Below are 72,089 nucleotides of genomic sequence, written 5' to 3' on the forward strand. Positions count from 1 at the left end.
TTTAAAACTGAAAGAGCAATGTCTGCATGGTCTTTGTCACCAGCTTAGCAAAATCATTTTAAAACTACCTTTTTGCTCAAACTGGTACAACTCTGCTTGCAATGACCATGCTTCACAGGGTCTGTACATAAATTTATGAAGCACGACTTTCAGATCTATGCTGTTTTAACATTCAGGTAACTCCTTTACCTTTAATGTGTTTCCTCCCAATTCCCACCTGCAACTCTGAGGGATAAGGAAGCCCATTGCACTCACTGAATATTTCATTAATTGCATTTTAAGTCCACGGTATAACCACGCACTGCTACTGGGAGGACGAAAGGAAACACTGTATTAAGATAATATTGATTCATTTAACCAGCATAAAATGAATAAAAGGTCAAATTGGGGCAAAGCTGGTGCAAGCAAATACATCCCTGGCAGTTAACTGTTGTGATTCGATTCAGCTACTGACAACTGCAGGAAGGGCATGGGAAGAGACTCTCCAATGCTCACTAAAGTGTGCCATTAGTCTGTTCTTTGGAGTCATCAGACTGCCTCGAGTTGGGTTTTGTCCCCTAGGCAATCATCACAATTAATTGGGCATGCAATTTATCATAGACCAATTAAGTGGCTTCTACTGCATTTATCACTGCTTGTAAAGTGAAGGAGCTCATTCTGGCTTTTTATTTGTATCACTGGTAAGGCAGTTTAAAGCACATGGATTCATCACTTCTAAATGGGTATTAGATTCCCAGCAACTGAGCACCTTTGCACCCAGGATGGAAGGGCAGTCCATTCCAGTGGTCTGGGGCAGATGTGTTTGCATTTGCAGGAGTATTAGTCTGGTTTCTGCAGGAAAAGACCTTGATACACTTATGGGTGTGTGGGTGTGTGCATGCATGTGATTATCTCTACTCTCCACTGACTTTCGGTCAACTGCTATCAATATTTGAGAGGGAGAAAGAACTCAAAAGAAAGAAATCCTGCTAAGGCTCTGTCACAGCCCATGCTGGACAGACCAGGGAGGGGTCGTGGTGAGTTCAGAATTCCCTCAGGCTAAATTAAGGTGAAATGACACCAAACGATCAGTTAAACATTTTACTTACGGCAGAAGCAAACTGAACTTGGAAGTGGTAACAGTAGGTTGTGTAGTTTCTCACAACAGGAATTGGCATGAAACTACATCAGTAAACCGTGTAACAACACATGCTCACCATGGCTATCAATTCAGGGAATAAGAAGATCCCTCCCATTCAGTCACGAGGTTCAGAGCAGCCCCCCTTGCTTTCTAGACTCCTTCTCAGAGAGGAGCCGTGGGGCGGCTGGATCTGCTCTTAGTCCCGGACTTGGTCAACAGTTTTATGTCTAAAGGGATGAGGTGTAGGGATTATGAAAAAAGAGTGAGAGACACAGAGAGAGGAAGAGGAAAAGAGAAAGATTTCACTGGTCCTGGGTCCAGCATTGGTCTAAAAGACCAGTTCCAGTGGGCGCAGGTGCATGGGGCTTCAGTTTGTGTCCTTTTATCATCTCCTTGCCCCTCTTTCAGGCGGGCACTCAAACTCATTAGGCTAATTAGGTGTAACCTTCGGGAAATGGGTCAGTGAGCTTGGGGGTCGTTTGGGGAGTAACTTCTCCTTCCCTGCAGGCATGACCATTGTTTGGTCTTTGTCCATGCATGGTGAGCCGCCCTGCTCAGCATATCAGAACATGGAACTGCGCATCCTCCAGCATGCCCTCCTTGTCCTGTTGCTGATGTCCTGTGATGATCTGTGCTGACCAGTTTCTCACCTGTGATTTGTTGTTATGCAGAACTTGCCCCACCACAATGTTTGAGACATTAACTCTTTCAGTCTCTCACAGGCTCCCACAGAGAAGGTGACTTTACAGTGAGTTTAGCCTTGCTCAAACATGGGGGAATCTTCTTGGGAACTCTACCTTGAGACACAAATCAATAGGACATCAGACATCCTTGGTTCCTGTGCTCACGGTTATGTGTACTCACCACTGTTCCTCTGTGCTGTTATAACTTTCTGCTGCCACCAGAATATTTGCTTTGCTTATGCTGATCTGGGAGTCATCTTGCAGTCATTAAAGAAGTGGCAATTTCAAAGGAGATCTCCTTTGAACCAGGCTCCATATTTACAGCTATGTCACTTTTAAAGACAGGGCAGATCAATGGTACCTGTATAGTCATGGTGGGGTACAGTTGCTTCTGAAAGATCTTTTTCCACCAGAAAGTTTTTGAGCAGAAACGTTGTTGGCTTATTCCTACTGACATTGCTGGTGAAGCCAAGAGCATTCACATTTGGCTGCCTTTGCTGGTGCAACACATCCTACAATGTTGAGCCAGTGTATACATCCCAGTCTGCCCATCATTGTCTATAGGAAATAAGATCTGAGCCAACTCCTTGGCCCACCACTCCAAGGTCAATATTTATGTAGCCAGTCAGACACTTAAAAAGCTCCAGGGAAGTGTGTACAATATTTTTTATTATTCCAGAGTTTAGCTGTGTGGAATTGTCTACAGAGGAATGAATTACATAATGTGATGAAGTATGGAAGAATTTGAATCTAAATGATAAAAGAAAAACGTTCAGTATTGTTTCTGTAACTAGCATAAGAAAGCAATCTATTCTCCAGAAGATAAGCCTGCTTAGCTACTTTATTCATTATTAGGGCATCTTAGCAAATACTTCTGAGTCCTCATAATGACTACTGCCATATGCCCCAAAGGGTTGCATGGTCTCTTCTCTTAGTCTGTGCACCGCCAGGTTGAATCTACACACAGAAAATCAAAATTGCAAAAGCATTCCTCAACAAGGAGACATTTCCCATTTGGTCCTCAGCTCCTCATTGTATTTCCCAACGGCTTAACCACAACATTTATTTTTATAAACCAAACTGCCAGGAACATGCCTGCACCACCCTTTTGCATTTTTAACACGGACTAAATAGAAGGAAACTGTCTTGTGTTATGCCAGCTTCAAATATCTGCATTTGCCCCCCTATTCAAATACATTTTCAGTCATCATTAAGGGTGGAGGATGTATTAAATGGTATAGCTATATTGCACATTACTATGTCGAGTGGTGGTAAGTTACCCAAGCTACCTTTAAGCCAAGTACATGTGGGCACTGGAAGTTGTCTAACCATAGCCACATTGAGCTCTTCAAAGCTTTTTTTTCCCCTCACTTTTTGACATGCCACAAGTTTCTCCCTTTTGCAACAGAACAGGAGCTGAATGGATACTAGCAGCAGCAGGAGGAAAGCAGAAAAGTCCTTGACCTTTATTTCCCCCCAAGATGTGTCCCTAAAGAACTACAAGACTTAAAATTATCACACAGGCTAGTGTAGCCTGAAAAACTTTCTCGCAGCCTAGGGGCCAATATGCAGTATCTGCTCTGTGTCCACCCTTTGCCAAAATCCAACAGCCCATTCCTACTCAAGAAAGCATTCAAACTTACATTCAATGAGGGGCAAGTGGCCAGTTCCCACTGGAGGGATTTCTGCATCAGAGTTTCTGAAAGTTGTTCCTAGTCTCAGCAGTGGGGCTTAGCTTTATTTAGGTAGTAAACTACATCATCATCTTAATAAAGCTGAGACCATTAGAATGTCTGCAAACTATGGAAATCACTGCCTCAGAGTAGAATTGAAACAAAGTAGTTGACAAGAGTTTAACATAACAGTTGACATTGAATAGCTCAAGACAACATCCCCAACTATATAATATATTAAGGGGTTATTTTAAAGCAGATGCTGGTTTTTATACATCAGAACTGTATGCCTTTACATAAGCTCACAAGTTAAGATTTCCACCACTATCCATTACTGCGTTTCTTCCTGTAATGAAGAATTTCTGAGAAATCCCTGAGCAGACAGGTCTTTCAGAGGAATGAATGTAGCGTATCATGTTGCTGTTGTTTCCCATCAATGTAGTAGGCAGAGGCTAGGTGAGAGGAGAGTGGAGGGAGAAGAAGCTGGGAAAGCACTGCAGAGCAGCGTGGACCTGCCTGGGAGCATACATACTGCATGGGTAGTGTTACTGGACAGCAACCTTTAAGGAATTCTCCCCTCCTACCTTAAAGGTATTCAAGCAGTAGCAAGATACACTTGAAAATGGAATTCTCTTTTTGATTATGTAGAAAGTTAGATAGGTGTTTGTGATTGTACCCACAAACTTAAAGGCTGAAATCTCCTAAAAAGCAGACATATTAGGCCAGATGGTTGTCACCATCTCTAACAGATTTATTTATCTATCTGATTTTTCGATCTACAATGGTCATGTTTTGTGTGAAGAAAAGCTAAGCAGAATAGCTGATGCACCTTCAGGATTCTGTCAAAGAGTATCTGCAAAAACAGCAACCACTGTATGTCTGCTAAAAGAAAACTTGGTTGTACAGCCACTAGTCATGCAATGAAAATACTGTTTTTTGCAGCTCCTTCCCTGTGTCTCCTGAATATTTCTATCTGTCAAGTCTTAACCAAAATGCTTTTCCAATCAATCCTTTAGGGTCTTCACAAGAAATTTGGAAACACAGTCCCTGACTTGTAAAACATTCTGGACTCGGACTAAGTGCCAGTCAAAAAACATTGTGGTAAGCCACAGAGACTGAGGTCCATTCTGCTGCTTCTTTTCTTGACTGAACATAAACCAGATGGAGCTGTGTTCTCTTACCAGTGTATGCGTGCTTCATACTGGTGATTGGGTTTTGATAGAGCTTTTACACATAAACATATGTTTCTACATGATACAGTGATATAAAAAGGACTTGAAATGTTCCTTGGTAGAATTTTCCAGTGTCATTTAAAGGACGAGATCCTCAAACATCACCTAACCCTGAGGTATTTGAAGACTACAGATTTAGTTTTGTCAGTAAAGTTCTCCAGTAACATACACACATGTTTCTGTGTGTGCCAAGAATTGTGCCAGAAATTGTCCCCATGTTGGAAACTTGGGACCCAGCTAGAGTTGGTATGAAAATGTTTGCATCTAAGGTAGTCACCTCATAGCCAATGGAGAGAAATACATGCAATTTTGGGACAATCCATCCTATTTCAAAGCAGACATGAAGTAGACCTCTAGGTTATATGGATAATGACTTGAAAGTGTGTAATTCCCTGCATTAACTGAGCTTAGAGCTATTATCTTGGTTGCATACATTTACATTAAAGTCTGGTGAGATGAAGCCCTCCACAGGTGCTCCACCTCTTCACATGTCCAGTCTGGTAAGTGTATTCAGCACATTTTAATAAGAGTGAATAAACCCTGAAAACAGGGAGCATAACTATGATAAAATGTTCTGTCATTTTGTCTTTTTTATTGAAAACATATTTATAAAAAAGCATAAGAAATATCAAGTAGCTTACCTAGAATGGCTTAGTGATCAGAAAATCATCCAGTTAGAAGGAAAACATGAGACTGAAACACTTTCTATGGAGGCAAGAGCTAAAGATGTAGCAGCTATACCATAAACACTAGGCTATTGAAGGCTCTGCCGTCTCTAGCTGGGTTTTAAATGCAAGTTGACACAGCCACTGGAGTTTTTCGGATGAGCAACATGAGTGCTGACTGGACCAAGCCTTTCAGGGAAGGTAGTCAGAGGAAAATCCAGTTTGTGAATCCCAGCAGAGACTGAAATAGGAGTCGTATCCCTGAGCATGCCAAGACTGATGCTTTTGAGCAAGCCGACAAATAGACATTTAAGTGAGCATTATTAACATCAGAAACAAAGTAACCTGCATACTTTTGGTACAGTGTATCGGTGTAGCTGAGCAAGGGTTCTGAGATTTTAAAATTTGGACTTGTCCAATTCCTATGCCTAAAAGGAAATGGCCCTCTGGTCAGAAATGGGTTTTCACATGTCCTCTACACAAATAGGACAAATGTTTTCTTAGTGATTTCAATGGACTGCAGTGATTTATTTGCTAGAGACAGAATGGTCTGCATTCATTTTTTTTAAGTAAGTTTCTCCTTTCTCCATTCCTTTCTTAACATTAGTGAAAAAATAGAAATTTTGTCAGAACAAACTTCTGATTTCCCAGTTACCTACCGGAGGGCAGAAAAAGCATTGCCTTGAGCATTGCATTAGCCACACAACAGTGTTGTTTTAGCTGCCATGTCTCTCTGTTTTGTTTGCTTCCTGGTAGCCCTAACCACTAAGCCTTGCTGCTGCTTTAACCTGCTCATATCTCACCTTTAATTTCATTAGTAATTCTGTTACTGAAGGCTTGCACCTTGTGAGCTGCCTAAGTTTGGTATTTTACATTAATAAAAGCAGCAGAACTAACTAAATCACTTGTACAGTGCTAATTTTTGGCAGAAAACTCACATATTCATATTTTGGCCACATCAATGTTTCATTAAATTTAGCTGATAAAAAATTAATGAAGAAAAATACCTTAGGATTTGTGACCCACCTGCTTTTGAAACCTTTATCATTTGACTTGAAAGAAGGCATATTTATCAAGTCTTCAAAAATCAAAACTAACTTAAATAAAGGCAATATTACTTTTTTATTCCTAATGGCTCAAATATCTTTTTGATAGCAATACAAAATAATAAGTAATATATTATGTAACTTATAAGCCATTATTTTTTATATATGCATTATATAAAAATATACTTCTGTGTATGTGTGCATGCATGTGTGTGTGTATAAATTAAGAAATGAGCATTCTAATTTTTGGAGCTCTGGTTTGTGACATTTTTAATTTAATAAATATAAAATCCCTTTTCCAGTCTAGCTTTTCCTTTAGAGGATTGCCCGTGTGAGTAAGAAAAAGAGTAAAACATGTTGTGGGTTAATAAAAGCTCATGGCATTACTCAAAGCCTAAGAAGGACTTGTATCATGGCCACAGGGATGAAGAGACACCTAGGGACCTGCCTCAGCACTATCCCAGCCCTGGCAGCAGGACATGATGCCATCTCAGAGCTGAGCCCTGGCAAGGGTCTGTTTTATTTGTTCAGTTGAGCACAGAAACAACCATCTTACTTTAGTCTGCTCTCCCCAAAGTGCTGGTAACATACCAGCTCAATTTAAGCATCTCTGCTTGAGGAACGTAGCCGAGGCTGTGTTCAGAAGCACTTTGCAGCACTGGAATTGTGAACCGAATGCAGCCACATCACACAACCTTTATCTGCCTAACTCAGGCCCTGCCTAAAGTTGCTAATGTCCAGAAAAAACTCCTTTAAAGGCAAAGGCTCCCTGGCCATGGCTTGTCCCACCTGTCTGGGGAGAATTAGCTGCCAGCCCCAGGGAGCACCGCGCAGAGGTGACCACTGGTCTGATCCAGACCAGCGATTCCCTCTACTGATCTGACTGTCTTAGTGGTGAGTACGACTTCCAGTTAGTCCAGCAATAGTTTTCTTGTGCCTGCCATCATATCATTGCAGAAGTGTATTTTCTCTTTTTCCCCCAGGGAAATAGCTCTGCTAGCCTTTGGGCTAGTTCCTTCATTCCCCTTGGGTGGCAGCTGTGCCAGCTGAAGTCCTCACCACCCTCCTGCCCTGTTCACACCACCCTACCACCCAAAAGGTCACTATGACCCTGGGCTACTGATCATCTGCCCCAGCTTCTTATGGTGAAAATGAGGCAGCCTGGATAACAAGTCTGTGCCGACTTGGTTCTTGTAAGAAAGGCTGATCGAAAGGGATGATAAAAACCAGCCTTAACTATGTCTGGTAATCCTTACCAGTAGATGGATTTACTTCATACTAACTCCTGTGCGGTCCAGTTTCTTAATTTCTCCTTGAAGTTTGTAGTATATTTATGATTGAATTGGGTATCACTTTCTCTGGGCTACACAGGAGATAATGTATTCTCCAAAGGTTGAGTAGCAGTCATACCATCCAGCCCTCCAATACACAAGCTATTGTTTTTAGAAGTCACCTTCTCCCTGGATTATATTAATGCATAAAAATGTGTTGCCTGTATTCCTTTTTTTGTACATGTATGTGATCTAACTCTCAGAGGTTTACTCCTTCTATAGGGTAAAGGTAGTTTGATTATTTAGTAGATTTATGGACTATTTTATAACTACATTTGTGACTGACATTAAGGTTGACTGAGACATCCAAGGTATGACTTAATAATGTTCATTTGAATAGTGGGTTATATGGTTCAAATATATACTTAGCTGAAACATTATTACAGACATAAAATGCTACTTAATATCAGTGTAAGAGCTATGCTGTCTTATTTTTGTTTTAGCTATCAGTACGTTGCTTTCTGCAATATATTACTGCATACTTGTCTGTGATTTTTATCTATGAAACTTTATTTTCTGATGACAAATGTTATCTTTATTCCTGTTGAAGATGAATAAAGCAGTGAATTCTGAAGTCATTTTTTATTAATCTAACTTACATGGGTTTCACCAGTCTACTCATCGTTAATCATGTATTATTGCTATCATCTGCATTAGCTGTTACATGTGTAGCTTTAATATAAATTCTCATTTTAAAATGGATCGCTGCTATTGCACCTAAACTAATACCACTGTGCAGCTGAGGAGAGCATGCTACAGTAAGCTGTGGATGTACCTGAATGAAGAATAAGCACAGGGCTATTTCAGCTAGCCTACTTGTCACTGATAGTCAAGCAAAAGTTAATGGAAATACATGCTAGAAGAACTGCCATTGGTTTCCATGTGGCTGAAGAAGCCAAGAAGCCATAAGACCCAGTCCTCACTCTATCATCACCTCCATGCACAATCTTAAACAATCACTCAGCTTTTTCATCAGCCAGTTTGCTGAAAGGACCACCAGCAACTCATTAGGAGACACCTCAGGCCTGCTTATGTAGATTCACAACCAAACTTTGTCCTCATCATTACAACATTGTTTTATTTAAGGCCCTGATGCTTAGAGGAATTCAAAATCCATGTTAAATACCTGCTCACAATATAGAGGGCATGTCACTCAGTGCAAAATTCATTGGGACATGCAGATACTATATGGTGGGTTAACCTTGGCTTGCTGCCAGATGCCCACCATGCCACTTTCTTGCTCCCCCTCCTCAGCAAGGCCAGGAAAGAAAAATAAGGTTAAAAAGTTTGTGGGTCGAGATAAGGACATCAATTACTGTCATAGGCAAAACAGACTTGACTTGGGGAAGATTAATTTATTGACATTGAAAGTAGAGTAGGATAGTGAGAAGAAAAACCAAACTAGAAACACCTTCCCCCCACGCTCCTTCTTCCCAGGCTCAGCTTCAACCCTGACTCTTTTATCTCCCCCCCTGAGCAGCACAAGGGGATGGGGAATGGGGTTGTGGTCACTCCATAACACTTCATCTCTGGTGCTCCTCCTCACACTGTTCCCTTGCTCCAGCGTGGGTCCCTTCCCCAGGCTGCAGTCCTTCAGGCACAGACTGCTCAGGCATGGGTCCCCCGTGGGGTCACAAGTCCTGCCAGAAAACCTGCTCCAGCGTGGGCTCCTCTCTCCACAGGTCCTGCCAGGAACCTGCTCCAGTATGGGCTTCCCATGGGGTCACAGCCTCCTTCAGGCATCCCCCTGCTCTGGCGTGGGCTCCTGCATGGGCTGCAGGTGGATATCTGCTCTACGGTGGACCTCCCTGGGCGGCAGGGGGACAGCCTGCCTCACCATGGTCTTCCCCACGGGCTGCAGGGGAATCTCTGCTCCAGCGCCTGGAGCACCTCCTCCCCCTCCTTCTGCACTGACCTGGGGGTCTGCAGGGCTGTTCCTCTCACATGTTCTCCCTCATCTCTCTCACAGCTGCTGCGCATTTTTTACCCTTTCTTAAATATGGTATCACGGAGGCACCACCAGCATTCTTTTATTGCAAGCCATCAGGAATAGCATTAAGATTAGGGAAGAGAGCTGCAGATGAGAAGCAGGGGCAGGAGCACTCCCCTGCAGAGCTGAACTACCCATCTTTGAAGTCAATGGCATAAAGGAGGCCCCTGAGCGTGGGGCAGCCATTGCCCTGCATGGGTAATGAGGCGCAGAGCCTGGCTTATCTGCCCGGCCTCAGCAGCAGAAGGAAACAACAGGCAAAACTAATGTGGGATGTTCACACGATGCGATGTGGAAGGGTCGTGATGGTTGCCCTGCTACAGAGCGGGCAGTGCTGTGCGTGCCAAGCAGCAAAGCTCAAATAGCTATGGCACATCACTGGCCCTAAGTTAGGAAACACAAAGCCTTTAAAGTCAGACAGAGATTTTGAGCCTTTTACTTATTGAACTTCTGGGCCAAAAGTTACAGTTATGTTCTTAAAGTTTCTTGTAGATTTACCCCTTAAACCGTTCAAGGTTTAATTTCTAATTATTGCAATACTGCTGGTATTTTTACACATGTAGCTGTAGGATAAATGGTGGTACCCAGCATATATTGCATAGCATGTATTACATTGAATAGCCTGAGGCTGCTCAGTGATTTTTTAAATGAGAAATTAACAGCTTTTGCATTATGGCAGGCAAAAACTTTCCTTAAAACAGTAAAACAAATCAAATACTGTAATGTAAAACTTTTATCCGATTATTCAAAATAACAATTACTAATGAGGTAGAAAAGAAGAACAAGCTTGTTTTTCACACACTAAATCACAGTTCCTAAAAGGGAAAGAATAGAAATTAGACAGAACTTCCTCAAAAACACAACTGGGTGCAAGAGGTATAATGAAGTTTCCATCCTGTAGGAAACTGATATTTCAGAATTGTGCTTCTGTGTGAAACATGAAAAGCTAAATAACCTGACTTCATCAGAAAGGAATTTTCCACTGCCTCTTTCTTGTCAATTTCACTGAATAACTATTTTTTTAAACAAAAAAAATCCTAAAAATGCTTAATCCGATCCAGCATAGAGCAATGCCAGTACTAATTGCATGAAAATAAAGAATATGTATCTTGTTGCAGAAAGAGAAAACTGAAAGGGATGCATGTGCATTACATTACTGAGTGCACAAAAATATTTAGATTCCATTTTGAAAGAAGAGAATTAAAAGCAATATCAGCATCCACTATCACTATTCTTTTAACTCTATTGTTACAAGGCGATATAACCCCTTAGAGAAATATTTAACTTCTAAGTCTCTTCTCCAATCATTTAAAATAATCCGTGATAACAAAGATTAGTTACAGAAGTATATTGATGATTTGTTGTTGGTTTTGTTCTTGCCTCTTTTTGAAGTTAGGACCTCTAAACTGAAATTATAGATGTATTTCAAAGATATATATGTAAATTTCTAAAAATATTTTAAAACTGCTACATCCCTTTCCACAATCCACTTCCACACAGATGCTGCAGTAGCAAGCACCTGCCAAAAATTCCTATATTTATAAAATTATTTATTTGCCGGTTCAGTGATTATGACCACACCTTGCCAGCTGGCCTTATGCGCTATTAACATCTCTGAACAGGATAGGAAAGTGGTGTTACGCTTCCAAGCTCTGCCCATAAAGGCAATCTGGGTCAGTCACAGTATTACAATGGGTTGCTTACTGACCGTGTGCTGCAGAGGTGCTCAGCCTCTTCCCTTATACCACCGTGGTCACACTGACATTAGTGCTGCTGTACTAGTGTGACATGGTGGCCCCTGGGAACCAGAAGGAGCTGCCAAACTAGGGGGAAATCCCCCATTCATCACACGCTCATTTAAGTAGACCTGGAGCCAGAAACAACGTGGCCACCAAAAAGCCCCTACAGAGAAGCCCTTCTTCTGGTGAGCCCTGCGTGTGATGGGTGGCTGGAAGCAGCACACCTCCTCGCAGCGGTCTGGATGCACCATCAAGGAAGCCTACGTGAAGCCCTTTGGCAGCACGACTTGAGACTGCACAATGTCAGAAGAGACAAGTGTCAAACAGGATCTCTCCTCTGACATGCCGTGAAGACAAAGACAACAGGAGAAGTATACTACAACCTCCCCATCCACTCCTTTTACACCGTGGTAGCTTCAAAAGACAGATCTTACACAGTGAAGAAAGACAGAGTTGAGAGTACCTCTGACAGGAGCTTTGTAAAAAGGTGTATCAGCTTCGGCTCACATTTCCATCCAAGCCACCCAAACTGCTCCATTCCCTGTTGTCCCTCGTCTCCTGAAGGCTGAATCTTCAGTGCTTTGCTGCTGCGGGGGGGGATGCCCACCCGTCACAGAGATCTCCAAGTCTGTCTGCAGGCATCACCACAGAGTCTTGTCTCACTTTGACGGTTGCTTTCGTAACCGCTAAAGACATCTCTGGCTTGTTTTTGAACTGCAGTGCAATACTGGAGTGATGGACACAAAGAAATGGCACTGGCTTGGCAAACTCTGCTCAACAGCTGGTTCGCAGGACTTCTGAACAGACTGCAATATTGTTTTGGAGTGCTTCCCTTTAGCTGCTAAACTGAGGCATTAAAAGGAGAAGAACTGTATAAACACTATGAAAAATGATAGCAGGAAGAGCTTCTATTACTCAGTAATTTTGACACTTAAAGTTTTGTTTTCAGGCAGTTAGCTTAAGACACCTTTCTCTTCTTTTCTATCTTCAGGAAAATAAAGGAGCTCCTTCCTATATGTGGGTGGCCCAAGACTGGAACATCATTTTGTTACAGGAGACAAAGATGTCAACAGCTGCAAACTTTTCTGCCTTTGCCTATTATTGTTAGTTTTGATCTAAAAATTTTTTATGAATGGAACAAACAGTCCCAAATCTTCTTTGGTATAATTCATGCACACAGCTTGCGATTTGTCTCCTAATATTTTTCGTATGTGTTCTTGACTTTTTTCTGCCATATGAGTGAAGGAGAAATTGCACATATGACATAAGCAGACCCTTCTCTTTGCTCTTTATGCTTCTAATGTTGTTAGTTAGATTTGCATGCTTTGACTTGTTGGGAAGATTCATTGCTGGCAGAGCCATGAGGTCTGGACAGTTGGCAGGTCAGAATGTTTATTAATGTGATTGCTTTGTGCAGAAAAACTTTGGCTCCATGGTAGAGAAGATCCCCTCTGAAACGAATGTGGAGACTAGGAAATTAATTATTAAGGAGGATGTTACAAAAACATACATCAATACTGTTCAATATGTGGTTGGAAGGTAATTGAAAAAAATTATGTAGACTCTGACTTAAAAGGAGAGGGAGTCTCATGAACACACACTATAATTCCTGACAGCACCGTCTGGCTGCTGAACCTTTCACGCTCCAGCGTAGCACTGGAAAAAGGCCAAGCCCTGTCTGTAAGGCATGGTTTAAGCATGATGGAGACTGCCAGGGAACTTCGGTTGGTTTTCACTTCTTTCCTATGTTACTTGTACTTCAGCTGTAGGAGGGAGTGTTTCACTGAAGCATTTCAATCCTTCTTCCTATTCAGAAAGTATTTAGTATGCTTCTAAATTTACATTCCACTAAACTCAGCACATAAGCATCTTAGAGAGGTGTATGAGAAAGATGATCACTTTGTTCATTTCCGTCTATTAATGACAGAGCTGCCTACAGCTGCTTAAATTTCACCACCATTTACAATCCTTTTAACCATATTATAGTTGTGGGGTGGGTTGTTTTGGGGTTTTGTTGTTTGTTGGTTTTTAAAAAAAACCAACCCTATCTGATATTTAACACACATTTCTTGATTGAAATAAATATTGAAGAAGATTTATGTAATCCAGTCCAGATACAAATTCAAGCCAATACTTTGTCTTCCAGATAAATGTAGAACTGAATCTATATTAATCTCAAATAAAATGGAAAAGTGATACTAAATTTGGTTGCGTTGCTATTTGGCAGGTTTTGACCAATTAACTTTCTTTCTTTCTTTCTTTCTTTCTTTCTTTCTTTCTTTCTTTTTCTTAACCTCAAAACACCAATAAAGATGTCCTAAATCTAATCTAAACTCAAATGGATTTTTGAGATCCACCCAGGGAATTCTGGCAGTCTTTTACACCTCCAAGGAACTGAAAACTGAAGATTTTATCTTACGAAAAAATTAAGTAGTTCCAGAAGACTGAGACGTACCTTTTCCCAAGAGCCTTATAGTTGTTTCAGTGCACTTTAATACATCCCAACTCTACAGGCTGTTGCATGTGAACTAGCGGAATTGTGATCTGAACTTTCTGTGTGCTGGACACCTCTTTTTGTGGATGAGGCAGAGGGACATGAGGAGGCTACTTTTGCTCTAGCATACCGATTTCACATTAGTGGTATAGTAGTATAGAATACTAGTTTTTCAAATTTTCTCAAACATAACGCATCTTTACAATCTTCCCAGAAAATCATCTTTCCCAAGTGTTGAGTGCCATCTGCTATTTCAGCTCAGGACTCCAGGAAAGAAGCGAATTTTCTGCACAGTCATTCTGTTTTGCATTTCAGTGGGCTTGGATTTACTGTGATTACTTGAAAAAATTCTAAATAGCCCTTTGAGAATCTAGGAAATACTTATAGAAAGCATTTTTATAAGTGTGCAAGACATTATGTGCATAAAAAGGGCAGCTAATAGCCAGCAGTTTGGCATATTGTTCTGATTTTCTTAGCTTTACCACTGTTTTCACAGGGCGGCAGCTTTGAAAAAAAATTACCACAGAAGACAGTAGTAATACTTATTACTGGAAATAACGTCTGGAGGTGTATCTCTTGCTCGCTTATCTTTGGCATATTTAGGATTCAGAGTTTCTTTAACTTGGCAAGCCTGGGCAAGGAACACTTATCCATGTGCATGCGGTACATTCACTCCCATATAATTACCTTTTGTTAATGCTATGAAATTGTTTTCTTTCATTTTTATATAGTCTCCAGACCTGCAGAGATTCAAGCACATGAATAACAGACTCCTAACTTAAATCAGATTACAACTAGGAATAAGGTACTTAGGCATGTGCAGCATCTGGTTGCAGAATTAAGATAATTCATCTCTGGGGTCTTGCGCAATTATTGTGTGAGATATATGCATACGGACTATAGGATTTGTGCAATATGGGCTTCTTTACCTAAGATGAGCAAAAAAGTTTTTAGAAATCAAAGGGTAATCCAGACAGCTAATCCAGCAGCTCCTGCAGTAAGTACATCAGCTCCAAACAATCGCCCTATTCACACACTCTGGCATTTAGATGAGGAAACACTGTGAGTGTATAGAGTTCATTAACCAGTTCAAGCCAAAAGGAAGTATGGGCCTATGTGTTTCATCAAAATTAAGGATATTTTTTGAATCGCCCTAAAAAAAAAATCATATCTGATGTCTGAGGGAGGACAGCATCTTGCAAGACCGCTATTTACCTAGCTTTACCCAACTTGAAAAGAAGTTCATGATTTCTTTAGTGTCTACAAGTTTCATTAACAAGGACATTGACTCAAAACAGTACATGATGTTAACAACCTTAGTGTAATATGTCTCATTTTAACCTAAATTCCTCACAAATTATCTCATGTATTTTTCTACGTCACAGGACGTGTGTATTTCCAGCAGTAAAAGTATTTTTCAGTATTTTGCTGAAATAGATTAAAAATCTATTTGCTTAAGAGATTAAAAACTGTTCAAATTATATTAACATTTAAACATCATAAAGATTGGATATTTAGACTCCCTGGAGCAGGAAAAATATATTATTATTGACACTAACCTGCCTATGAGCAGCCCATCCTACTGAACATGTTACTTATTCAGATGCAGATTTATTTCCAAATTCCTAATTCTTACTGATTTTTTAATGATTAGAAGAGTTAATGAACTGAACTTAATACTCTAAAATAATGTAAAAAGAGGAAAGAAAAGAGTTTTCTGAATGTTTCTGAAAGTTATTTTTAGTATATAGTCATGAATGTGTTAAGACATGTACAAAAATGCACTAAAGGAGCAGGAATATTTTCCTGCAGGTACTTAGAACCTAATAAATAATGAATGTGGTGGTTAACTACATGGGCAGAGGTATGGAGCATTACCAAGAAAAAAACTGCATAAAACCTGGCCTTTGAACGGGTGTGCACCATTGTTTTTAATATATAAAAACACTTGAACATACTCAGCTGCGTGTGAAGAGAAAACAAAAGTAGTAAGCGAGCTGGAATTAACATTATATTTTCAAACGAAACAGATTTAAATATTGCCAAGAGCAGTGAGAGCGTCTGGAGTCGGGTGGAAGGGCAGCAGAGCGAGGTGAGCAGAGCACCGTGACACCCTTCAGTGCTGCTTGAGCAGCCACAGAGGTTTGTGCAGGTCTAGAGAGCTGAAGTAAGACCACCACCAAGGCTTCTCCCTGCCCGGCGGCGACCCACCTCGAGCCTCAGGCTGCCCGTGTTGGGCGTGAGGGTCAAAAAGTTCCAGCGGGTCGTACGGGTCGTACATGTCTTCCATCGACCGGCGGAGGAGCTTGTTGGGCCAAGCCTCAACAGGTCGCAAGACAAAGTCGACTCGCCCAGCCCGTTTCATCTTGGCAGGAAGGGTGACCCTCTTCATCACCCGGCTGTATCCCGCGGCTTGGGCGCTGATTATGTATGTCCCTGGAGGCAGGAGTCTCCAGTAGTCTCCATCAGCAGCTTAGGAAAGGTAAAGGCACAACAAAACTGAGCTTAGTTTTTAGCCTTGCCTTCTTGACGGTTACATACTCGCATACACGTGCACGCACAAGCATTTAGGGAGCAGGTTTTGAAGGGTTCTCAGATTTTGGTTTGGGTTTTGAAAAAAGTTCAGATGCAAACTCTTGAATGACAAAAAGAGGCTCCACCTGTGAAAATCTGGCTTTTGGGAAGTAATGGAGTAAAATTCACATACAAAATGTCAGTAGCTGCTGTGCCTGTATCACAGGGAAGGGAAGCTTTCCTTCATGCTGCTTTCCCAGGGGTACAAGGAATAACTCCAAAGAAATCAAATGAATTTAAAACTATGTGAAACTTAAGAAAGTGAAAGCAGAATCCAGGCAGCAATATATATATATAGCATGTCTAAGGAGCTAAGAAATCCCAGCTTTTATTATATTACGTTCAATTACTTTGCAGACATTATAGCACATAGGACTATGGAGTTGGAGCTGCAGCTGGTATAAATTGCCATTAGTGTAAAATGGGTGTAAATTTCCTCCAGCTGAAGGTTAGAGCCTGCAGGCAAAAGCAGGGAGTTTTAAAACCGAATATGTATTCTTCATTTTATATTTCCTTTATTTCGAATGGTAAGTTTCTTAGCTCAGTTAATGTTGCTTTAATGCTGTTTTCTCATGGAATTTCTCAGTCTTTTTTAACACAGAAATTAAAAGGCTTTTTAATCATATGACATTCTTAACCCCACCTAACTCAAGAACAAATATTCCTTTTTCCTTCAATGTAAACACATTTTTTATTTAATTCTTAATTCTTTAAAGGTCTACTGCCAATGGAAAGCCATTGTCTGGGAAGAAGTTTGAAAATGACCCTAATTCATGCCAGAGTCTCCCACCAGCCTCAAGAATCTGCATCATCTCCACTATTGTATCCCCTCTAATGTTAGGGTTTTTTAAAGCTGGAAAGCATCCACTACATTATAAACCATTCTGACTTGCCGAATTGATTCAACAACTATCATTAGAGCAAAATGTTACCATTCAAGTCTTCTATTTTGCACTCCTATGGCCTACCCTCTTCTAACTGAAATCAATAATAAAATGAGAGCATTGATTTCAGTGGGAGCCTAAAAGCTCAGAACTTTATGACTGTGAAAATTAACAGTTGCATATGCCTCGATACATGTTTACCAGCTGGCGACAGGTATAAAGTGAACATAATTCAACGTTCTAGTTTGTTGCATTTGATACAACTGTAGTCCAAAAATTGCATATTTTTATGCTTTTCCACACGAACAAAAAAGGTTGCAGATCCTTCAATCACTGCAGTAATTCCAGTTGTTAAAGTCAGTGTGGATCCTACTCTAATTTTTACACCTTATGCTCACAATATTTCAACTAACTTATTCTATCAGGGCTCTGCACCTTCACGTGCTGAGTTACAGCCCTTGAGCAGGGCTATCGCCATATTCCCTCAAACATGAAACTAAGGCGGATTTCTGAATCTCATTGAAGACACATTGGATTTGATGGGCAGCAGACAGTTCCAGGCAGAAGTTTCAACGGCAAGGACTAAGTCATTCCAGAGGCATGACAGACTCAACAGCCAGTTTGACATGTCTTCTCTCTTGTTATACTAGAAACAAACCCACAGCTGAGCCTTCAATTCTCCATTAAGGTGCCATTGCTATCAAATACGACAAGATTTTTGCAGGTTAAGCTCTCAGTGCTTTCAACCTGCCCCAGGAAAAAGCTCAAACTAAAAATATTACCTGTGGTGACATCATGCTGGATGCCCCTGACTGAAATACGAGCATTTTTTATTGGGTTGCCAAACTTATCAGACACAATTCCTTTTATCCCTCGATGAACCTGACAAAGCAAAGCAAAGTTAGATGGGAGTCATTTATTACAGTACCACCTACTCATCTTCCAGAAGGAAACCCCTGTAGAAAGGAAGAAACTTTCAAGATGTTCAACCTATTATAGAGGCTCTTGGGCAGTAATGCCCCTTCAGCTCACATCCTCTATTTTGGGAGCTCCAAGGGGGCTGAGGGAAAGGGATAACTGAACAAGAGCTTTTTTGGGCGAGGTATGTGGCTCTGCATTGAGTGACCCTTCTCTGCACAGATCACTGGCACCTCATGATCTGACCACAATATTTAAAGACTGTTTCTGAATGTCTGCCCTAGACCCAGAATGAAAAAGAAATGAAAAGTTAAGGCTTTAAAAAACATCTGATGCTCTATACACAATAAGAAGGCATTACTTTAGCTACTTGGGACTCATCATCGCTCTGCTGCCTACACTTCAATACATGTCAGAATGTCATGATAGCAGTGTGTGCAATACCTTTCTTCCCTTCTCTACAAGCACAGAACTGAGCTGCTAGAGCTGATGAGAAACGTGCTTGGTGACAAACTAAAGAGCGACGTGAATTCTGTCATACAGGGAGGTGCACAAAGAGCTCACTATATTTGAAGTTCAATAAACCAAACCAAAACAGGAAAAAAATCCAAGTATTTAAATAGTAAACCTCTTAAGGTTCTTTTTTTGCAACCTCCTGAAATGAAAACATTTTCTATTGGAAACTCTATATGACCTTTTTAAATGAAAAGTAATTCCATTTCAACTTTTCCCCTGAATTGCTATAATCAACTTGAGCTGTTCTTTACTTCACTTCCCCCCCAACTCCTTTCTCTTCCTCTTATTTTTCCCTCCCCATTATCCTTTGTCACAAAAGAAGAACAGAAAAAAGAATAAAGCATCAAAATAATGGACAAAATATATTTGCTTTTTTGTTGGAATATAGAGATGTTTAAAAATAAACATTAAAATATCCAACTTTACAGTAACTCTTAATATGAAGCTGGAAAAAAAGTCTAGCCTAGTGACAACAGTTTTTTATTTAAGGTGAGGCTGTGTTGTCACTGTTCTTGTTAAGCAGCCGTTCTGTACTGAGTGGAGATATTCACTGGAGAGTTTAGGAGCAATTCAGTATAAGGGCTTGAAAACTGTCCCTTAAGAACTATTATGATGAAGCACTGCAATTTGCTTTTCAGCATGGACTTGAGTATTTATCATATGGATAGTGGGTAAATCTGGTCAGAAGACTCATCTCAGACCCAAATTTAATTTACAGTGTAGGCGTACTCAAAGTAGTATGACCTCATCCAACTTCAATAATAATTTTGCAATTACAACATGACAGGATAAAAATGACAAAAATGAAATTTCTTTAACAATATTGATTTGTTTTGCTTTAGTAAATATACTATTTTTCATTTTGCCTCAAGTCTGTGTCACATAAGTTCGGGAGAGCGTTTTGGTATCACTTTTGACAGGGAGAAGAGATTGGTGTTTATGAAAATGAATTCTACTTCTGCGTGTTACCCAAGTAGATTTGTACACACACCAAACAGCCTGGTATATATCAGAATAAGAAAAGTTTGAATTGGTTATGGCAGACTTAATCCTTATCGGTAGTAATTCAGTCATCCTTATCTACAAAGTTGTTTTGCTTACTGTCCTGCATTTACTCAAAAAGCTTTTCCGGCATAGACTTCTACAGTATCTCACACTATAAAAATCTTTACATCTTGAAGACTTCAGTTGCAATATATATGGATTTAACCCAGCTCCATTTGGATTCACTAAAACTCATTTTCATCAGACAGCTGTAAAATGAAATGAGTTTGGTGGTCTGTACTGTAGACTTTATTGAATGATAATACTTACCACAAGTAGCAAGAGGTTGCTTAGAAAGGCCATAAAAACACTCCTAACAAATTTAAATTACTGCGTACTCTATCAAAATAAGGCATGACAGAAAGCTAATCTACTAATGGCTGAGAGAAAGATGAGCAACCTCTGTTTCTGTATTCACTTACTTATTGTCAATGAGGTATTTGTTTTTGTTCAGCTTAAACTTATTATTAAAAATGACTTTTAAATGGCATGTTTTAATGCTCACAGACATACAATTGTTCCTTTAGAAGATCAGGCTTCAGATATTTTTTACTTACTTTCATAAAGAAATCAATCTGAAAAGTGTGGAAAAGGCATTTCTAGCAAGATACTTAGAACCTCCCCATTTTAGTTGAATATAAATCTCCTGATGCCGTACAGTAGGGTTTGGGCCAAAAGCATGGAATATGGAAAGGAAAAAGTTCCAGGAAGCTCTCTGGAAAGCAGATCTTGGTTTATTCTTCAAGAGAAAGGTTGATTCATATTTTTCTGAATATGTGGGTTTTCTCTAGCATTAAATTTTGGACACTTGATTTATAATGTTGCATAAAGTATTTACAATCCTCTTTCTCACTGTTTTCAAGGCCTTTACAGTCCTCAATCTTCATCCTTCCTGCAATGTAGGCAAAGTATTATCTGTGTGTCCTGCTAGACAAACCAAGGCACCGGGGCTCCTGATGGAGTGTGATGATTGATTTGGTGCTATCTCAATAACTAACCAGGGAAACTGTAAAGAAACGAAGATTGACAAAGAATGAAAAAGAAAAACTGTAAACCCAAAGGTCTGTAAAAGCAGAGCCATACCATTTCCATGTAATTCAGAAGGGCATCTCTGTTTTCATGCCAGATTGTAAACAGTTCCTCCTCCAAAGGAAACTTTTCACATCCTACCTCCACGGTAACTTCAAAGCAATTTGTGTGAAGGTAATTAAAATCTGCCATACCTATAAGTTTAAAAAGAAAAAGGAGAGATCACGAACAAGCCATGTAACCCTTAACTGGAGCTTTGCTGTTGCAGTCAGCTGAATGCGGCCCCTGTGGGTGTGGATTAATATATTGTGAAGAGTGTGCATGGCCAATATATAAAAAGTATTCAACAAATTCAGAATTCTACAACTCGCTTCAACTACAAATTAACTAATGACAATGACGCTTCTTTCAGTAGAAAAAGCATAATTTAAAATTATTATTCACCTGACCAAGAAGTAGCAATAGAGAGATAAGGATTGGTTAATCATGGTAATTGGATAATCAGCTGTATCAGAGGTGATTGCCAAGGATCACGAGCAAAAAGATGACCTTTTGCCATTTGTATGTCCAAAACTGTTTCTGTACAAAAGACGTTGGATATAATTTTCAGAAGAATGTAAGCCGAAGATATTTAAACCTAATTCTCACTCATGCCCCAAAGCTTTCTAAATGCCTGTTTTCAACAGAATTATTTGGGCATCCAGCTGAGTCCTACTTGAAAACACAACTGAAGCACTGCTGAAAATTTATGAATACTGATATTTCATGATGCCAGTAATTCAGGAATCCTGAAGAAAACTAAATACTATTATTGGGGAAATCAAATTAGCAACCTAAGCACAAATGAATGGGATGTTTGTCACAGTTGTTTTCCCTGAAAAAGAGTTTATGTAAACAAACTGAAAAAGCAGCACTTGCATAGTCTGCAAGATGGATTCAAATTCAAGCAGCTAAGGAATGAAAGCATAGCATTAAGCATGTATTTCTACATTTCAGATTTGAAAACTAGAATGATATTATATGCAATAATAAATTGGACCCTTGTATAACTTGCTAACTTTCCTCAGGTCATATCAGGGTTGAATACATCCCACTGTATCTGAATTTAAATGTTACCAACGTACATTTTGCTACTTAAATCCCATACAAGTTACGTTTTGCAGGGGTCTGGCCTGAAAGCAAACTGAAATGAATAAAATTAATTCTTTCAAACCCTTGTGTCTCATAAAGGTCATATAGAGGTTTTACCTCACTTGATATGATGGTAAAGTGGTTTTACCTCCAGTGAAGCTGTACCACTCAGCACCATTTATAATACCTCCGCGTTTCACAAAATTTCCACCACAACGAAGTTCGGATCGGTCCGAGATGACTGGATGTGCATCTGCATAGGCTTTAGCCAGCATTTTAAACATCTGTAACAAAAGGGTTTGAAATACATTTGTTTTTACAAACTGTAAACGCTGTCATTGTTGCTAGTAACTATTGCTGTTGCAAGCCCAGATGATGAGCCACCCTCTGTCCTTGAGGGTGATGGAGTGTGTGAACCTCTCTGAAAGGATATTCTGCCAGGAAGTTCTCACTTGCCTCCTTCTCCAGGGTCCTTCTCTGTAATCCAATACATTTAGCCAGAGACAACATTAAATACCAGTGGATTTTGTGATACTTGGCTTCAACCTGTCATCTGGGGCAGGAGTAGAGGACATGTTTGGTTGTACTTCAAGTCCCAGGTTTTAAAGCTGAAATTAGGTCTCTCCATTATGTTTTAGCTCTTTCTATTTTTACCCTTTCAAAAATACCTACACCAGCCTCAGCCCAACCTGATCTTCGCATTGGCTGCTGCTGTTTAAAATAGACAGTGTCAATTTGCTTTGCACTTATCACTCACACAGGACAACCTGCCAGTTTGATCTCAATGACAGTTGCTTCTTTGTGGGGCAGAAACCATTCCTAAAAAGCGAAGGATAGGATGTGGTGATGGAGGATGTCACCACTGATTTCCTAAGAGTGTTGATACTGATGAAGAGCAGAGGAGTCACCACCCAGAAAGGAAAAGTGACAGGTACATGTAGTGAAGACAGAAGAAACAGCAGTGATCTGTAGAAACCATTTCTCTGAATCAGGTTCCTGTCATTTTTCTCCAATGTTTATTCAAACTTTGTACAGAAATCCCCCCTCTCCTTTTTGTTTATTTCAATCTCATCTACAAAAGCTATAAATCCAGATTTCAACATTGAAATGACAGCAATTATCAGATGCTACCAGATCCTAATACTCAGCATCATGAGTTTCATTGCATATTGCTTAAGATAATATGTGCAAGAACTTGGGTGGCTAAAATCCTATTTTTAGAAGTGATCCTAAAACTTCATCTTTGATATTGTCATAAAGGATAAAGACCAAAATGATTAAGCACAAAACTTTGATCTAATATTTACGGACGTTTCTAATAATCACAAAGCTGAGCCAATTATGGGATCAGGTAGGTAACCAAGTGTATGTGTAAAGACAATTTACCAAAATACTTCTGATGACCAGACACTGAAAATCCTGACTTAATATAAAATGCTTTTGCATGTCTTTTGAGTTTGTATGTGTCTAATTCTCCTTCGGACAATTAAGTCTCCTTCAAAGTTCTGCTGGAAAGAAATGGATGTTAATTAATTATGTTAAGAAGAACTTTTACTGCCAATAGTTTGGGGCCAGGCCTAATATCTTTAAGTTCTACAGGAATTTGGGTCCCAGTTCTGAAACTTCTGTGGAAGATATTTGCTAAAAGTTTAGAAAGTGCCTATGTGACTTAGGAGTATGTTCCTCACCTTTCCCAAAGACATCTGCAGACATTTTATTTCCAGTGACCAAGTCTTTCTTCTCTTGTTTCACACAAAAAGGCATAAGGTTTTTGCCTGGCCACTAGTGCAAGTGAAAGAAGATGGATGGTAGTGAGAAGAGAAAGTGAGAAATCCAAATTCAAGTGAACTTGATTTAAAAAAAAAAGTAAAGCCTTTTATTAAAAAAAGCTGAAATGTGTTCAGATACCGATACACTTATTATCACTTCGCAGCTAATGTATGACTAGTCAGGGACCTCAAAAAAACTTTGACATTTAGGAGTAATAAAGTGGAACAAAAAGGGAAAAAAACCCAGAAGAATCCTCGATGCTTCATTTGGTAAAATGAGGTCGGTTCTGTTACCCTGGCCAGCTCTTTTACCCCACTGACTGCCACAGGTTGGCTTTTTTAGGGGGAGACAAGGGAGTATTTCCATTCACCAAAGGGAATGCATTTGACTTGGTGTGCACCTTTCTGCTCCAGTGAGCACAGGCATCAATGCAGCTTCTTGTGTAACACAAAACAACAAGAGCCTGCTAAAAACATCCATCTCCGCAAAAGCCGAAAAATGGGAAAGTTCTGGATTAGGTGGGCTGAACCAGATGCAAGACTGTGAGTGTAAGGACATGGTCCAGCTTTGAGACTCCTTGATCTCAGCAGGTACCAGCTCGGGCTGTGATGCAGGCTAAGGAGTCTTGAAATCCACAGTGTCTTGGGGCAGGTGCCAAGAGGATCCTTGTGCTGCCACACATACACCGTGGGGGACACAGGGAGGTGGCAGCACCCAGATGCATTTTCAAACAGGGCAACCTGGTCTGAATATACATCGCAGAATTTGACTTTTAAATTTCTGGCCATTATCTGCATTGCAGTGTTTCATCCTGGGCTGCAGCCAAGGCTGCAAACTTGCCTCATTTCCCCTTGCACTGCAAATTCGACAGGTTAGCAGTCAGAACAACGGTTATGGCTAATGTGTGGCAGGTAAAACAAGCTGCTATATTTCAGGATGCAGGTTCCCCAGCAGCAGCAGCTGCAGATGACATTACTTAAATGCCTGTCACTTCACAGGTACAGGTTTTTTAACGTTCTGGGCAAAATTTAAAGTGATACTGATAGTGTTGTTAAGGCTCCTGTACTGATTCATTTGAAAAAGTGGTTTTAATTGAGGACATCCCTAGCCCTCCCCTGTAGGTTTTAAACTTCCAAGTTTGCAGCTAACTTCCCAGGCTTTGTAGCCACTGACTGCAGCAGTCACCAGTGTGAGGTCATCTGTCTTACACTATCGCAAACCAGGGATGCCATTCACGCTTGCCCACCTGTGTACTGCATCAAGATGGAGCACTTTGTCCGTGTGACTGCATCGTTTCACTCGAAACACACATGCTGTCCCTGACTGGGGATGATGGAGGGACTGCTGCTCCACAGGTGAGCTGCTTGATAAGGCACACACAGCCATATTCCTCCACCATCTATGCGTAAATCAAAATACCCCTAGCCCAGGTGATGGGATATAAGTGCACAGGTTTCTGATTTGCCCTAGTCCTCACCAAGAGTTTCTTTCATTACCACCCACCAGATATTTCTTTTTACTGTGCAGTGCCTAGTTTATTTTACTGCTAAATCATTGTCATATGTGCATAGTCAGTAGGTATCCTACAGCTCAGAAGAAATGGATTGATAGAGAAAAAGTTTAGTAGTCATAAATATTTAAATATTTAATATGTGCTGGTGAGAACTGTCACTTTAGAAGTAGTCAGCCCAAAGATATGCTCAAAGATAACGGATGCTTCAAGTCAAAGATCAACTTCTGACTATTTTCAGCTGCTGTTCGTTATATAAAGAATCACTTTTTCTTAAGAGGCCAGGGACACTTTTAGCATGTGCTAGAAGGCTGAAAAACTAGCTGTTCTCCTAGTGGGCATGTCGGCAATGAATACTAGATTGAGGAAACCAAAGGGAAATAGGAAAGATGGCAAAAAAATTTCACAGAAGATTTACAGTGAGTCCCAAATGGGGCACTTTCCAGGGACGAAAGGGGAAAACCATTCCCGTTCATCTGACCTGGAATAAATGTTACAAGGCTGCCACCATATGGCAGCCGGCTTTTTTTTTTTTTCCTACAGATTTCAACAGAAAATAACACTGCTGGTCAGGCTTGTTCCTTTTCTTCTGGAAATCAGTGGTAAAAATATCACAGTCTACACCCTTTAAATAGTAAAAGCCTGGCTTTTCCTAACCTGTGCCTTGTGAAATCATGTGTGGCCCCACAAAACATGGATAAATCTTTACAGATCAAGCTGATAGTGTGTAAATGATCCTATATTTTAAAGCACATTAAATAAGTGTATAAATCATATTATATATGTGTATATATACATGCATTATATATACAAACGTGTGATTTATTACATATTTAATACATACTTGCATGCATACATATACACACATGTATACAATCTAAATAAATCAAAGTTTGTTACTTGTTAAAAGAAAAAGTTTCCATAGTTCCACATGTGAAGACCATATCGATATGCTCACCTTGCAAAAACAATATTACCTTCTCATCAGGTGTAGGGGAGAACATTTTTTCTTCCATAGGATGCCTTGAATAGTCGTAAGGATAAGTCACAACCAGCTCACCCCCGTGGAGGCTGGCAGAGAGCACGAATGGTATAGATCTCAACCACTTCATGACTGCTTTCGTCTCAGGGGCCACCTGAAATCCAGGAGAAAAAAAAAAAAAGCTGTGAGTAGTCATGCAGCTCTGAAGGGATTTGATCCTAGGCAGGATGAAGCCCAGAGGAGAAGGTAGTGTGTCAGAAAGGAGAATGCTGAGGCTTTTTGGCCCTTCCATCCCAAAGGTTAATGGAGGAAGAGCCTCAGTTTGCTCCAGGGAACAGATGAGACACACTGTTCACTGTGGAAAAAATGAAAAAAAAAAAAAAAAAAGAAGGAGAAACTTTGACAAAAGAATAACTTTTTATTACAATGACATTTTCAGCAGCTGAAAGTGATGATAGCAGCATTTTAGGCTTGAAAAATTGTGGCGTTGTACCCCTACTTGCAAACCAAACTCCTTATTGGATTTCATCTCCCAATCAGCAGGATTTACTTTGGATGGGTAAACTGGAATATGGGGATCAATTTGTAATTCTCAGCACTTGTTGGAAGTACATTGTCTCATTTGCTATCCTTTGGTCCAGGTTCATCTGCAAAGAAATGAAAACTAATGTCTATAAAACACAGCAATGACTGCAGTTTACCTGCAGTGAACTGCCGCAGTTAAGTCACAAAATTTGTCTTTCTGACAGTCCATGCTCAGTAACGGTGGCCAGGGGAGTGGGCACTGGAGCGCCAAAGATGCTCGGGCACCCAGCTCGCCCTGCACGCCGGAGGCTCCTCCATCCCCGCGTTCTGGGGACCCGCTCCGGTGTGAGTTAATTCTTAGGGGTAACAGTGTCATCTGGTGGCCGGTCCCTGCAAGCCCAGACACACGCCAGTGCCCTCGGAGGAGGTGAGGATCTTTTCCTTGCAGCTTGTGAAGTTACCAGGGGGAAAGTGGGTGAGGGCAGAGGCTGCTAGTCCGGACTCTGCTTTGCACAAGTGCAGATACGCAGGTTTTTAAAAAAATTAGCAAGCTCCGTTATGGTGGACTTAGTTCAGCATCTACATAGGACTGCTAACATTGCATACCACCCTTTGCTTTGATTCCATCAGCCATTAGAAAATCATCCAGCCAGGGTCCCAGAGTGGCTAATGACCAGTAACAGTGAATCAAGTCAGCAATGTGCAGGAAAAAAACACAAAACAAACAAAACCCAAACCAAACCAACCAAAAAACTTAAAGACCTATACATTAGAGTTGCAATAATAGTAATTCCTGTTTTCTTTGGATCAGTCCCGATTCTGCTATTGGTAAATCACAGCTTTGGGGGTGGAGTGGGTAACACAAACAGGTGTGGAGCAGAGAAAAACACTGTGAAGCAAAGGTGCACCGTGGATGTATTACAGCTCCCAGCAAGGAGGTAGAAAGCAAACAGTCTGAGGAAAAAGCCATGTCTAAATACAGTTTTACCTGGAATGATTTAAGAAGACATCACCCCGCCCATTTCTGACCTAGGCAGGAGGCTACCTCCTTTCAGATGCCATAGTTATTAACTGAGCCCTCCTAGTTTTCAGGTTTCCTTAAAATGCCATTCTGTAGTTGTTGAGCTGAACTAGTCCTTCCAGCCACTGCAGAGGTGCTATTTGAAAAGCCTGTACCTTGTACTTGGGAAGAAATAGGAACCTGAGGGTTCCCACTGATGTAAGGTGAATCATTAAATCAGTAATTTCTGGTTAGCGTATGGACACAAGTCAGATTGTGCCACTTGTCCTCAGAAGAAACAGGCCAGGTCCATTTTATCTGTCAACCTAGCAGTAGCCTCTGAATCTCTGTGTCACAACCCTTTCAACCTCGGTATTATAAACAGGCAACTTAAATGTAAGATGAGATGTAACAGGTAAAGTCTGACCAACTCAGAAATGCACAGAATGCACTTTGCACACCAGAAACCTAACCAAGTTTTTTTCATAACTGGGAAGATTACACACAGAGTTTCCAGGAAGGGCATGACCTGAAAAACATTTTTTAAAAGGCAGGTAAAGGGCATCCTGAAAGGAAAGGACAAACGCTCTGCACTTTTTGCAGTCTCACACACCCGCTTACACAACACAGAGGTGGGAGAAGAAAACAGCCCACCAGGCTTTGTGACAAGGAACCTGGCAGCGTTCGAAGGATGTTTCCTGCAGCGGTCAAAGTATTTGCTTTTCTGGTCTTTGTACAGTGCCCTGGATTGGTCTGATAATGACCTTCATCCCAAGGGAATTTGGGCCTGAACCAGCCACTCCCACCTGAACCCCAAAAGTGCTTTGTTCATCCTTTGAGCCCATCTCTTCTGAAGAGAAGAGCCCAGGTGGCTTGTAAGGGGCTGCGAGCAGCACTGCCTGCCCCAGGGATCCCTGTTTGGGGGTTCATGGGGTGGCTGAGGATCTGGCACCAAGCCCCGCAGCACCAGCACTGCCCAGGAGGATGCTGCCCCAAACTCTCAGCAGCTCCCTGCCCTGCCTGCAGCTGCCCCAGCTCCCGCTGCCCAGCCAGAGAGGGCATGCCTGATGCCAGAATCAGCCCTGCTTCCAAACAGCAGTCTTGGGCCTCGATAAAAAGATTTTTAACTTGCTTCTGCAACTCAGTGGGCAAGGGTGAAATGCACAGTTTTATTTAGAGAGCTCCTAAATTCAGTCCCTCCCCCTGATTAGCCAACTCGCTCACTAGTTACCTGCGTAAGCCACGAGACACTGCTGTGTCACAGAGCCAATGTCTTATTGAAGTGAAGCTGTGGAAAATCAGGAGTTTCAATGTCACTATTTTTATCCTAATAGCATTTCAGTGACATCATGTACGGTGATTAAGGCTTTGAAATGTGTACATCCTGGTTCAGCTCCACTGGATGAGCTATCTGTGTCACTCTGGCCTTTGACTATTCATAGACTTCTCCTTTAATGTGGGTTTTGTGGGTTTTGATTTTTTTTTTCACCAGGGCTCTTGCTTTTTAGTCAGAGGAGATCAATTTTAAAGCATCCATCTCACAAGAACAATTTGAGGCACAATTAGAAAACAGCTGAATTATTTCTGCATAAGTACAGGGAATGGCCACTACCCTTTTTAAACCTGAATCTCATTTCTGTCGATTATACTGCAATTAGTCACTGTCTCCATGGCTTTCAAAGATTTCTTTTTTCCCTTTTAGAAGCAACCAGACTCATTTTCCCAAAGACTATGCCAGCCTTCACTGGCACATACTTCTAAACTCTGTTTGAATCAAGCCAATTTAACTGACTTCATTTCAGATGAAGCCTGCAGCCTCTCAGTCTGAGCCCTCAGACCACTTATTACAATAATTCATAATAGTGGGGAACAAAACACACCGTACAGCAAGGGTTACGGAGAGGCAAGAGCTCTCCTGAGTCTATGGGATTGGCTGGGAGCTCACTTTCCATTTTCTGATCTTTATACAATGCCCTGCAATACTCAGATAATTGCTTTAATAAGGCAGGTAATAAACACTATTAAGTAAATGAAAGCTGAGAGGCTGGTGTTGAAACATCCAATCTAATGCTTTTGCATGCACAAAGCCAACTACTGTAAGAGCCACGGGTTCATCTGCCTGACAAAATTGAAGCTCATTATGGGACAGCTGATTTGGCTGTCCTGTGATACCACCGGCAGAGGAGAGGGACACGAGGCTGTGAGACCGCTTCATGCCAGGTTTCTGAACCACGTGAAACTGCAGCCGGCAAGGAGGTTTTTGTGGTGCCGTCCAGGTCACAGGCAAACTGGTTCCCTCATTTGTTCTGCAAATCGTATGGATTTGGAAATGCTTCGGGTGTTGTTTAGGTCAGGACCCACTTTGAGGTCAGGAGAGCATCTAGAGGTTCCCTGAGGAATGAATCACTGGACCACCACCTTATTTCAATTTCTTCTTCAAGAGCAAGAAAAGGTTTGCAGGAGAAGGGATGTATTTATAACCCCGGGTCTGCACCCACTGAGGCAGAGCTCAGACCGAGGGTGGACGTGTGCCAAGGCTTCCTGGTCCCTCGTCTGTGGTGACAGACACCCCGGGGTGTCCAGCACGCTGCAGCTGGGGCAGAGCTGGCCGCAGCGGTGGGGGTAACTGTGGGAGAATTGTTAGGCTGTCTCCATCCAGCCCTCTATAAACTGTTATGATGTTACACAGCATCTAAGAAAGCTAAATACATGGTTGTAAAAATGACTTCTGCAAGTGGCTGTCTACCACCGATGATCCCAAAGACCATCAGAAGGGCCAGGGCAGAAGAAGGACTCAGGGAGGGAGCGGGGAGGTTAGAGCCACAAAATCCAGAGAGTTACGGGGACTCTGGGCTGCACAGTGTGAGGCAATCTCACAGCTCGCACCTGGCACAAAGAGGGGTCAAAGCCATGTTTGTCCTTCCTCAGTGGTGCTTGGGCCTTCAACCCTGCACCTCTGGACGCAGAGACCAAGTGAGTGCATGGCTGGAGGGAGATCTCCATCCTTTCCTTCATGCCTCAAAGTCTGCTGTGTGGCCACTACGTCCAGGCCGAAAGGGCAAAAGCAGCCTTCCTGGATACCTCCACGGAAAACCAAAGGCATTTTGAGTTACTTTTTTAGGCATGCCAGGCACTCCTGTAGCCTGTCTAGACATAGCTCAGGGGACAATACAGCCCATGAAAGAGCTCCCAGGAGACTGGCACCCTCACTACTGATTCTGCAAAGAGCCATGCAAAGAAAGGACTCTTGTCTGGTAAGTGAGATGTTGCAGACACAATTTGACTCATCAGCTATATCTGTGGACAGGCTGGTGGCAGTGCTTGGTGGCTGAGCTATACAACCTTGGCAGGAACAGAAGTAAGTGGCTGTGAGTTTGCGTTCCTAAGACAGGGAACACCTCCCTGTAAGCATCTCCCCCAGGAAAGCACATACATCGATGTGGGTCAAAAAGCCTGGCAGCTAACAGACCTGCAATTGCGTGGATTGGCCAATCTTGACAAGGTTAAGAGCAAGCCAAGACTTGCTCTCAAATCAGGAACCCAGTGAAAAGCTGTTACCAAGAGAGATGGGCTCTGCAAGAGGGTCTGAAATAGCACAGTGACTCCCAGTAAGCTAGAAACATATATATATATGTTTGTAATGACTTGTCTTATTATATATTTCTGATGTAGCACGTTCTTCTGAGTAAACAGTACTTAATGTTACAAAAGCTGTCAGGTTGCTGACTAATGGAATAATCTTGTTTTGCTCAATGGGAACAGGACGACAGATACTGAACTAAAATGAGCCATCTTCAAAGAATTGCTGTGAAACACAGGCATCCCCAGCTGAAGTCCCATCTTTAGAGGATGGGGAAGGGGGTTTCCTAAAAAAAAGAACAGGGATGGCTCCAAGATTCAGTCCTACGTGGGAAAGCAAACCCACTGGGAGACCAGGTAAGACTCTGTAGTGCACCCAGCTCAGAGCTCATACCTGCAGTGCTCAGGTCCCCTCTGCAAACAATATGGTGTCAAGCCAGGTACCTGCAAGGCTGAGCCTAATCCTGCTCCCAAGATTCTCCATATTCATTCATACACCATTCATTTGTTGAAGAAAAGTTTCAGTTTGATATCTATACATGGTTCTCAGATGTTGTATTGGTTTTGTTGGCAAGGTTTTGGTAGCGGGGGGGGGGGGAGGTTACAGGGGTGGCTTCTGTAAGAAGTTGCTGGAAGCTTCCCCTGTGTTCGAGAGAGAGCCAATACCAGCCGGCTCTAAGACGGACCCGCCGCCGGCCAAGGCCGAGCCAATCAGTGATAGTGGTAACGCCTCTGTGATAACATTTTTAAGAAGGAAAAAAAGTTGGGACAGGCTGGATTCGGCAGCCGGAGAGAGGAGTGAGAACATGTAAGAGAAACAACTCTGCGGACACCAAGGTCAGTGCAGAAGGAGGGGGAGGAGATGCTCCAGGCGCCGGAGCAGAGATTCCCCTGCAGCCCGTGGGGAAGACCATGGTGAGGCAGGCTGTCCCCCTGCAGTCCATGGAGGTCCACGGTGGAGCAGATATCCACCTGTAGCCCGGGGAGGACCCCACGCCGGAGCAGGTGGGTGCCCCAAGAAGGCTGTGACCCCGTGGGAACCCTGCGCTGGAGCAGGTTCCTGGCAGGACCTGCGGATCTGTGGAGAGAGGAGCCCACGGAGCAGGTTTTCTGGCAGGACTTGTGACCCCGTGGGGGACCCACGCTGGAGCAGTGTGCTCCTGAAGGACTGCACGCCGTGGAAAGGACCCATGCTGTAGCAGTTCGTGAAGAACTGCAGCCCGTGGGAAGGGCCCACGTTGGAGAAGTTCGTGGAGGACTGTCTCCCGTGGGTGGGACCCCACGTTGGAGCAGGGAAGAGTGTGATGAGTCCTCCCCCTGAGGAGGATGAAGCGGCAGAAAACAACGTGTGATGAACTGACCGTAAACCCCATCCCCGTCCCCCTGTGCCGCTGGGGGGGGGTTGGTAGAGAAGCCGGGAGTGAAGCTGTGCCCGGGAAGAAGGGAGGGGTGGAGGGAAGGTGTTCTGAGATTCGGTTTTTTTCCTCATTACCCTACTCTGGTTGATTTGTAATAAAGCGAGTTAATTTTCCCCAAGTTGAGTCTGTTTTGCCCGTGACAGTAAGTGGTGAGTGATCTCTCCTGTCCTTATCTCGACCCACAAGCTCTTTGTTATATTTTCTCTCCCCTGTCCAGCTGAGGAGGGGGAGTGATAGAATGGCTTTGGTGGGCACCTGGCAACCAGCCAGGGTCAACCCATCACAGATGTACAGCTATACACAAGTGGAGTGAATCAAAACTATTATCACTCTAGACTTTTCTCCTAAAATCCCCTTTTGTTCCAGCTGTTTTCATTGGACCTTAGACTCTTCTCCACACGCTCTCAACCCTTCTTTCCCATCTGAGGCTCTGTACTCTACTTGCATTTACCAGCTCACTGTTATCTGTCATTATTCAGTTAAAAGTTGGAAACTATTAAGCTTGTGACCTTAAACTCATGTTGCAATCTAGTGACATGAGCTGGGATCTGTATGATAACATGCATCGAACAGAATAAACTTCCTGAGCTTAGTTATGTCAGAAATCAATGGTCTAATACAGTGTGCATTACTGAGCTTCTCACAGCTTTGCATCCTCATGTGTACATTATCCTGAGGAAGTGAGGTGCTTTTATCCAGATTTCACTACTGTGAAATGGGGTTTCAAAACCCTGGGGCAGCATCAGAGATGCCTTTGGGATCTAGACCTGGCCTCATATGAGATCACCTGCAGCAGAGGAGAAAACTGACGTATGGTCTCTCAAATCTGCTAATACATCAGCTGCTGAAACAACCCTGTTCCCCACCCGCCTGAGGCTTTGTGCTAGCTATAAAAATTGAATTAGAATAAAATGAGTTTAAAAGCAGCAGAAAAGCAGAGCTCCCAATATCAGAACTACTGATTTGGCTTCCTGTGTTTCTTCTTTCAAGGGGAACTAAGTTCCTTTGCAAGTTACTAGTATTGGGGGCTGCTGGGCTGCCAGTGACACAGGTAGGACTGAGCTTTGCATTCCTGGACATCACGTAACACGAAGCTTAGTGATGATGAGTGCCAGGCCCTGCAGTGCTGCCTCCATCCTGCTCCCTGGGACTGGAGGCAGCAGCAAATCTCCCTTCCAGCACCACTGCAGCTTGACAGGCTGTTTCCATTGCTCCAGCTGGTTACAGTCATTTATAAACATCCTTTTTGTGGAAGTTGATGCCATACAACTTCACATGAAGCTTTTGTATGTTCTCCAAGACAGAAAATGCTATTGCATCAAACCTGTGCAGAGCTTAGTGTAATGAGAGCCAAATCCATTAAATCTTTAACATGCTACCACAGTTTAAATCACTAAAAATGAATCATTACACCCTTGTGACCCTCTCCTAACAGTCATTATTCTTAGTCTAAAATAGAAAATTCCAAATTATCCGCAAATTTTCCCAATGATTTTTCACACCTGCCTCTTTGGCCAGACCTACACCATGAATTTTCATGCCAATTCTGAGCCTGTCCAGTTTAGACCTACTTATAAAATCTGATTACCAGAGAATAACTTCAGACCAGGCAATCTCAGTTTCTTAATTCCTGAGTTGTTCTGTAGTATATGTGATTTATAAAATCTGTAATTCATACCTTACCCCACCAGTAGGATTGTGGAATGGGGATGTGGTCAAGGCGGGCCCCACGAATCCCAGCTCTGCTGTAAGCCTCAGACGTCAAATCAGGGAAATTTCTGTTCAGGTCCAAGTTCTGAGCTGTCTGTCGTCCAATGACCCATCCATTGTAACCAGCTCCCTAATTTGTAACATAGAAGCCAAACTCAGAATTACTTCCTGTCTCAAAATAACACTTTGTGCAAATTGTTTAAAATGCCATTTTAATCAAGGTGAAGTTTTAAAAGAAGTGAGCTGAAAATGTCTGTCCTGTTAAAAAAACACACATTAATCATTTTTTATCCCCATGAACACTAACGCACTAACTAGCATGCAGGAAGCATTTCACTCACCAGTGATGTGACTCATGAGAGGAACACAGCAGCTTCTTACTCAGCACAGAGCAGCATGCAGAGTGGGTTAGAGGGGGAGAAAAAGAAAATACAGCTGACGCTGCGAGACAGGATCAGGGAGAATGCAATAACCCCAGATTCATAAAACAGACAGAGCTCAGCATATGAGCAAACACAGAAGAAGAAAGGCCCTATTTTCATGCTAATGGTGCTAGTGATAAAAGTGAGATGAAAAGAAGAAGGTCAGGTAACATAAAATAGAAGATTTGCTTTCACAGGTCTCCTTCAGACACCAGCTGATCTCTGAAAATTGCCATCCATTATGAAAGCGTGACAGTACAGAAAATATTCACATTTTATTATAATTTCTCTTTTAAAAGAGGAAGACCATCTATTCCACAGTATTAAACTACATTTACTTATAAAATAATTTAACAGTCATTACAGTGAGTCAGTGGGCATTTTGTTCTAGAACTGATAGCAGAGAGGGCTAAATGTGTGAAAAAGTAACAGTCATTCCCACGTCATTGCATGCAGGCAGCAAAAATGACAAACATGGCTCTGACTTCCTCTTAGCTCTGTTCACGTCATCTTTGGAAAGCAACCTACCACCAAACCAGCCTGGGATTCTGGCTGCTGATTATTAACATTCCCTCCCACATGTGACACTTCCCTCCCAGTTTGTCCCTTCCCATGGGGAATTTTAGAAACATAAAGCCCTGAACATTTCCTTATAAAAAGTCTTTTACCTCTTCTGCAGCCAGTTCATACCCATCAGGGTTGAGTGAAGGTAGGAGATGAATTCTGGTATTATTAATCAAGGTCTGGATGCGAGGGTTCCCGAGAAGATACTCCGAACACAGATACTGTGCGAGGTATATTAGCAGTTCTTTCCCCACAACTTCATTTCCATGCATATTGCCAATGTACTTAAATTCTGGCTTGACTGCGGAATATGAAGTAATGAGAGGCTTTAATATGATTATACCTGGATGGCTTCCAAAAGCAGAGTAACCCAAATAGCTTACTGATGAGTCAGAAAGTTTTATTTACACTAATTTAATGCATATGTTCCTGTAAATAGCACACCAGTTCCAGGTGAATTTCCCTCCATTACAAGTCAGTTCAGCGACAATTTGAATAGTGTGAAATCAAGTAAGTCCATACTTAAGTAAGAGGCAATTGTTGCTCTGAGCTTTTGCTGGACTCATCATTAATTGTGAACAAAGAATGCTGCAAACAAAAATGTCAAGCCATGGCTGGCAAGGAACAAAATACACCCCTGGCACTCTCACTTACCTTGGGCAGCTTCAATGCCTTATATTGTCACAGATCCTAGAAACGACCTGCAGATGTGTAATGTATTACCCCTCTATTTGGAACAGAAATTAGGTCGTGCATAAAAAGTGGCTTTTAGGCTAAATAGCCTTGGAATAAGACTATTAGAAACATATAACTTCACAATTACCCGCAGTTATTCTCTGTTTCCATCCTTCTTTAGAGACTAATGGAAAGTAGAAAATAGATGCACGTTGGAGACACCCTTTCCCATCTATCTTTTCATCTTTGTCTTTGATCCTGGCCAGCCTCGAGCACCAGACACTGGAGGAGAGGGCTGGCACAGAGCTATTATGCCAGCTTGCTCAGGCTGGCAAAATCTCCAACTCTAGAGCTATTTCCACTCTCTTTTATGCTATCCTGAGCAGCATGAAGCAACAGATTTAGAAGGAAATGCTAGATAACATGTTAAACTACCATCTTTTATCATGTTGTATCACAGTTTTAATTGAAAAGCCTAATTCATAGGCTTTGTGTTTTCCTGGCAAATGGAGCTTGAAAAGACACCTGCAATTTCTTTTCTTTAGACAAGAGAGGAAGGGTGATAGGCCAGGAAATAGTAATGTAGACCTTTGCTCTGTTAAAGATGTCTACTGGGGTCTTGACCAAGTTTAAAGGCACTTCAAAACACCTCTATACCATGCAAGGCAGCGTGGCTGGGAGTAAACAAAGCTAACACCAGTCTTCACCGTCTTCCCTGACTCCCCTGCAGCATAGCACACAGAGGACACAGTAGCTCGACCTGAGATGATAATCTCAATAAAATATTAAGTCAGGTGTAGTTCAGCTCTGCTACACCACTGAGGCAGCTTTGATGCTGGAGCTGGTCTGATCAGAAGCAACCTGAGACTCTTGGTATGCAGCAATGGCCATACCAGTCCACCGGATTCAGCCAGGTACTATATTTGAGTGGGGAGCTGGTAACTGGAAAATAATACCTAATACTCCCCAAGAAAATGATCTACATTTTGAAGAATTTAGAACATTTAAAAATCTGGCCCTTGCTGTCTCAGTGATGAATCTACAAAATAGAGATCAGCACTGTTCCCCTTTGCAGAAAAGTTGCAAAGACTCATATCCTAAAGATGTTCAGGCGCTCTGATAACATAAATTCCTGGTATCACTCACTTGTTACACTGACAGGTATTGCACTGACCTGAATCTCTGGTCAGGAGGATTGTTTTCTGTGTTGCATTGCCCTTTTTTGATGTCCATGTCCTTCTGTATCTGAGGCCTTCTCACAAGTTGCATGTATTTTAGGACGTGAAGGACTATGTTTAGACTATGGACAGGCATTACTTGTAGGAAGTGTGTAGGGTTTGATGGTACAGCGATAAATAAAAGGAGACTGAGGAAGTGGTAGATGATGGAGAAGGCAGGTCAGTAACAGAAAACTATCCCAACTTCTTTGTACGCTGGGCACAAATAAATAATAGCCATATCACTGCAACCAAGTACTCCGTCATACGTCTAGGAACAAGGAATGTCAACCATGGTCATAAACGGAGGTCAATAAAGTTAGGAAATTGCAACCAGACTGTAACTGCTATAGTGAATCATCAGCTATCACTGTAATTCAGGAAAACATAGGAGGAGAAACGTATTTGAATCAATGTTTTTTACAGTTTAAGTGATATCCTATGAAAAGAACCTGTTTTCACTCAGATAATCTGGACTCCCCTCAAGCAACCTGATCAACACTGATATAACTCACGCAGTTCATGGTGTCCAGGCTTGGTTGAAAACTCAATCACAAGAAGATCCTTCCCTTCAAAACTGCGACCTATGCTGTAAGTTGTTGCAATATGGGAGCACTTAGAAGCAGTCTTCTTCAATGTGCTCACCATTTGGGAATATGAATGGTGTTTGAACTGAATAAAAGTTCCTGGCAAGTCTGAAGGCAAATCTTCTTCAACATCTACTTCTCCTGTGAAGAAAAATTGTAACACAGTGTTTAAAATCATGGTGCTCAGAGGATTGTATGAATGCCTGCACTTTTCTGCAAAATACCTTTTTCAGTAGTAGAATTATAGAAAATACAGCCGTAATCAAAACCTTAAATCTATGTAGTACATGCTACACTGTTTATTGTGGCATATTTTGTTTGCAATATAATGCATAAGCACACTGACAAATATTTTGTGCAACGACAAGTTATAATTTGTCCTTTGGCATGCTTAGCACATTTTAGTAACAAAATGTACAGATTTTTCCCTTTGAATGTGGTGGATCAAACTCATTTTTTATGAGATTCATCTGTCTTCAGCTATCTGGATCTTCATCCAAACAAAAATTTGTGACAATCATTAATGAGATTATTTTAATGAGCTGTTAAGCTTGTCAAGTAGTCATGAATTTATGAGTGCATTAAAGTTTCAGTTTTTAAATAAAATATTTCAAATATACAGACAGCTATCATACAGGGCAGGGCTTATCTAAATGCATATTGGCAGTCTCAACACCTAGTTCTGAGCTGCTTGTCTTGATGCTCTTTGTATATGAGGGAGAGAAACAGATGCTTCTTGAGCACAGTTTAATTAAGTGTTTAAAATAGGTGGAACAAAATGAATCACACCTTACAGGTGTCTATAAAGACGACAAGCTGAGATGACAAGCAGTGAGGTTTTGTGCCATAGACATGTCAAGCTGAGTGAGATGAGACCCTTCCCACCTAGACGAGTAAGATTTGTCAGCAGAGTTTCCTTCCTTACCTCGCAGCTTTGCCAGCGGGTCAAAACATCCCTCTTCTTCCCCAGCAAAAAAGCGGTCACAGTCTAAGAAGTAGGGCCAAGCCATGTCTATTGCATCAAAGGCAGGGAGGCAATTTTTTTTCAGGTTTTCACAGACATGCCTGCAGGGCTTTATAACTTTGTCCTTTTCGCACTGCGGGGCCAGCACTGAGCAGCCCAGGAGCCTCAGGTCCGGATTGCATTCTCCCTGGAGCAAGTTATGCAGCACACTGATGAGGATGTACTCGGAGCTGTACTCAATCACTTCTCGAGACTTCTGATCCAGAAAATTAGGATACATCATTTGAGTATAGGCAACATCAGTACAAGAACTTAAGGCAATGTCCACGCATTTTGCTATGAAAAGATGAACATACGAAAAATAACTTGCTTCACTGACACTGAATAGTTCAGAGACAACATCACAAATAACACATTAAATGAACTTATTTTCTTGTTCATGGATAGACTGGAGACAGTTTGCAATACTCTTGAATGAATTTGATGTCTAAAACCACTTATAGAAAGACGATGGAAAGTATGCTTGGTCTGGAGATTGATTGCAAACAGTTTGATGCAAGTAGATGTCATTCAGAATTCAAATGCTATCTGACAAATTGATGGGGCATCAGGGGCTATCTGATTGATAAGCACTGTTCCTAAAATAAGATTTATTTTGTTAATTCAATACCTGAACAGCAATGAAAGGACAAATCCCTGGCCAGAAAACACTGGAGTACCAGCCCACATGGGAATTCATTTAACAAACAGCTTGGAAACCACCAAAATTAATAAAGCCTGATTTCCAAAGGAAAAGCTGTCGCATACTCAATTAAATCTTCTCTGATTTAAATTAAGAATACAGTTTGAGTGTATTAAACACCAGAGAATCCATAAGAGAGAAAAATCCCCTGTTGAGGTGTGAATTTGCTGGTGTCTAACATGGGAAAAACTCAGATTCCTGAATAAAGTGTATTTGTGATATCACTCTCTCCCCTGTCCTTGCGTTTTGGTATGGATTCATGGAGGAGGTGTGAGATCATACAGATTTTTTTTTCTTTAGTGGGGGAGGTATCAGTAAGATATCTCTCTTCTTTGCTTGGCCCCACAAAATTTGTAAGACTTTAATATCTCTGAAACTGCAACCCCTCTGTGAAGTTTGATTGAAATTGCCCAAAGAGATCAAAAGTTATTCTGGGACTTAACTCACAGGCAAGCAGGCCCATAAATGTGCTTACATGTATATTCTTATAAACCTAATACATTTTAAGAAATCAGGTTAGGAGGTCTTAGGAAGGATAAATGTTGGTAATACCTTCAACCCACTCAGAGGTGAAAAGGCAGTAATAGAGAGATGTCTCTTCATAAAATTACTGGATATTACAGTAATGGGCCTATGTTTGAGCCGCCTTCTCTTGCTAATGTCTCTGGCTGATAACAAATACCATTGTCACAGCAGCAAAATCCTCCCTTGTGTGAAAGAGATCATCTCTCTAGGAACAAGACCTACTATAGCACCAACATTAGAAAATCTTTCAGGAAATAATGAAGAAATACTTAAAGTTTCGAGATTCTCCAAGGACAGCGACCAAAGTCACACCATACCTTTCTGTACAGTTTGGCATTGACCTGCAAATAAAGAGGGAAAAAAAAGCATTATGGGGCAGGTATCCATGGTACCTCCCTCATGTTAGGATTTGTCCAATCTGGTAGCCCCACAGAGGCTGCTGCAGCTCTATTTCCTGGTGTCCAGCCATACCAGGGACAAGCATGTATTCCCACCAGACACACGTTACATATATACACATAGAGAAAACACAGTACAGGCAAACACAGCACTGAAAGCGTCATCCTGTTCCCCTTTCTGGCTAATCACGATAGAAGACCATTGATGGAAAAGAAGTACAGGTGGATCCCTCCAGTAGCTCAGCTTAGACACACTGGAACCCCAGTAGCTAGGCTCAGTTTACCCAGTAGCTGGCCCCTGGATCCACTGATCTCCCAGTTGCCTCATGTGCTGACGCACATGCTGGTCTCCCTGGTAGCTGGCCCAGACCCAGGGTCTCACTGGTAGCCAAGTGCCGGACACTATGGTCTTCCCAATAGCTGGCTTGGACCTCCTGGTTCCTCCAGTAGCCAACTCCAAGACCTTCTGGTCTCTTCAGTATCCAGCCCATGATCACAGCCACTCAAATACCTAGCTCCCAAATCTTTTGTCCTGTCCACTGCTAGTCCAACTTGGTGTTTGCTAGCCATTGCACACACTGACATACACACACAAGGCACATGCACTCAGGTCCCTTCAGCTGCTGCAGCCCAGGCAAACAAGCCCCTCTGACCCGTGGTCCCACACCAGTCACTGGCATGTGGAGCCCCGTACACCCCCATCCACAAACAAAAAAAGAGAGACCCTTACCCAGGCAAAGAGATGGAAATGGAGTTTAATAAGAAGACAGGACAGACTACAGTGGTCAGGTAGAGGGCATGGCCAGACAAGCACACTGACCAGCCAGTCTTTGATCCACTTTAAAAAGGAGGACTTGACGATATATCTGAAGTGTGGTTGTGTAAGAAATCAGGCCTGTGTTTGAAAAAGACGTTGAGCTGCCTAGCCCTGACAACTTGACGATATTTCTAGACATGCTTAAAAACTGTAAGTTAGGTGCCTAGGAAATTTCACTAATGAAAATGTAGGTCTTAGTAATCTGGTTTAGTCTAAAAGCGCATGTGAGTCCTTCTGTACATACCATGATGCCTTATGGATCTTCCCCTAACAAATCTGTTGGTCCCACATAATGCTGTGCAAACCTTTCTTGTAAAGCAATTAAGCCTTTGGTGGATATGAGGGGATGTATTTCTTCCCTATCCTACTTCATTCTAACTCTAGCACCAGCATTTTATAATCCTTTTAATAACATCTTAAAACTAATTATTTCCCTCCCCAACTACTCTCATGGGAAAGCTTTTCCAAAAGCTCGCTCCTCTAATGGCTAGAAATTGCCTTTTAATTTCCTGCCTAAAAGTATTCGTGGCCAGTTTATATCCATGTGTTGTGCCAGCATTGTCCTTTAGCTTAAATAGCTCTCTGCGCTCCCTGGTGCATGCCTTCATCGTGTGTTTGCAGAGAGCAATTAGATCCCCTTAGCTTTCTATTTACTAGGTCAAATAAATGAAGGTCTCTTGATTTTGAAGGAATGTGGTTTGATGACCTGGGAGAGGCCTCTTTTGCTCCTGTAACCAATGATTCTCTATTGCCCTTCTCCAATATTGGCAACTAAAGAAAAATATTGCTGCCAGGGTATCAGAGCTGTTTTCACCAGCGCCTCATAGGAGCTAAGCCATGATGTGCAAGCTTTTTAAACACCAACAGGTCTGCTTTCCTTGTGATGTATTGGGGATCTAGCTATGTTGCTATTTCTTCTAACTCTCACTGGGGGACAGGCATCTAGCTTCTTGCTCAGTGAATTGAGCATTTGTCCTTGTAGGACCAAAATCATTATGTTTTCTTTTTTTCCTACTAAGGAATATTTAAACTTCTACTCCCAGCATATTTGTTTAAATGTAATCATCTGCATATGTGTTGCTAATGAGTTGATCATTCTTTAGCCAAAACAAAATCATTATAATGAGAACAAAATTAACCCTGGAATTTTATCTTGGAGGGAGACGTTTAATTGGAAATGAGTCTGGTTCTATATTACGAATTGTCATTGATCCACATTACCTCATAAAATAAATGAGGGATCAGAACTAGCAGAAACAGCCCATCTCCAACACCAGCAAGTTCTGGTAAGCAGCAAGCTGGAAAAAATTATATCCATACAAACTTATTTCCTGGCTTGGTACATTATGCTAATAGCAATAAACAATACCTGGTTCATCAACAGTGCCTTCCGTTATAGGACTTGAGTGTTTCCCTTAGTTAGGCACAACCCCCTCAGTGAGTTAGTTATTAAGGTCAAGGCATTTCTAAAAAAGCTTCATCGCAGCCAGACACTGCATGTAGTTTTACATGTGGGGATAATCAAGGAATAGCATTTTGTACAATGCTAGCTGGGAGAGAGAAAGGAGTGCTCTCTTGTTAGTAAGAGCTCCAGCAATAAACCCTGTTGATAAAACTGGATGTCACTACCTCCCTGAGTCTGGATAGTCTTATATCCTAATGCCATCACACCCACGACAACTTGTGAGGCCTTGGACACAAGTCTGGAGCCAGCCAAATGTTCCATACAGAGGGGAAAACTTGGTGTGGAGGGGACTGGCTTGAGTTCAGCCACATTCCAACGAGCAGAGTGACACTATCTCTGGTTATCACCAGGGTCATTAGCAATGAATCCCCTTCATTACCTTGAAGGGTGGCAAAGAAACATTTGACGCTTTTTTTTCTCCTCAGCAGAAAATGACTGTATTGTAACTATTATTTTAAACTAGAGGGTCATGTGTGCTGAGCGCAGTTCTTCATGGGTTCATTTGGGGAGTATGAATGGTCTTCCTACAACTGCTCATGTTTCCTCAAAAGAGGCATTTCCCCTCTGCTGGCTCTGTGACCAAGCTACAAATGTCCTTTTTATTTGTCTCTCCGACATGCACTGATCAAATAATGAAACTGAGGCACACACAGTCTCCCAGACCACTATTACTGTGCAGGAGTGCTATAGCCATCAGTCAGTTTGATACGTGGCACAAACCTGTTCTCAATGATGTCTCAGTATTTCGCTTATTCAGCTGGAGCAAAAAGGTACTCTGGCAACACACTGGAACAAGCAGAGGAAACCAAAGGGAAAATGCAGCAGGCAGGGTCTGGGCATGGTGCTGTTGCTTCCCCCTGCTCTGGCTCTCTGAGCAGCAGCAGTCTTGCTGCATTTAGCAGATGCCTCTTTCTGCCCAGCTGGCCAGAAGAAGAGGTGTTGGAAAGCAATGGATAGCTGATGGAAGAGACATGCAAAATTTTTGCGAAGTCATATGCTGGGTTCACAAGAGGACTGAATCGTTTTGTGAGCAGGAGTAGATGTTAGCACAGGAGAGGTAAAGGCAGCTCTGGTTTCAGACTGTCTGCTACCTGGCTTCTACACTTTGTTATTTTTACCATACTTATAGGCAGACGCAATCTATAAAGTAACATGGCTATTACTCATTAACAAAGACGTTGACTGAAGAGGACAGATTTATTTTTCAGATGAGGAACCCAAATCCATATGAACCTTTCCTATGGCAACAGAAGTTGTTCATCTCAGTGTGTGATAAGCAGGGGTGATTCTTCAACGCAGGATAAAGCTTTTCCACTACTTTTGGCCCAGGATGTCTCTCACAAACTCAGAGCTACCAAGACTCACTCATTGACGAGCAGCAAAACTGACTCCTTCCTCCTGGGTCCTAAACCTAGGATGTAAGGCTCACATTTTTGCAGCATACTGTGCTGTTTTCTCTCTGTCTCACTCTGGCAGAGACATCTATGCAGCTTCTGATGTCTCAGAGGCCAGCTCTGCCCAAACTGTAACACCTCTCCCCACCACAGCCCCATGCAAGCTGCCTTATGATCCATACATCGGCCACAGCTCTGTCTTGTAAACACCCAGGAGTGAAACAGCTTGAGCTTTCAGGTTATCAGGAGTTAATACACATAAAAGCAAGAGAGGTCTGGTTTATACCAAACCTTGCTTTATAGCAAGTTTTAAATGTGTATGTGTGCTGATGTGGTGTTTGGACTTTTCCTGTGTTTCCTAACGCCAATGCTTGCATATGTTTTGGAGGGTGCGGCTCTGCAAGGGCCAAAGATAATTCTCCAGTATGTGTACTTATATAAATAAGTGTGGATGCACGTAGCTGGGCCAGAGCTTGCTGTCTGGAGAGCAGGCGGCAGGAAACTCTCCGCGGCCAGCTCCCGAGCTGCAGCTGCACGCTCTGCTCCTGGAGCCCTGCACCCACAGGTCTGGGTCTCTGCACACAGAAATGACCAGCAAATCCCCATCCCCACCCGTTAATAGCTAGTTTTGTCAAAGCTCAGGCAATGCCAGAGGAGTTCCACCGCTCCCTTTCTCTTTTTCATAAGAGGAGTGACAAGCAGTGATATACGGAGAGTTTCTCAGGTCTCCAGATAAACTTGGCAGGCTTCAGTCGCTGCTGCTTCTGTGCTTGAAAGAGCCTAAACCTCTTCCATTTTTTGAGCAGAGGCTTCCCTGGGCTCAGAGGAAGACAGTGCCGCCTCCTCTCATAGTCTCATCCGTGGACAGGTTGGTACAGAGAGACCTTTTTCTTCCTGACCCAGAACAGCCTTTTCAATTTTTTATGTTTATTTTTGTACTCCAGCTATTCCACCAGAGCTACAAAAGTCCTTTCAGTAGCACAGCTTCTATTTAAGATTATGGATAAAATAACTTATTGAAGAGAAAAGCCATTTCAAGCTTTCCGAGCCCTCTTTATAATATACGCTTCTGGTTTTAATTTGCAAAGGCAAGCTTGAAAATCTACAATGCAGCACATACATATTTTACTGCCAAGCTTACATTTTTTCCCCTTGATGATTCAGCACTGAAAGAAGCAAGCTGCTGTGATTAACCCTAACCCAGACAATAGAGCTCAACAGCTACTTCCAGTGCCATGGCTTGGCTGCTTGCCTTTTCAAGAGCAAAGCCAACAGGAGACTTGTGTGCTTGAGGATATGGAATAAGCACAAGGGCCACTCTTAAATTCAAAATATCTAAATCATTCAGTGAGGCTTACACAACTGCATTGTTATGACTGACAGATCGAACAAGATTAGATAATTTATCTTGCACAGACCAGCACACCCCCTACTAGCTTTCTGGGTTTCTTACAATACTATTTTAAACTGGAAGACATATGTATTCATTTTAGTCTGTTTATAGTCAAAACCTCTGCTTTTCCAAACAAAGCATTTCAGTTTCTGATCATATCAGTATTACTCTCCTTGCGGTTCTACACGGTTCATCGAGTCAGTCGTTGCAACGATCAACTGCCTTGTAACACTAAAGAGACAAAACTTGGTATCAGCGGTGATATGCAAACACTGCTGGGCTGTACCATTTTGCAAAACATTCCAACAGCACCTGCAAATGGCAAAGCACCGCCTGCCTCTGGAGGCAGCTCCCGGCTACAGCACCAGGGGACAAGAGCAGGACAAGATCCATTCTAGAATACTGTAATGGGTCAGAATCACCAGGAGGAGGGTGCAGGAGGAGTGGAGAAGTAAGGGGACGAGTGGTAGAGGAATGAGGCAGCTGAGTAGCTTGACTAGGGCGAAAATGGTCAAGCAGAAAGCCCAGGAGGGAAGGCAGCTGCATATCTAAGGCATACATGCAGGGGCAGAAGCGGAGAAGATCCCCAGCCACGGAGAAGGAATTCCAGGAAAACCAGAGGAGAGAGGAGTGACTGCAAAAAGCAGCCCACGTGGTTAACTCCTTTTTCTGGATACATCAAAGCTTTTGTGAGTAGAGGACTGAATTCCTGTTACTAATCTTCCACTCCAGCAATTGCGGTAACTGCCCAGGGGAGTGATGTGTTTGCAAATGGGCAAAAGCAGTATGCAGGAGCCTGACCTGCAAGCAGTGAGACAAGTCCTATTTTAGCCCTGCTTCCTCACATGAAGAAGCCTGAAAGCACCTGAAAGAGATTAATGCCTAATCTGCCTTCACTTTGCAGAGCAAGATCCCAGCAGGAAGACGGAAGCCAGAGTTTGTTATTAATCACCCTTCCTTCTAACCCACCCGCTGCCTGGCGTTCGGTTAAACACCCATTTTTATTGAATTCCTGAAGGTGTTCCCACAGCAATGACACGGCAGTCAGCTCTTCCAGAACTGTTTCTCTCACGGGACTGGTCTGGGGCCTGTGAGAAGATGCCGAAGTTTTCCCGTGAGTGATGGGAGTTCACGCAACCTGCGGACCACAGGTCGAAATCTGTGCAGAGGTGCACCAAGACCTGCTACTTGGCAACGGCTCAAAGCCAGCCTCAGAGGTGGCTAGTAATTCCCCCTTGTTTCTAATTGTCCAGATGCAGCTCAAACAAGGCTGCAGTTGTAGGAGCCTAAAAGAACTGACAAAGAGTATTTCTGTCTGCCTGTCTTTCCCCACCGCCTGTCTTGGTGCCTCTAATGTCAGGATTCCCAGGGTCACCCCAGCTGTGCCTCTGGCCAGTGAGTGCTGCTCCAGGGACTCCTCCCAGCTGAAAATCCTGAACAGAAGCATAATTCCCAACCCCAAAAACACTAAATGCCCTTTTTTTTGGACTCAGCTGAGATCTTCTCCAAGTTGTGAGGGCAAAATTATTGATTGGGAAAACAAAATGCAACAAAGACGATGACAACAAGATGGCCCAGCAATGGCCAAATTGGCTGAAGACTTCCTGGGCTGCACGTGTGGCTGGACTGCTACTGAACATGCATTTGCTGTGCAACAAGATGATCTAGAGACATATAGAGACCATCTCTCAGTATCTGGTCAGTGAAGGAAGGAGAAATCAGCTCAGATCTGGGGGATGCTGATGTTAAAACAACAGCTGGGGAGAAAAGATGGAATAGGTTACAAAATCTCTACAACTGTCATCTAAAGGATCAAATTTTTGTCAGGGTGACTGGAGAAGGGTGAAAACACTTATTAGGCTGGTAATCTGGAGGTGTGATGCCTCCAGAGCTTTACTTTGTAACCACATACTCTCTATAGATTAGTTCCCACTGTCTAAGGATGCAGTACTCTCCAAGTGCTTTGGCCAACAGCTTACCACCAAGTCAGAAGCTTACCTTTGAGTAAGTTCAACTCTGTTGAATGCCATGGGACAGAAGATCATGTCTGAAAAATTGGGGTTTGAATCTTTGGTGCTGCAACCCTTCCAAAACATTTGCCAAAACGTCATTCCATCCTCTTTAAACACAGTCTATGCAGCCCCCTAGCATAACTCTGTCTTTTCATTAGTTTAGATGTATGAGAACTACTGTAATTAACATCACATCTGGTTCTTCCACAGGTAGTTAAATTTTAGCCAATTGTGCTATTTTTATCTTACAAAAGATTGACAGTTAATTCAACAGCCTTGACTTAAATCTGTGCCTTAATCTCATATTGTCTCCGCCTTAATCTCATATTGTCTCCTAGATAAGGGTGTCCTGTTATAACCCTGTAAAACTGAAATAGTGCCAGTTAAATCAATGGAGTTACAACAGGATAAACAAAGGAATTGAAATTTCAGTTTTATTTCTGTGATGGGCAGAGCAACCCTAAGTCCTTAAACTCCATTTAATTGATCTGTGACAGCTGTGTCCAGTTGGGAGGGTCACTCTGTCCAAACGACGTTCAACAGTCATAAAAGCTCTGGGTCATTAAAGCCCAGCAAAGAGACCAGGACATAACCCACCAGCCTCAAACACCACGTTCACAACACAATAGGTGACTTCTGCATGGTATCTCCATGCTCAGCCCCCCCTCAAATGATGGCACCTGTGACATTTATCCAACATTTGGTCCAGCCTGGAGGATGGGATGGCTCTCACATGGCCTGGGCAGCCCAAAGGGGTCCACGGTAGCTATCAGCCAGCCAGCACCCCCAAACAACCACTGATTGACTGTGTGGAGGGAAAGACAATGTCTAGAAATGTTAAAAGGATTCAACCATTAGTGTTATTACGTCTTGCTAAAAGCCTAGCTGCGCCTTAGGGCACTGGGGGTTTTGTTCAAGTTTTGACTTCTATGTATTTACACACCCACACTTTAAAAATGTCTGAATAACCATTCTGAAGAAAACTTTGCCTTCAGATTAAAATCATGCATAAACTATTCCAGTAGTAAAAGGGTACACCTGCCTACTATATTTTCAATATAAACTTGCTTTCCCCACATAAATAGCTGTTTCTGATCCCATTTCCCATGTTAAATGTAGCTGAAGATCAGTGTTGCTAAAATAATGACTGTGTAGAAATACTAGAGTCAGCGGCGGGAATCCAGAGCAGCTCACATGACTTGGTGATGACAACCGGGTTTACGAGAGCTGGAATTTCTGGTCTCGTGAGTGTGCATGATGTAGATGCTAGTTCTGCATTTTTTTGTTTTGACAAGTCTTGGACACATCCATCTAGGGTGCAGCAAGCAACGTTCCTACGGCATGGCCTTTCCCATATGTGGCGGCACAGCACTATGGCCATGCTCCATGTCTGCGCCTGCCCGTGCCAGCCGCAGCAGGATGGGGACCCAGCCGGCACCACTGGCCCTGGGGCAGAGGAGCGGAGCCCAGCCCACCGCCGGGTCAGCCAGTGCAGTCACACGCATGAAAGCAGCAGTAGCTGGAGAAGCTCTGCCTGTGTGTGCGCACAGACATGGGTTTCACCAGGAAACAAGCATTAGAAATGTCCACAGCTGGTGAACTGATATGTTCAGGTCCCATGAAGCTGGGGCCAACGTGAAGCTCATGGAAGGATATGGCTTTTCCCTTTTTCCCTTTCACCTAGCAAAAACCATGGCACGCTATGGAGATGAGAGCGGCAGAGAAGAAGAGGGGAAAGGGGTAGCATCTATACGTGAAGCCACTTTTTTCTGTCAGTCTGACCTTCCAGAAGACAATCAGCCTTAACGCCACAGCTTAGAGAGGAGCCAGTGCCACAAAATCCGTTCTGGGCTCCGGAAGTAACACAGTGCCTGTCCCCTGCCTCGCACCCTGGTGGTTTTTCCCTCCCCAGCTCTCTTCCTTGTACCTCCCCACTCATCTCCAGCGCTTAAACTCGGAGACCCTCAGGATGGGGCAATGTCTGGCTCAGGATGAGGGGAAACACCAAGGTGCTCCGGAGAGGAGGAGGCCCACAGGTGACAAGCGTGCCAGCCAGGGCTAGCCCGGGGGCAGCGCTCCGGCTGCCCCCCCCACCTCCAACAGCTTCAGATCAAACGGCTCCTGCCCCCAGCAGTGCCATCCGACAGGCTATGCCACCACGGACCCGAAACGCCTTTCAAATGCTCGGGCGGGGAGCGGGGGGAGCAAAACTCTCAGGCATCCCTTCGGCGTCTAAACCCAGTCCAGCCCCGGTATCTCCCCAGCAGCCGTCTGTACAAGCCGCGGAGCCCACACGGTGGCACCACAGACGGCGGCGGCGGCGGCGGCGCCCGGTGCCCGCTGCAGAACGGCCCCGCCGGCAGCGGGACCCGCGCCGGGGCGAGCGCTGGGCCGCCGCCGGTAAGGCCGGGGGGGGTTCGCCCACCCGCTGGAGCACTGCCGTGCCTCTGGCCCAGAAGTCCCCGGTAAAGTGCGCTCTGAACAGGAGCGATCGCGGAAGGTTTTACCGCTGCGGTTTTACAAGCCTTAGCCTGGGCCCTGGTAGCATCTCGGCGGTAGAGCTGGCCCCAGTTGCGAGGAAAGGCACCTGCTTTTAGTATTGCAAGGCAGGTGACTTCAGCCCGCTTCTACTTTGGTTTTAGTTTTGTCGTCAGTGATGGGAAAGCGCTGCATTTAACTAATTGCCGCCGGAATACATCAGTCAGCAACAGAGACCCGCGCGACTGGGATGAAACAGGAACCTGTGCTATTAGCTCCCTCCACCGAAGACCGGCCACCTTTCAGGGGACACATGCTAAGCTGTACTTTTCTCACCCAAACGAGAGGCTAAGAGGCCAATAAAACTCACCAGGGTCTGGAAGCGCTGCCTCGCAATGGGGCGATGTAGCATCTTATCACTGGGGGAGACAGTGGCTTACTAGCTCCCCAAGGAGACAGGACACAGCTGGGGAGAAGGGATCTGCCCTCTCTCAATGCCATGGTTCCCAGCTGCTGCTCAAAAAGCTCCCCACACAGTGTGTGATGCCTGTGCCATATTGTGGGGCTGGATGACAGCAATCATTTCCTTATTTTTCTAAACAGAAGAGCACAAAGTATTTTGTAAGGATCTTGGTATTGTAAACCATGTTTCATCTTGGTTTCTTATTAAAAAAAGCAAAATGAGTCACAGCAGAGCAAATATCACCAAGAAGGCCAGGCAGCCTGCAGAAACCACCTCCAGCCTAGCTGGGAGCCAGACAGTGGCACTGGTTCCCGCTGCCATTCTCTCCTGTACAAGCAGCTCCGGGCTGGTCTCCCGCAGGGCACCGCGGATCTGGCCACTGACATACACCGAGATCTGCACGAGGGATCCTAAACCAGGGGAGAACTCTCACTGCTACAGCTGAAGACATAAAACCGACTGCCCGGGATGTTGAGAGGGGATCCCTGCAAGGCCTGCTGGTGAACACGTGCAGCACTGCGGTTCCCTTTCTTTTCATGTGGCCCGACATGACCCTATTCCCCCTTTAGAAAAGAAAGACCCTCGAGAAATATGGCAGGTCTCTCAATATCCAAGCTGCTACTTTATTCCCTGGTCCAACATCCCTCCAGTGTGAAGGGTGCCCCTTCCTCACATTGCACACCAGCATGTGGTGATGCTGACAGCTCGCTTTCCCTACCATTAGCCATCCCTCTAGGGCCATATTCAGCAGTCATGTCCCACCACATGCAAGGTGTATTTCCATTGCCTGCCTTTCCTCAAACCCTCCCCTAAAGACAGCACAGTTGCCAACACACACAAAACATTCTGCCACAGCAGAGTTACCCCTTGATGATCCATACATTTGTGGTTGCTAGGATTAATACCCCATGACAAAACTTTGATCGGCTAGAACTGGAGCAGAATCATACCTCACAGAGAAAGGGCACGCTGCAAACCACACAGCCTCTTCCTGTAATTGACTGTAAATAGTCTACAACACTTCTCTTTGTGCAGCTTTATCCAAAAATAAAATCCCTTTAGGCTGCGGTAGACCTCACTTTGATGTTCGTGGGAACAGCACTCTCAAATTATATGCAGTACACAGCACATGGATTGCATCGTGTAGCAGTTCAATGCCAGTGACAGTCTATGGCTTATATTTAAGCACTGAAATATAGCTGAATTTCCTTGGGTAACATTAAGGTCAGCTGCAGGTTAACTTATCCCTTCCTGTATTCCCATAAAATAAATATTTTTCTGAATCATTTTGAGTTTGAACCCCCTGAAAATAGTTTCCTGGAATAGACGTTGTCACTACACTGGAATTCACTTCTCCACTGTCCCCACATAAATGAAATTTGAATTAAGCCTGCTTGATTAAAAACACCACCTATTTTTAAAAGATACTGTTAATATTTTTTATTAGTTGACTGGTTACTGAACCAAAAGCTTTCGATTCATTTAGCAGCATGTTCCTATCTAACCTTTATTCTAATGGGTAAATGCTTTTCCAGCCAATCAACTCATACAAATTCCATATTGCTTATAGCAAGCTAAACACACCCTACAGCTGTCAGATCCTAATAAATCTTCTCATACTTTGGACTTGAAATAAGTGACCTAAAGCTAAATGTAAGAAGAAGATTTTTTTCTTAAGTAGAAAAGCATACAGAAGGTCAAAAGTTCATCTTCTTGCAATCTAGCTACCACATTCCTAGAAGGCAAGGCCAGAGATGGGGCAAATCCTCTGCATTCCCCACAACAGCGAGGGGGATCCTACTGACTGGGAACTCCGTGAATTGACAGAAAGACACAACTACACATGGCCTTAAAAGACAGTGATGGGGAAACATTATGTTCCCTTGCATCACACACTTGTTTTTCTGTTGCAGAGCTACACCACCTCCTGCCTTCCCATCCACGCTTCCCAAGCACAGCCCCAGTTTCATCACTGGCAGTCTGCAGATTTCCAAAGAGCTGATCCCCTCATCTCTAGGGGAGAGGGACAGCTCCTGCCTCCCTCGCCTCGAAGCTGGAGCCCCTTACTCTGCTCATCTCCACGAGAAGGAAAGAGAGAAGAAGGGGGACTTTTGGGGTGGTTAGCCTTACCTAGGGTCTCCTGGCCGGTTTCACAGCGGGGTGCCGGCTCGGTGGCCTTAAGCAGCCCACCGAGGAGGAGCAGGAGCCTCAGGACCATGCTGGAGCCCCTTGCGCAGGCAGCACAGTGATGTGGCACTCGCTGCCCGATGGAGCTGCTCCTCACTCGGAGCCTCAGCGCGGCTCTGGCTCTCCAAGCTACAGAGGAAATCAGTGCACTGCAAGGGCATGCCCACATCTCAGTATGTGCAGTCCAGGCGTCAGATTTCAGCTAGCATTTGAGCTTGGAAAGCAAAAGGCTTTGAGACAAGAGAGGGAGGAGGAATAAGCTCCCCCTCCCCTCTGCCTCCTGACCGTCTCCCTCTTGCAGCCTGGTTTACAATTTCATAAACACTTGGAGTGGAAGGGGGTCCCCGCAGGGATGCGCCCGCCTGCTCCTCAGCCACGGGTCCGACGCCTTTGGTCTTCGGACAGTTTTCCTAAGGGACAGTGGAGCTTCGTTAAAGCGTGTCTCGCTGAAGCCGAGAGCGACTGCCTAGAGAGAGCAGGGGGAAAAGAGAGAGAGAAAAGCAAACAACCGAAAGCAACATTCCTCCCAAAGAATGGTATTTCACAACCCACTTAACTGGAAGTTTAAAACACAACGTGACAGAGAAGGGACTCTACGTTGCATCACCTCCAGCACAGCGAGAATGAGAACCCACAAAATAGCCACCAGGATCCCCCTCTGCATGCTCCTCCTGGGCATTTTATGTAAGATCCAGCTTACAGAAGCAAACTTGGAGGGATACCAGCCTTTTCTGTCTATTCTTAAAAAAAATAACTTCAAAAAACGTAGGTAAGATCCCAGAACAGCAATTCAGGCTTTAACTGGATGGTAAATCTATATTAAGTTTATCTTAAATTTGGGGCTTTTTTAGCTTTTTTTTTTTTGTGGTGGTGTTGTTTCTTTGGTTTTTTTTCCCCAGAGGAATATGCATTGTATGTTTTTATCCCTATGCAGCAGGTATGGTGGAGAAGTTTGCCTTAGGTAGGATGTGAACTCTTCATTTCTTATCTACACATCAAAAAATTTCCTGTATCACAGGAAAAGGAATTTTTCTTCAAAATCTAGACCAAGAGAGAGCAAAGCATCCTATCTTTCCAGGCAGTGCCTGTTCCTTTGAGGACAGATACCTGCTTACACGTGAGAGCAGAGAATCTGTCCTTGCAGCTGGAGCACACTGGCTCCTGCTGATCACTATCAGAAAGATGAGTAGGGAGTTATGGTGCTATATGATAATGTAATCAAATAAACCCCCTATAGGGGGGTCAGAAGCTGACAGGGCAGGAGAAAGCTGTATGCCTCTCAAAAAGCAATTGATGTCTCATCATGTATGGAAAAGGTTACACTGCTAGATGGATTGGGAAGCTCAGGGGTAAAGTACATCCCTGGCTGCTAGGCTCTGCAAGGCAGGGTGGCTTTTCTTGCCTCCAGGAATTCCTACTAGATCCAGAGATTGCAGGGTCTGCCCTGGGAGTAAACAGCACCAAAGCCCATCAGGGTTCAAAGAACAAACTTCTAAGGACAAGAATATTATTTAGCTGCCTTTTTCTGCCCTGATCACACAGCAGCATGTCTGGACTCTCAAAAAAAAAGATAGTACCAACACAGCTCTGAAAGTGTGGTCTCCAAGGGCAGGAGTACTTCACCTTCTGCCCAGCTTCCCGGCAGCCTGCGGTCGGCTGCTCTGAATACCAATCTGCCACATTCGGACCTGATGTGCTCAGGTACAGCTGAGGGTACGGCTGAGGCAAGGCTTGCTGTGTGCCTGGGCTGTGCATTTTGCATTAAAGGGAAAGAATGAGGCTGCCCAGATCTAACCTAAGTGATGCGGCTAAATTCCTTACAGCAAAAAAGGCTGCAGAGATTATACCTACAAACAGAAGCTGACCCCCAGTCCTTGGAAATGCTGATGTCTTCATTGTAATTTTCTGCAGCCCTTAAGAGTATGGAGTGACATCTCTCCCATACATCCCAATGCTTTTTGAGGTGAGCTCTGCTGCAGAACTAATCTTTCCATAGCTGTAATCCTGTCAGCTTTCCCCTTTTTTGTCTTTTTCTTGTTGGCATTTTTTTGTTTCTGCTTGTGATTTCTCACTCCATTTCCCATCCTTCAGCCTAGGTACTATATTCTCATGAGTGTTTCCTCCCCTCTACCACACTTCAGGCCACCAGTCCTAGTTTAGACACCACAAACTTTAGGACCATATTTTAAAATACCAGCAAATGTAAGTCCACTTTACTAGCATCCCCCAAAACATTTTGCAAACCAATGACACCTGCTTTCACCTACTGTGGTACTCCACATTCATACTGTGCTCCATACTTTATCTCGAATACTAATGAGACAACGTCCCATCACACTGGGAATATTGACTTGGTGTCATTTGGGAATGTCCATTAATTATTTCCCTGAATTAAATGATTGTGGGACACATTATATCATTTCCTGTTCTCAGGATTATTGTATCCATCTAATATTATTTGTAACTTGTCTATGCATTGATTTCCACCCCCCCGCCCCCCCCCTCAGTTCAGCCAGCCTTTGGACCATTACATCATATTCATCAGAATCAAATGGTGACAGTATTTTCTCTGCCTTGCATAAGGCAGTACAACCTAGTGATTAACTCGGATGAGCTCTGGAACTAAAAGAGCGTTGTGTCTCATCATCATAGCAATATGCTCAACTTAATTAGTCTTGTCAAGGGTCAGGACTCCTTGACGTCAGTGCAGGCTTTCCAGGACCAGAGCTACCATCTTTTCCACACGTCTGCAACGTGGTACCCTCATTCCTGCAGGTCATCTTGGGTTTCTTTATGACATTGTCTAGAGCTGCAGAGTGGCTTTAAGGGACCACCATCTCAGATGACAGGAGCAGAGCTCTACCCACTCTTTGTGCTTCCAAGGCTATATCCTGCCCCATACCATAATTGTGCACACTGGGCTGCCTAGGAGCTCTTTAAAGATCTTGTCTTTCCTTTTTTATTTTTCTTGACTTCTTTAAAGGATCAAGAGAAAGTATTGGGCAGGAGGAGAGACAGAGGCATTTGGCATTGCTGTCAGAGATTACCCATACCCAAGGTTTGCACATCCAGGTTTGTTCCAAACATGAGAATGGGAAAACTGGCCTGGCTCAGAATTAGCTCGTCCCCTGCAGCACCTGGGGCATGGTGTGCTGTATGGCTCCTATACACACCAACATACTGCTAAGTAAGTTCTGCACAGGTATGCACAATGAAGGGGCACTTGGTTCAGCAAGTTACCTTGTTAAGGATTATTCAGTATAACAGAATAAACAAGTAACAAGGAAAGTGATAAATTAAACCCACAGACACTCAGGAATTAATGAGCAGGTGATGAAGGTGACATTAACAGGGACCAAACACGTTGGTCACTGACTGATGGGCCATTAAAGCAATGATTTGCGCAGTCTTGAAGAGGGTCAGCCTGAACTGATAAGAAACATGAAATGTTATTACCATTAATATTATGGGATAATCAGAAGTGACTTCAGCAACCATGCAAAACTTATTATGGTCTGCTTAGGGAAAGGATCAAAGGGAAGGACCAGAGTGGTTTAGGGACACACAAGAGTAGGAAAATCAAAGAGGAGGGGGATAAAGGGAATGGCTGCATGCAGGCAGGCTGCTGGGCAGTGTGCTCATCCAAGTCTTGTGCCTGGTCCCTGCAATCTACTCTATTGCCATATTAAATCCTCTCTTAACTTCTTTTTCCGCTATGTAATGTCCCTTTCTGACCTAGGTGTGAGTGCTGAAAGATCAAAGTGCCAGCAACTGGAGAGACCAAGGTGTAAGCTGCAGGGTCTAAGTGTCAGCGACTGGCAAGACCTGGATGTGTTTATATTTCCCAAGTGAATATAATCCTATGTGTGTGTGTGTGTGTGTGTGTGTAGTTTGCTAGTAAACTTCAGTTTGGATGAGCAGGCAAGTAGGAGAAGACTTGCAATCTCAAAAGACTCAAGATCTGAATCAGTGGCTGGGTAAGGGGCCCAGGGTGCAGACACGGCCTGAGAGCTTGTGCTGATATTTGAAGGATCTGTGAATGTGAGCGTACATGTGAACCCAGAGAGTGGGAACTCATCTGTTTTCCTCAGTGAACCGCAATCCTGAACAGCCAGAGAGAGGCAACAGGACCGGGCTCTCTGTACTTACATTTACGTGAGTGCTGTTGGTAAAGGCAGGACTCTTGTGGCATTGTGCGTGTGTACACGTGTGTGTGTGCATGCCACAGTGGGACTCATCCTCGCTGCTGGCTGAACCTGCAGTTGGGAACAGCAGTAGCTGCACCCACAGATCTGGGATGGAGAAATCCCTGGGCATCAGAGCACAAGCAGGAAGGGGAAATCCCCAGGTCCTGGTTGCCTGGATCTGGCACCCACAAACATCACATCCTTAACAAGCTCCACTACACCAACTAAATAAAACCCTCGATAGCTGGCATCCCAAAAGCTCCAAACTTCTTTGTTTCTCAACTTCTACAGACCTTTTACATGCAAGCAGGATGTCTATTTGGTACCAAGATAAAGAATTTGCAGCACAAGTAGGGTAGGTGGGGACCTAAGAATAACATTAAGGTAATTAGCAACAAAGGGGAATTTATCAGTTTGTCACCACCATCTATAAATGTTTCCATCGTTGCATGCCATAGGGCATGGAAAACAGAAGGTCTGGAAGGGTTATTTCATTTACTCTTACCTTAGATTGCCTGCTTTTTTTTCCTCCTTTCCAAGGGATTTGATCCCAGGCTTTACAGTGTGTCTTTCTGTGAAGCTTTGTCCGTTCCCCCGTGCATGGTTGCCTCCTCTGGGTTCCCCCATAGACCTGCACCTTTCAGAGGGGCACAGTAGTTCAGCTACTGCTCCTCCCACCCATACAATATTGCCAGCCATCCAGCATTTCTATCTTGCTTGGCTATTTTTCAGCCCATTATTAGTACTCTCTATATATCACTTGTTCTTCTCACGTTTGTTGTGTGTTAACACTGACTATATCAAACAGGACTACTAGCAGGTATTGCACAGGTGCATGACCAAAACCTATAAGTATTAAAAGCAGCTAGGGAAGGGATGGGGGTTGGGAATAGAGGGATTTCCCCACCTCTGTCTTTTCATTTCTGGATTTTAGTAAATCTTGTGTGCTTTCCAGGGAATTGACATCAAGTTCTGGCTTAGGCTTAAATATGATATATTCACCCCAATTCTAAAAGAATCTTGAACAAACAAATCCCAGAGTGATGAGCAGATGTAGCAGCATCAGCTGCGTTTAATCATTTGCACCTGAATCACTACAATAAAGTTAAATAATTTTACTAGCTCTTATTGCTGACTACCTCTTTCTTGATCAGACCTTTCTGTTAGCCTACAGTCCACAGTACAGCAGCAATCCAGAAATCCTCAGACAGGACTAAATACCAAAACTGATTTATCTCTTTGGCAGGTACTCAAAGTGGGATTAAATACAGCACATTTAACTTGCTTGCATTCTCATGATTCTTACTATTGTCAGAGAAATTTAGCAGAGCGATATATCAGACTCAGACTGGTTTTCATTACCTGGTTCTTTTTATTTTGACTCTCCTAATAGGAGGTTGAGCAACAAACAGAAGCAGTGCTGCCTAGATAACTGTCTCCTGAAGGACAAACAGAAAGCAGATCAAAATGCTACTTCATGGCTTGTTATTCTCTCCCGCACTTGGTGCTAGTGAAGCTGGCAGAGAGGTGGATGGCAGCACATCACATCTGCTCCAGCACAAAGTCAGCAGGCATAGTTTTAGGACTTTACAGTAGTTTAAATTAATCCAGGAGATATTTTCATTTGGACAGCAGAAACCAATCCCCATCCTGCTTTTTTTTCCTCTTACAGTTTCTGCAGAACAGGGCAGAGAAGAGGAGCTGCCCTCAGGACAGACAGGGAGTGAATTAGCAACTTCCTGCAAAGCAATAGCAACTTTAAAAAAAAAAAAACAACCCTGTTCTACTTACCTTTGCAAGACCTTATCCCCCTATGCCCTGATTGTGCTTCATGCAACAGCAGAGGTCTAAGAAAGGCCAACGAGGGCTTCTCTTTCAGCTTCTAGGTGTTAAGTTAAAAGAGGAAAACACATTTGTTCTCTAAACAAATATTTCTAATTCAAATTAACATGCACGTGCATAAGAGAAATGGCTATTTTACTGTAAAGATACACAGACTATTCTGAGCTATGCACTTGTTAAGAGGAGCACATATTTTGGGATGTTTCTCTGTGCCTTCTGGGACCATCTACATTGTGCTTGGGGAGCTTTTAACTTTCTCAGAGAATTTTTTCAGCAGTGCCTTTTTTCTCAACTTTCAATTTGTTCCCCTTATGACCCACAAGGTTAAACCAGCTTTAGAAACTACCACACATGAACACTGAGTGCCAGAAAGTTGATGGAGACACTAAGCGTAGAGAAAAAACCACACAAACAAGAGTTTTCCTGTTTTCCTACTGTATTGGGTCTGGCTGAGATGGAGTTAATTCTCCCCATAGCAGCCCTCGGTAGTGCTGTGCTCTGAGTTAGAAAGGTGTTGATAACACACCAGTGTTTTGGCTGCTGCTGAGCAGTGCTGGCACAGCATCAAGGCTGGCTCTCCAATATTTTTGCCCCCCCTCAATGGCAGGCTGGGGCTGGGCAAGATCTTGGAAGGGGACATAACCAGGACAGCTGACCTAAACTAACCAAACAGATATTCCATACCATATGACGTCAGCCCAGCTATAAAAGCTAAGTAAAGGGAGATGGAAGGGGGGCATTTTCGTCTTCTGGAGCAACCACTACATGTACTGAAGCCCTGCTTCCCAGGAAGTGGCCGGACATCGCCTGCTGATGGGAAGTAGAGAATAATATCATTTGTTTTCCTTTGCCTTTATGCACAACCTTTGCTTTTGCTTCATTAAACTGTCCTTATCGTAACCCATGAGCCTTTTGTTATATTTTCTCTCCCCTGTCCAGCTGAGGAGGGGGAGTGATAGAGCGGCTTTGGTGGGCACCTGCCATCCAGCCAGGGTCAACCCACCACACCTACACAGTACCCTAAGAGTTTAACCTAGAATGGATCATGGACTGGAACTTTCTACATGTCTCAAATACTTCACAAGTTCCCTGTAGCCTCTAGAAATTATTTTTGATCATTATTGACCAAGTCCATATTTGTACCAGCTCACTAAGGGAGGAGGCATAATGTTCTGGTAGACCTCCACAGAGAGAACCAGTCTAGCCATACTCAAAAAATTAAATTTCCTGCAATGGCTCCAAAATTGGACTTTAATTATTTTCTTTTTATTTTTGTCACTTTGGCATGTTTTGCCAACTTCTTTCCCCCAGTTTTTCCTCATACGCTGGAAACAAAAGCAAGCAATGAGTGGGTGGGTTCTCCCCCCCCCCCCCCCCTTAAATTAGAGTCTGTCACAGTTTAACCCCAGCCAGCAACTAAGCACCACGCAGCCTCTCACTCCCTCCCCCCACCAGTGGGATGAAGGAATCAGAAGAAAAAAGGTAAAACTTGTGGGTTGAGATAAAAACAGTTTAATAGAACAGAAAGGAAGAAACTAACAATGATAATAACAATAATAAAATGACAAAAATAATGAAAGGATTGGAATATACAAAAAAGTGATGCACGATGCAATTGCTCACCACTCACTGACCAATGCCCAGTTAGTTCCCAAGCAACAATCTCCTCTCACCCTGACCAACTCCCCCCAGTTTATATACTGGGCATGACATCACATGGTATGGAATATCCCATTGGCCAGTTTGGGTCAGCTGTCCTGGCTGTGTCCCCTCCCAACTTCTTGTGCCCCTCCAGCCTTCTCGCTGGCTGGGCACGAGAAGCTGAAAAATCCTTGACTTAGTATAAACACTACTTAGCAATAACTGAAAACATCAGCGTGTTATGAGCATTCTTCTCATACTGAATCCAAGACATAACACTATACCAGCTACTAGAAAGAAAATTAACTCTATCCCAGCCAAAACCAGGACAGAGTCACAGATATTTCTTTCCTCCCTGGTTAAATATAATAAATGTAAAAAAAAAAAAAAATATTACAGCTCTTGAAAAATATTTCAGTCATTTAAATTCAATACAAGTACTGCCAGTGATAACTAAATTCTGTTTTCATCTTCTGACTTGTCTCAGATTAACTAAATCAATTACCCACAAAATTAGTTCTTTATACTACTTCCAGGTGATCCACTGAACTGATCCTATCTTAGAATCATAGAATGGTTTGGGTTGGAAGGGACCTTTAAAGGTCATCTAGTCCAAGCCCCCAGCAATGAGCAGGGACATCTTCAACTAGTTCAGGTTGCTCAGAGCCCCATCCAACCTGACCTTGCATAGGAATGCAATTAAAGCAGGCAGCCTTACCATCCCAGAAAGATTCGGCTGAATACATGCCTTTTTTAGCATATGCTTCATGCGATGCCTGTGCTTGCTTGGGTTAATCAGTAAGAAATGAAGCTACTCAGAAAGTTTCTTTTGATGACAGGAGAAAATGATGTCTAGTTAAAATTCAGCCATGATCAAAGGCACAAGTGATACAAAAAACTGGAAGGGAACCTGGCACCAGATGGTAGAATGAGACCACAAAGGGACAACAGTAATAAATATGATTCAATATCCAGGAGAACATGTGCAAAACAACATGCACCGATCACTAAACCCTGCTATAAGCACGCAATATTATTTAAACTTAATCATTAAAGAGATAGCACTGACATGAGGACCTTGTTATCCTCTTAAAGGCTGCCTCTTATTACTCCCACATGTAAAGTAGCAATGCAGGATTACTGCTAAGGGGTTACCGGTAATGCATTTTGCGGTTTTAGTTCAAGATGAGGCCCAAAGGTGACTCTGCCTGACTCCCATAAGGCAAGAAAAATAATACAAGTAAGTCGGTGAATCATAGAACTGAAGATATAACGGCTACAAGGAAAAATAAGTGTGCTCAAAAAAGATCTGTGCTGAGAACTAAAGGTCTTTCTTTTCTTCTGATCACAGATGGAGTATTAAAAATTAATGTAAGCTCTACCAGAAAAGAACTTGACAGTCCTATTTTGAGACTCATTTCACTTTGTCTCTTCTCCCTGTCTCACAGAACATTAATGCCAAAGCATTCAAAAGAAGTCCTCTAGGGCTTGCTTGGCACATTTGCAGAGGTGCTGGGAAGCATTTTGAAAAAGTGACTTTGAGTGCTTTAGTTTGTAGATACCCAACGGGCGAAACACTTAAAGGACCTGGATTCCTTGAAGGCAGGTCCTCGGCGCTCTCCAAAAGAAATCAGGGCCCCAAAGGCTGACACTCTCCAGAAAACTGGGTGTTAAATGGAGACAGCAAAGACCAGTAGCCATGATACTGGCATGAGAGCTCTAAGGATTTCAACTTCGCTTTCAGAAATAAACTTCCAAGTCAAATCAAGACCCAAGCCTCACTAAAAGCCAGGAATAACAGGCTGTTAAACTAGTTAAAACTGGATGTTTTTAAAGGTATTTAGGCACTTTAAAATTACATATCACTATACTGAGAGTCTACGTCCAACTAAATATCTGGGCCGTGATCATTTCTAAGTGTCTTAAGATTTGTTTCCTCTATCAAGGTTCCAAACCTTTAGAGTGGCATAGCCTAAATTCCCCCTGAATAGAGAATCTTTTAACAGATAAGGAATTTTAGTTCAGTTTTTATTTTCTTCTTTCATTCAAAGAATTTACAAACCATCAGTGGAAACTACAGAGGCCAAATATAAAACAACTGTAAGGTCCATTTTTTCCAGACAGTCTTTGGAAGGCATTATCTCTAGCCTGTGGTATTCAAGCTAGCTCCGCTTGCCATGCTCAGATTGAAGATGTGCCAAATTGCCCATAAAGGACAAAGACCAAAGGTGCTGGATAGGGATAGCAAGGGAGGAGAGACCAGGTTGGAGGCCATCCTTGGGATCATGCAGGATCCCATGCAGCCAGCATATTCAGCAGCATGATACACAGTCCCACAGAGGCATCGCAAACAGCCTGCCTGCTCTACAGAGAGCAAGCTGACCTCAGGGCTGTTCTCCCAGCTTTCTCAAAGTCTATATGGTCACAACCCACGCCAGACTCACATGCAGCATCTCAGCTCCCTAAGTTGTTTGTAAGAAAGTCATTAGCTTCTAAATGTGGATATATGTTTCAAATGTAGTTTGTAACAATATCTGGGGGGGGGGTGTCACTGGTTCAGGGCCGCCTCATGTGAGTTGTTCCAGGGTTAACTAAAGTCCAGCACAGCACTGCTATGTGCCACCCTTCTGTCATGTTATTGTGCATCAATGACGCTAAAAGCATGAGTGTTTTCATATCAGGAAAAGCATTAACAAATTGGAAGGGATTTGGAGAGAAGTAACAAGTAAGATGAGGGCTTAAGCGTTGACTCATCGTGAGAAATAATTTGAGCTGCTGAACATGGTCTTTTTCTTGGCCAAATAATGACTAATTGGATATTCAGGAGTCTGAAAAAAAAAGTTGTATAGGCGAAGCCAAGCCACAGTTATGAAGGGTCAAGAGAACAAGAACAGGGCAGTCGGGAAAGAGTAAAAGAAAAGCTATAGGGTCTTAATTACTAGCCACAGGCTAAACTCTGGGAACAATACCAGCCATGGGCTAAACTCTGGGAACAGCTCCATCAATTAGTCAAATCCTTCTACCTTCTTTTCAAAAAAGCCAGCATTTTGGATTAAAACCTCTGCCAGTGTAAAGTCGTCTAGTGCTATTGATATCATGATGTTGCTCTGGTTAAAGATCTGATCCAGAACTGCTAAGTTTTGTACAGATATGAGAAATGCCTTATTGTCCACATATCAAACTGATCTCTATGGGAGAGGTTTCTTCAGTCTACAAGGCTTCAGGACAAGACCTTTAGCAGCTCAAAAGCTGTCAGTCATCCTAGCCACACTATTAGCTCCCTGAGCTACTGCCACAGTGAGCTCGCTACGACAACTGGGGATTTGTATTTTTCCAATTTCCCTCAACTGTTCATTTCACGGAGTTATCCCCTATTCTTTTACCATGGTTAGGGAACAAAAAAGTACCAGTGGCTCATCAAAAAGATTAACTTTACTCATCAAAATTGTGATTAGTAGGACCTTCCTTTAGACAACTGCTGAAAGCAGGACACCTTTGGAGCACAGATATCCAGAGAAATTCCTGCAGGAGTCAAATTTTTCCATTTTCCTATAGTTTATTGTGCTAAACACAGCTCTCAATAGCTGTTTCTTTCTCCTTGAAGTAAACTACATTGCACAAGGAGGCAAGTCCAACATCCAGCATTCCTCTGTGAGGAAGTCAGGATGTCATGAAAGCTTGCTAGCTCAGAGCAAGCCATTTACATACTCCACCTTATGTTGGACCTGTTTAACTTCAAGTTGCCAAGCAACAGCTACCCTCAAGACTCACCAAATCAATGCAGCAGCAGTATGGGAAATTACAAGGCAAAAGGTCCTGGGATCCATTTATGTGGTTTTTTGCAGGTTCATATCATGTACAATTGAAAGACAAAAGGTGACTGACACTCTAAGGGCTGAACCCGAGAGCATCGGCATTGGAAGTAGAGGCTGTGAGCTGCCAGGGCAATAACAGACATTTAGCCATCACAGAACAAGCCCAGAGAAACCCGCTATGCACCCACATTGTGAAGGCTGCATTTCCATCCAATCTTCCCATCATGAGGCTTATTGGGACAGTAGGTGGGAAGTTTTCTTGAAGCTCCAAAAATAAGAATTTTATTTTTATGAGGAATTCATGCTGAACACCTTGATTCAGCCATAAATGGATATCTAGTAATTTTATCTGAACGTGAAAATGTGACAGCAGTCATATCATTACTCTCTGTGTGCCACTGACTGCAGAAATTGGTAGGCTGTAAACCCAAGGGACAAAATAGATTCAGTAAGATTCTTGGTTTGATTCCTTTGCCCGCTTTCTTTGTCGAGCACAAAAAAGTGAGGGGCACAGCTTTCTTTCTAGTTTATTTAATTTGCATGTTACAATCCTGCTCAACGGCACAAAATTAAAAACTGAAAAGGCTGTCAGTGGAAAACTAATTTAAAAACAAAAAAAACCTCACAGAAAACCAAAACCACAGGGAAAAAAGTGAGAATGCCACCACAATAGCCAGAGGGAATGCATCAAGGAAAGGAGGAGTCTGAATAGCCTGGCTTTCAGGTGACATGAGAAACCAGAGGGCAGGTAGAGACTTTAAAGGGTGATAAAGGTGGAGGAAGCATGGGGATTGACTGAGCTTTCAGCAGTTGCAAAGGGAGCACAGGCTAGCAAAGATGCAAAGAGTAAATGCTGCTGTTCTTGCGTCTGTTCATCTCTAAGCCCAGAGATGAAAATAACTGAGTAGATGGGAATTTATGAATAATAAGAATAAACAGGATTTTTAAGAAAGAAGGAGCAAACCCTGGGTTTGAATCACTTTTCAGAACAACTGTCACAGTGCCCATCTAGGTCTAGAAGAATGGAGCTTACAAGTGCCAAATTTGGTTGGCTGGAGTAATTGTAGGTGCTCAGCGAGCCACAGGTATCCATCAGAGAGAGGACAGCAGGGGTATACACAGAGAGACATGAGAAAGCTTAGGAAAAAACAGAGCTCAGAGGTGTAAGCGACTGTGAGAGGACTGGAGTGCAGCTTCCTCTATAGCCATACCATCTGCATTTTCAGTCAGCTTAATAACTTTATGTCATCATTTGAAGAAAAATTTACACCTCTTAGATTACATTTCCACTCAGTGTTGCTAATGTGTTTTGCTAGGATATACAAGAATCCAAGGATTTTTTCTTTTTTTTTTTTTAATGTGATTAATTCAGTGAGTAGACTTCTTAACTGAGCTGGTCTTATATATTCTTTTGGAAAGATTTTTGCAAATTCAGACTTGGACTCTATGGATGAAAACTTCCAAGTAAAATCTTGGCTTACCTCCACCTGAAGTCAGTGAAGCCAGGATCTTATCCTTAATGTATTTTTCCCCTTCAGTTATGCCTCTGCCCACTAAAAAATGAGTGGGATGCAAGACATAGATCGGATACAAGCAGCCCTCAGAAGAGGAGCGGGAGCATCATCCACCTCTCTGTAATAAGGGTGCTACCCACTAAACTTCACCATTGTGTACATGAAGTCTGTGCTGTCATACACAGCATTTCAAATTCTTGTTTGTACAGAGGGAGAGCAAGATCCCTTTCTACCTAGCTTCCATCCTGGCCAAGGTGACATTCTCCGAGAAGAGAGATCCCAGCCTGAGCCCTCACATCCAGAGAAGACCATTGAAGCTCCATCTAGAAGAGCATAAAAGGGAGCTGTGGGTAAGGGATGTCTGTCACTCCTTTCTTACATGGTGCTGGTGTGGCAAGCTCCTCAGAATGAGGAGGAACATCTTGTTCTTGATTCCTAAATAGCTTTCTCCCAGAAATTCAGCTCCACTGTAAGCTCTGAGGTATCCCCGGCCATCATGAGAAGCACATTTTTAAATGCCTGAGAAACCTTGAGCAAAAGATCAACAGATTCAGGATGAAAGTGTTTGTCTTCTATTCCTAGGTATCTTCTAAACCATGTTTCATGCAATTTGATCCTTTCTTGGCTGTATGGTCTTTCATCTGTCTGCGCCTCAGGTCTCCCAAGAAAAGCAGTTCTAGTACTTCCCTGGCTTCCAGCAAGGTAGTAACAATAAAAAGATAATGAAGTATTCAGACTACTGCGTGGGGAGCCCAAAAGAGATTTTAAATGCCTAAAGCAGGCTTCATGAGCAACAACAACAACAATAAGAGCCTGATTAGCTGAAAAGCCAGATTTCAAGCTGAAAAACAGTCTGAGCTATGCACCTATAAGGAGTGATCAGCAGTCATTTGTAAAACAAAGGTCATGTATCACCAATCAACATTTTGCTTTACCATGAATAAGGACAAATATGAAACAGAAGACCTAAAACATGTTTAAATATTCTCATGAAGATGCACACACAGACCTAATCTCCAGTCCCATGTCATGGAGCAAGGGCACCGAGCAATTTATTGGGTTTCAATAAAACATTCTGAAAATGTGCATCAGGGTTGACAGCTGCAAGCAAAGAGAACAGAGTGGTTGGATATGTAAAGACAGGAATTATGAAAATGAAAAGAAGGTGGTAATGAGTCTGCCACTTAAGGTCAGGCTTCACTGAAATACAATTAGAGTCCTAAGCCTTCAGTTGAAAAAAAAAAACTCAAATTGAGAAAGTGAGTTAAGTAAAGCTACTCTAGGGTTAGGCATGAGGAGCAGGGTTCTTCTTGGAAAGCATTTCAAGATTTCAATCCATTTGGTTAAGGAAAGGAAACCTGGAAACTTAAAAACATGCTGGATAGTTTGCTCTAAATTTGCTGGATACAATCCTGTATATGCCACGTGCAAACAGCAGGATGCAGTGAAATGGATGAAACATGCAAAATAAATAATGTAGGTTATGTCACAAAGGGGATGGCTTGGAGTTTGGTTGTGGTTTTTGGGGGTGGGGTTTTTTTTTTTTTTTTTGAGCATCTTTACTGTTCCCAGTGGGCTGCTCAGCAACTTCCACACTTGTGATAGTGGGTGGATTGCACTCAGAAGTTAAGATGCTTCAGTTACGGTTTATAACATTTCTGAAGGCATCTGGTTAAAAAAATGCTGTGAGTGGACTGGAACAACCTCTAGCTCTCAACACTCAAAAATACCTTTAACCATACGGACCCTATGACATCTAAGATACGTGCCTTGCAATATGTTTCATTTACATAGAGAACGTCTGAGAAGCCTGGCTGGGAGCAACTCATGGTTCATACATTGCTCACTTTCAGAAAAGAGAAGAAGTGCCTAGTTTGCATCATGCACCCTCATGTCCTGGCAAGGAAAACCTGCTGTTAAAGGGAGAAGAATCAGGGATTTGCAGAAATGGGACCAGTGATTTGGCCTGTGTCACATTCATAAGCCACATGGAAAAGCAACTCCAGCTCAGAGAAGGAACTGGTTGCATATAGTGTGCCAGGTGACATTTTGCTCTCCCAAGCTTCTGGCACTGAAAGACACTCATATATTTACAACCTTTCTTAAGGTCATCTCTGCTGTGTCTCCAGCTGAGCCATTAAATATTAATTGGACCTGCTTTCCAAAAATAAAAAGCAGAACCTCTAATTTACTTGTGTAATTAACACCTCCCACGAACCAGGTGTCCTCCTGAACCAGACTGAACAAGCCATTTCCTCTGCACAATCCTGAAATATGCTATGTGCTTTTGAGACAGACACACAGTTGCTTGTTCATTCTGCATGCACAAGTGCACATAATTATTTTGGGGAAAAAAAGCGCCTTAAATACAAGAGTGAATATGCCCTCCAGGTGATGTAGTCAAACCTTCCCACTCACACAGGATAGTTCTCTTCAGTTTTGTTTTGTTTTTTAAGCACTTCACCTAGATGAGTTTGAACATCTTGTCACAGGTAATTTTATTCAACAAGGCTCTATGCTGCTAAATTTCCCAAAGAGCTCAAATTTTAACCCATAGTTTCAAAAAGCACGATCAGTCTCTGGTCATATAAGAGCACTTGCATTGGAGAACTTTGGTTCCCACATGCGTAACCTGTAATAAGCCTAATATTGCAATTAGCTCTGAAATTTAAGTTCAGTACCAGCATTACTAATGTTAAGACCGGGTAAATATGTATTCAGTAATCACCGAGCTGCACAGATTATTTGTCAAAGTTTATTAGGTGCTGATTTACCCATACGAATAACATGCCTGCTCTTCAGTGAGACTAAGTAATTTGTAGAGTGAAAATTCACAGAACCCAAGATCCTCATTGCTCAGCTGCCATCTAAGCTCAGAGACACCTAAGTTTACAGTATCAGTCTCTGAGTTTACCTCCAATATAGGTGCTAGGCAAAAAAAAAAAAAAAAAGTTTCTATTTCCTTTGGAAGAGGCGACTCTCTTTGTAATAAACAAACACCAGAGTGCTCACCTAGGAAACGGGGCACACAGACTCACTTCCTTCCTCTGAAAAGGCAGATTCAAAACTCCATCCTGGATCTCACCAGAAAATATCCAAATCATCAGGCTTGGAAATACTTTGGTAGAGGTGTGTCAAGGAAAAAAAAAAAAGAAGTTGAACGCCTTCTTAGTTACGTGGACTAATCAAAGGTTTGTTGCGCTGCAGAGTTTATACTCTGACTGCCGTTAGGAGGAGGATGTCACCCAGGGAAGGTGCAGTTCTTGACTCCAGTCTCTGCAGCCAAAATACAGGTTTGGAGAAGGGGAGAGGACATTTTTTGCCAATTCAGTTTGCAACCAGGAGCTGAAAAAACACAGCCTAGGAGCTTTTTTGGCCCTGTTGCTACTGTTCTAAAGAAACAGTGCTTCCCTCACACACTCTTTTAACAAAACAACTTGCCATCATTTTCCCTAAGCAGCCACAGGTGGGTGACAGCTCCTTCTGCTGGGGAAGTGGTAGTATCAGGCAGTTCCTGATGACCCCCATGGCATTTCCAATCCACAACACGCCTGCCAGGTATTTGCCAGTCTCTTGTCTCCTAGAAAAAAACCACTCCAGGCCATTGGGCAGGAAATCCAGATAAAGTTTCCTGGAGCACTACCTTCAAGTTGGCAAAAGTATGTCAATGGCAGGATGCCATTTTGGATATCACATTCCAGCTTTGTTGGAAATCTGATGCAAACTAAATCCTACTGTCAGGACTGTGTATCCAATGTTTGTTTTATCTAAGGTGTCAGTAAGAGGGAATCCACAACTTTGCCGCCTCTGGTGAATGCTCTCATCTTGTAAGATACATGTTCTCACATCCAGTATAGCACTAAATTCTTTGATCCTTTTTGCAGCATCCAAAAAAATGGGGCAAAGTGTGTTTTCCCCCTACCTCCTCCTGTCCCCAAATAACTCAGAGCATGGTGAATGACGCAGCAAGCTAACAAGAGTTTTGTCTACATCGGGAAGCTGCGGGAATGAAACTGAGACCTCTCACTGAACGCTTCCTGCTCAGTTAGAAAAGTAGAGCAAGCCCATCTCTGGTGGGGAGGGGGCGGTGAGAAGAAGAGAGAAAGAAAAATTTACCTGCAGAACTGGCTGTGCATACTGAGCAGAGGAAGATGCCTTTTGGTAATGCTAAACAAACAAGGCAGTTAAGCTTCATTGCAAATCAGGACTGAGAGGACTACAGATCTCCTCACCCTTCCTTAGTTTCTGGTCTACAGCATACTGTAGACCTTAGCTTCCTAATTCTCTATGGAAATTAAAACTAAAAGATATTCTGCAACATCCAGCGCAGGCTCAAAATCTTTTCTGGTTTTTTTTTTTTTTTTTCCATCTAGACCTGAGCACCTTCAGAAATGTTCAATGCTTTGTGAAGTTGAGTGGTATTGTAAAGTATGTGCATGACAACACCCTCAGCTGGCATGAATAAGCTTCATTAATTAACTTAATAGCAAATGTAACAGTTTAACTATGTTCTGTTTTATACCTTTAAAATGCGGCTTATAGTTTAATAGCTTTAGAAGTTTATTATTGTAATAGCTTTAAAGTTTATTATTGTTTTTTTCTCCTCTACTATTTTCTTGATACTAAGAAAAAAAGCAAAGTAAAGATTTATTTCATTTGTATGTCTTGTAGGAGACAATTTAATACGTTTAATTATATGTAACATATTCCTTTCTTAAAGTGAGCACCATTTAGTTTAGGAAACCAAAGGTAAGCTAACAATTGTAGGTATCATTAAACTCATGTTTATTCACAGATAAATGCTGTAGTCTATCAAAACGTTTTGGCACAAAACTGACTAAAAAATAACTGAAAATTTAGCATCCCTCCTACCCCCCACAGAGATATCTGGTCCTTATGTTGCAGCTGAAATGAAAGTCTGAAGCATCAGGTTTTTGTAGTGGCACGGCAGAGGAGGGAGGCATGTGGAGGCAGACAGGAAGATAGTAAAACTGGAAAGATTCCATAGACATCTATCTTTTTTTTTTTTTTTCTGAAATACTGTATTTACACAAAATTGGAGAGAGTACAAATACTTTACTAAGAAGACAAAACCATTATAGTACATTCAATTTAAACACAGGCAGAACTATAGATGCAAAACACGGAGGCCTAAGGTACTTACATGGGGAAAAAAAAGCATCAGAAAGGCCTCAGAGATTAAAAGCAGGAGATAGGAGAACGTTGTATTTGTTATGCAGCATCGCCTTTCTTTGACTTCAATGGGATTGCAGTAAAATGCTCTTCTTCCTCATTGTGGATGGTGGGAAAAACCTTCTCGATGTGCTGACTGCTCAACACTGATTTTACAAAACGGTTAAGCATGTACATAATTTTCAGCTTGGGAATAGAGCCGTTAACTTCAAAGGAAATTATATTTGTGTCTAATCACATGCTTACATGCTTAGTTTGACCAGGAATAGCCTTCTCAATGCTTAATAGGGTCAAGTCCATTGTTACATAAAAAATAAGTGTTCTTTACTGTCTTCTTTCTTTTTTTTTCTTAAAATATACTTTAGAATTGCTTTAATTTTCCCCTATGTACTTGATTAGAAAATAGTAGCTCATTGAATGCCATAGAATATTTTGATTCATGTCTTATATAATCAAAGGAATATTGTTCAAAAATAATTCCCACATTTTTCCAAAGCCTGTTTAGATTTAAAAATAAATAAAGGAGAAAAATACATATAATAATAAAGCAGCTTCGTGTTTCTGGGCATTTGGCAGCACGTCTGTTATAATATCTCTTCGACATCTCTTGGTATCAGTTAAAATCACCAGATTAATTGATCATTATAAAAGAAAAGATTGTACAATATTATTACAATCCACGAAATATAGCCAATGCATGAAATATTTTACACATTATATATCCCTTAAAAAGAATTAATATACTTTAGCTTGTTCTTCAAAAACAGATAGCTTCTGAAGTAATATATCTTAAACACAGTGGTATCTGTCACTTCTACTTTCTAACTGATTTTTTTTTTTTTTTTTCTGAATAAAAGCTTGTTTGAATAGGACTACTAGCTCAGTGATGGAACTACGGTGCTATTTAACTAAATTCCATATATGTCTTCATTACTGTTGCTGCAATTATTGTAATCACATACCACTGAAGTGCTAAATATTAGTAACTCAGATATGTGGACTTTGGTTATGCTTGATAGAATACTGGCATA

The 72,089-nt window shown here is 42.6% G+C and overlaps 2 protein-coding genes across 2 annotated transcripts in view; both read right to left on the minus strand.

Annotated features, from left to right (window-relative positions):
* Positions 1 to 15,813: 15,813 nt before the first annotated feature.
* On the minus strand, positions 15,814 to 53,080 carry CPZ (carboxypeptidase Z). Its single transcript, XM_030026091.2, has 11 exons — positions 52,810 to 53,080; positions 40,577 to 40,600; positions 38,954 to 39,328; positions 37,957 to 38,169; positions 35,654 to 35,850; positions 34,532 to 34,693; positions 26,327 to 26,485; positions 22,218 to 22,353; positions 20,993 to 21,132; positions 18,214 to 18,313; positions 15,814 to 16,445 (listed from the first exon to the last, which is right to left on the minus strand). The coding sequence occupies exons 1-11, from the start codon at positions 53,033 to 53,035 to the stop codon at positions 16,090 to 16,092; spliced, it is 2,088 nt and encodes a 695-aa protein (XP_029881951.1). The 5' UTR covers positions 53,036 to 53,080; the 3' UTR covers positions 15,814 to 16,089.
* Positions 53,081 to 71,883: 18,803 nt separating this feature from the next.
* GPR78 (G protein-coupled receptor 78) overlaps positions 71,884 to 72,089 on the minus strand; it is a 6,666-nt gene continuing 6,460 nt past the window's right edge. Inside the window, exon 3 of the mRNA XM_030027246.2 lies at positions 71,884 to 72,089. This exon is cut by the window's right edge and continues 816 nt beyond it. The gene's annotated coding sequence lies outside the window, so the exon portion shown is untranslated.

Source organism: Aquila chrysaetos, chromosome 1 (assembly GCF_900496995.4).
Source record: "Aquila chrysaetos chrysaetos chromosome 1, bAquChr1.4, whole genome shotgun sequence".
Classification (NCBI taxonomy): domain Eukaryota; kingdom Metazoa; phylum Chordata; class Aves; order Accipitriformes; family Accipitridae; genus Aquila; species Aquila chrysaetos.

Coding starts and splice junctions, on each gene's coding strand:
- CPZ (XM_030026091.2), bottom strand. CDS start 53,035: ATGTGGGCATGCCCTTGCAGTGCACTGATTTCCTCTGTAGCTTGGAGA. Junction 40,601..52,809: donor AACCGGCCAGGAGACCCTAG/GTAAGGCTAACC, acceptor CTTTATTTGCAG/GTCAATGCCAAACTGTACAG. Junction 34,694..35,653: donor ATGAACTGGCTGCAGAAGAG/GTAAAAGACTTT, acceptor GTTACAAATTAG/GGAGCTGGTTACAATGGATG.